Here is a 71,852-nt window from a genome sequence, read left to right on the forward strand (position 1 = left end):
TGTGTACATGTTACGATTTGTTTTCTTTTGAGTGGATATGCTTTTGTTTCTCTAGGGGAGACACTTAGAAGTGGAGTGAACGAGACACGTGACAACCTTCTGTTATGATTGCGAGAGGCTGTTGGATGTCAGTCAGTGCAGCTCGATGGTTGGCTTTTCTACCAACAAGACATCAGGGCCTGATTTCTCCACATCTCCCCAACAACTGCTCACCTGTCTCCTTTATCACCGCCCTTCTAGTCCGGATGAGTGACACCTCACCGCAGGTTGAGAGAGCAGCAGTGATGGATCGCCCTCGTGCCTGTCCCACCCAGGAATCAAACCTGCAACCCAGGCATGTGCCCTGACTGGGAATCACAGCACCCACCTTCTTGCTTTGCAGAAAGACACCCAACAAACTGAGCCACATTGGTCATGATTCATACTGAAGTTTTAACTTGTATTCCTCTAGTGACCAATGGCATTTGGGGTCCAAATGGGATAAGAAAATGGTGAAAAATTTACTAAATATGGCCCCACCATGTTCCTCACCCTTCCAAGCACCCTCATGGTTGGTCCACACCAGGACACCATCATTGGTCTGGGTAGGAGCACAGGCTGGCTGTTCCCATCTCATAACCTGCAGCTCAGCTCCCTGACATTGCAGAACTCTTATAACAGGCCACTCCGGGCCCACACGCCCACCCGTGATGTGTGTGACTGACATGCAGGTATTGTGATGACAGACCGAGATTGCCTTCTCATTCCAGAGGCAGTAAGATAGTAAGGGAATTTTAAGAACCCTCACAGACAGTCACTTGTACACTGTACCTGGGCACCTCTCTTCCACCTGTCCCTCTGTGGGACAGGGCCAGACAGAGGCCAGCACCTAAAACGACATTCTGTCTACACACTCCATATGGGGGCTCCTCCTGCTCCCACCACAAAGCGCCTTCTCCCTCGGAAACTTCTGCCCCACTACAGATAATGTGTGCCTGTCAGGGTCCCAGTCACAGAGAGTGACATTGAACTCGGCCTGACTCTGATTCCACTGTGACTCTTCCCTCCAGGACTGAAAGCCACTGTGAGAGCCAGAGTTGGACTCTCCTGCTTTCCCCCATCTTGGCTCTCTATGTCCCTGTCCTTCTGGAACCATCCATCTGTATCTATCACATCATGTTATGTCCTCGGGCCTCAGGTCAGTTGTTGTCCCAAGTTCTAGACTCTCCCTCATGTTCTCATCTTCCTCCACCAATCAGCCAATGAGAATCGTCTCCAGCCTGTAGCCAGGAAAACAGTGTGTGTGCTGTGTGTATTTCTGGGGAAATACAGGTTCAGCAAAGAAGAATTTTAATGGTTTATGGGAAATACTCAAGGATCTAGGAAAAGTAATTTACTGAGTTGTTACTGATAACTCAGTCACTACAGTATAAACAGATTATGTATGAAGATCCTCTTCACTATCTTAGTGACCATCTGAGCATGTCACAAAATAATCTTGAGAGAGTTTCTTCCATGACTCTCATACGAATGGAGCATGAACATGTTTTTAAAATTATGTGTAACTCATATTTTACTCAGAGGACCAGTAAGAGTGTGAAGAAATATTTTTAAAAGTATTTTAAAAAATATTTTTAAGAGGTAGTATTTTTATTGCACCAATATATGGCCAATGATGCAAATTGTGTGTCTGTGTTGGAGATAAAATAATTCCTGTTTTAAAGGGTAATAAAAGTAACAGTTTTGCATTTCTCTTCTCCAGTGACCAAAATCTACACATTAACATGATTCCACTTACAGAAACCCTCCAAAGGAGGATGTCGAGATTTTGGACGTGAACTTAGACTTGCCTAAGTTGGTATTTCCTAAAAGAGACTCGGTTCTCTCTCTGCCCACCTTCTCATCTTCTCTCCCCTTCTCTCCCTTCTGACACATGGCTCAGCCCCACCTTCTTTTCCCAGAGACTCAGCCAGTCAGCCAGCTCGGTGACCTGACCAACCACAACACATCTTCTTGGGTCATGAAGTCTTGCCCAGCTAGAGTCTCCATTTCTGAATTGTGACCCATTTTCCTGACAACCACTTTTCTTGGTCATGCGATCCATCTCTGTCTTCCCGGTGTATTTCACTGTGGGGGTTTCTCCACATCTTCACCTAAAGCCATGAGTCTGTGCCACGCCCATGTCCCTCAGCTCTCATGATGCCTCTGCTCCCTGCTCCCTCATCATCCCTCCAACATCCATCCCCTCGCAGAACCCTGAGGACAGCAGGGACCTCTCTGGTCTCCCTGCACCAGCGTTGAAGGTAGGAAGGGAGGCCCCTCTGCACCAGTGTCTGCACCCTCCCACAGCTTCGGCCACACTGTACAGTCGTCCTGATTTCCACCTCTCTGTCTCCTTATACACCAAAACTCTACACTGGAAAATGTTGTTTATTTATATCAAAGACTGGCAGTATAACAAATGGTATGCCCGGGGATGTTTGTGAACTGACAGTGACCAGTCTCAGGGCATTGTCCCCAACATCATTTCCATCCACACATGAATTCTGAGCAGTGAGCAGCAGGGGTGCTGTGGGGACCCCAAGGACAGACAATGGGCGCCTCCCACTGAGTGAACTCCCAGACTGCCCAGGACTGGGACCCTGGGGCCTGTGGTTACTGATGGGGACCCTGTGACTGGGCTGGGCAGAGCCTGCTGCTCACTGGTCTGTGTAAAGTCCCTGCACCTGCTTCTGTCCTGGACCTTCCCAGGGGCAAACCCAGTCTCAACCATCAGCTCCCTGTCCAATCAGCTAGGCTCTTACTTGGCTGGTTCCCCGGGTAGAAAAGGTTCATCATCATTGGGGGAAACAAATAAGAGTGAATAGCTCCTCCTCTTCCCAGCCAATGGTGGATATAAAAGAGGCCTGGGCCCCCTCAGACCTCATCTGGGGCCACAGGAAGCTGCCTGCACCATGGCCTGGACCCCTCTTCTGTTTGTGCTGCTCTCCCACTGCACAGGTACAGCGAGCCTTCAGATTCCCAGGGTCACCCACCAATCCTCTGTCACCTCTGTGTCCTAGATCCTTCTGCAGCTTAAATATTATTCCTGCCCCAGCACCTGTGAATGTCTGTGTTTCCAGGTTCCCTCTCCCAGGCTGTGCTGACTCAGCCGCCCTCCCTCTCTGCATCTCTGGGAGCCACAGCCAGACTCACCTGCACCCTCAGCAGTGGCTTCAGTGTTGGTGGCAGCTACATATACTGGTACCAGCAGAACCCAGGGAGCCCTCCCCGGTATCTCCTGTGGTATAAATCAGACTCAGAGAAGCACCAGGGCTCCGGGGTCCCCAGCCGCTTCTCTGTATCCAAAGACACCTCAGCCAATGCAGGGCTCCTGACCATCTCTGGGCTGCAGCCTGAGGACGAGGCCAACTATCACTGTATGATCAGGTACAATAATGCTCCTCACAGTGACACACACAGAGGGGGAAGTGGGACAAAAACCTTAACCTAGCAGAGTTTTCTTTGAAGACAGTTGAATTTTTGCGTGTATGAACATAATTTGTGTGTATGTAAATATACTCTAAGGTACGTCCTGGTATACAATGCTTCTAATCCCAGTTTCCCATCCCACGTCTAGAGTCTCAGGGACACGCAGCCAAACTGAACACAAAGTGGTCACGGTGACACTGGTGTATGTTAGCCCCTAACATATCTACAGTAAAAGAAAACATCATAAACACCTTTTTGTGTATTTTTCAGCTTCAGTGTGACCCTTAAGGTCCATATGACTCCAAATATACCCTCCTCCTCCATCCCTGGTGCTGCTTATTAAAACCCTTCTTCCTTCCCCCTGGTTTGAGAGACAAACAGCACCTGCTTTTTCAAGAAATAGATCCACGTCTGAGTGCTTCTTGGCCTGGGCCCTCTGGAGAGCTGTTTGGGAGGGAACTCCGCAGAGGCCACACCTGCAGCGACGGTCGCCCTGGTCATGCCTGAGGCCGATTCTCCATTTCCCTTGCTGACGCCTGCACACAGTGACACATCTCTGTCTGTATTCTTAAGTCCTGTGTCCTTCTCTCATACGTGCCAGCAATTCTACTCAAAACCAGCAGACATTTGTCATGTAGTAACATTCCTGCCTGTGAACTAGAGGGGCCTTGAAGTTATGTGTTGTTATTTAGATATCTCAGTTACCTAGTAGGAAACAGACTGCATGTATAAAGCAGAGACGGCCTGGCCTGGAAACAGAGAGGATTCAGAAGGGCCTCGCCCATCGGATGTCGCCTGTGCCGGCGCCTGGGACAGTGTGTGGGCTCGGCCACAGGGTCGCAGTTTCAACAGTATGAGGTGGCCTATTGCACCACATTTTTAAGTTCTTCACAGATTTTGATAGTATGGTGGTTATTTGCAGTTTGCTCTTTAGATGTATAAGTTTAGTAATACTTTACTTGAATCTATTAATAAATCTACATACTTAGTGTCTGTATGCCAAAATTGCTGTCTCTGAGCTACACGTGCGGTGCCCCTGAGCCGTGAAATGGACTGTCATGGGTTGTCACCTATTTTCTAGGTTTGGGAATTTGAATGATAAGAAAGAAAAACTGTCTTCATAATTCACAGAGTAAATCACGGGGATTTTTATTGTAATAAATGTGCTGCAAAAATAAATGTTAAAAATTTGACTGATGTTTTTATGCCCTGAGAATTTCTATAAGGCAGATAAACCCTTTAATTTATCGAATTTACATTTATAAACTTTTGTTAATAAAGTATGTACTGCTACAATCCAGAAAAAAGAATTAGTTGCCCAGCCATGGAATAGACCATCTTATTGTGAAACAGTGAATTCAGCATCAGTAGACACTTTGGTTATCATCCATATGTTTGCATAGGTTGGATTTCCTCCTTCTCTGAACTTACTCATTCTAGACATGCAGAAGCTATCCTCGGTATTTGAAAAACCTTTGTCATGAGGAGATTAGACCCAGTGGTTCCCTTCCTGGGCACCTAGTGACAGTCACTCACTGCAGGGGATTTAGAAGGAGGATGGGGACCAAACACCACAAACGGTCAGGTCCCCATTGCTCACGGTCTTACCTTTTCCAGTTGGGAGTCCATGCCCTTTGGCCTCCTGCACCCATTTCTCCCACCTCCCACTCCCAGCCTCTGGCAAACACCAGTCCATTCTCTGTGTCTGTGAGCTTTTCGTTTGTTTGTTGGTTGGTTGGTTTTGGTTTGGTTCATTTTGGTTGTGGATTCATTTTTTGTTCTAGGTTTTCAGTTTTGTTTAAATTCCACCTATAAGTGTGATATTTGTCTGGTATTTGTCACCCTCTGTCAGATTTACTCCACTTAGCTTATCATCCTGAAGGTCTGTCTATGTTTAGAATGAATAATATTCATATATATTCTTTCATTGACGAACATTTAGGTTGTTCCCATGACTTGACCGTTACAAATAATACTGACATGGACATGGGGGTGCATGTATCTTTCTGATGTAGTGTTTTCCTTTGCTTCACATCAATCCCAGAAGTGGATGATCTGCGTCATACGTTAGGTCCATTTTTAGAAATCTGACCAGAGGTGTGTGATGAGAAAGAGCAACCTGCTGAGATGCAGGAACCAGCTGGGGTCCCAGGACTTTGGGCCATAGGGATGTGTGTGCCCTATTACCAGCAGGAGGCACTGTAGGACTGTCCTGATCTCCCTCACAGCTGCTCACTGAGGAGCATTTACTCAGTGGAGCTTGGGCTTCAGGGTGCAGCTTGTGCTTCTGACTGCGGACTCAGCAGCTGCTCTCCCTCCGACCTTGTAGAGTCCCCTGAGCAAGGACCTTTGTGTGGTCTGACCAGGTGCTTCCCGCCAGGGTTCTCCCAAGGGGTGAAACCAAACTCCATCCCCCTTTGTCTGGGGTGTGAGCTGAGCTCCAGAACCAGGGCTCAAAAGGGGCTGGGCAGCCCCTGGATGGACACACATTTGCATGGACCTCCCCTCCCCTGGCAGAGGGTGGGGAGAAAAGGAGGCCTGGGCAGCCCAGCACCACTGTGGGCTCTGGGGCTGTGTGCACCATGGCCTGGACTCCTCTCCTCCTCGTGCTCCTCTCTCACTGCACAGGTAGGGATGGACTGGGATAGCTGGAAATCTTCCAATATCACACCCCTCTTGCTCAGAATCTTGATAAACTTTACCCTGGTGTCTGTCTCATCACCCATATGTGTCTGTGTTTCTGCAGGTTCCCTCTCCCAGCCTGTGGTGACTCAGCCGCCCTCCCTGTCTACATCTCCGGGAGAAACAGCCAGACTCACCTGCACCCTCAGTAGCGGCTCCAGTGTTGGCAGCTACTACATACACTGGTACCAGCAGAAGCCAGGGAGCCCTCTCAGGTATCTGCTGTATTACTACTCAGACTCAAAAAAGCATCAGGGCTCTGGGGTCCCCAGCCGCTTCTCTGGATCCAAAGACACCTCAGCCAATGCAGGGCTCCTGACCATCTCTGGGCTACAACCTGAGGACGAGGCCGACTATTACTGTATGAGTTGGTACAGTGGTACTCCTCACAGTGACACACACAGATGGGGAAGTGGGACAAAAACCTCAGCCTAACACAGTTTTCTTACAAGACAATTGAACATTTTAAAGTAATTTCTGTGAATGTAAACTGTACTCGGGGGACCTTCTGGTTTGTGATGGGTCTACTTCCAGTTTCCCATCCCTTGTCTAGCGTCTCAGGGACCCAGAGGCCAAACTGAACACACAGTGGTCACCATGACACTGCAGAGCTGCCTGGTGTTCACTGTGGGAACCGGGGCCTGGGGACCTGCCCTCGGCCTCTTGAAATGAAACAATGGAGCCTTTTCTGTGTTTAGTCTTTGTTATGATCCGGGGATATCTCGGCAGGTGGCAGTCTCCACAGAACAGACTCTGCAGGGCCAGGGCTCTGAGCAGGGACCTGCCTGTCCCTTTCAGGCCCATCTGCTCAGAGCCCCCACGGCACACAGTGTCCCAGGAATGCACTAAGCTGTGAGACGCTGTGCAAGGATGTAAGTCACGGCTGCCCTGGACCCCTGGCTGGGTCTTGAGCCTTTGGTTGTGAAGTCAATGGGAAGAGGGTTTCTGAAAGGAAAATTTGAGGCTGGGGCTAAACCCTTCTTTATGGAACATGAATCAGTGGGGTGTGACCCACAGTTGCTGGAAAAATGCTGAGCCTGCCCATGGAAAACTGGGTGACATGGATCCATGGATGGATGTCCTTATGGCTGACACCACTCAGGAGCATGGGGACTCCTGTGAGTGGCATCCCTGAACAGCTTCCCTGAGCCCACTGGCACTGACTGGGGTCTCGTCTCCTCTCACACCCCACTGGAGCTTTCCCAGATCCACAGTTCAGGGTGAGATAAGGAATATCAGGAGCAAGAAGGTTCCCATATTTGCATTTTTCACTTACCCTTTCAAGCTCTTGAGAAGCCCAGATATGAGGCTTCCTTTTCCTGTACAAGGTACAACAGATGCATTGGGTGTCACCTTGGAATGGTGCCCAGGGCTCCCAGGCAGAGTCCCTACCTTGTGAACTAGGACAGAGGTGATTGATCCTCAGGGGTTTGTCCCTCATGTCTGCCTTCTGGTGTGTGCACACGGCCTCCTGGACCTGCTCTGGGCTCCAGCCTGATGGGCTCACTGTCATGTAGCTCAGAACAATGCCCTGCCACCCAAGGGCTGCAGTTCCACAGAGAAGTGAGGTAAAGCCTGCTGTCCACTCTGCATCCTGTCTCATCAGGGCTGTACCCCTGACTCTGTCGTACACCAGCTGAGGTTTTGGCCTCTGGTGTCATGAGTACAGTGAAACCATGAGGCCTCAGGTTCTCACCTTCATCTATCCTTGATGCTCAGTGAAATGTCGCCTTCCTTACTAGTATCCAGCACAAACAGAATCACTCTGTGCCCAATTACACAGAATCCCTTCGAGCTGCCAGGACTGGGCAAGGAAGCAGAAGTGCAGCCTGTGGGACCTGGGAGACTGGGGGCTGCCCACCAACCTCTGGCACGTCCCCTGTTCCTGGATCAGGCTGTTCTGCTCTTCCCTGAACTCTGACACTGTGAGGAAGCTGCATTTCTCTCTTGTTCTCAAGATTCCACCCTGGAGGAGCTCCTGATCTCCAGCTACACGGAGATCCCTCCGTGAAGGCAGGTTTTCAGACCCATCCTTGTTCGCTTTCTCCAATTTTACCTTAAACATTTAATGTTCTCCCTTTCTCTATTCCTTTTTGAGGTAATACTGGTTAAATATCCATTCTTTTGGGTCTACACCCTATAAAGTGAATGCTGACTCAATGCAAGTTGTTCTTAGCAAATAAACTTGATCAGGCAGAAGGCAGACTGGGTAACAGGTGAGAGGGTTTCTTACACCAGATATAAAGGGAGGACTTCTTAAAAGCAGTGACAGCTCCATTTATAGTAATATTTTATGTCAATTCTTATATTGAAGAAATTACAAGATAGACTACAATATATACCTAAAATTCAGAGTATTCAAATAAAGTCAATGTTGTCAGGATAACAATCAAGGGCACAGAAGCACCTGCACCTGTAACCAGGAACACAGGACACCTGCCCCCGGGTAGTGTACGGTCAAGGGAAAGACAGACCTGAAGAGCCAAGACATGTGCAAGGTGGACTTTGGCAGCTAACCTGAGACATGGCAACCTCACCTATGAAATGCGTCCTCCTGTAAGGGGGCCAGGGTGGAATTCTCACCATGTGTGGACCACCTGGACTCTCTGGGGAACTTTAACATGTTTCAAGGTGGGTATGTCCCTGGGAAGAATCCATGGAAAGTCAAATATCACAAAATATCTGGGAACACAGCATGTCACTTAGCTGTCTGCAAGTCATTAGTGACCCCTATAAATTAGTGGCCCAATGCCAACATCACAGAGAGGACCTGCACATTCTACTGCCCCAGAAACGGACATCTGAAAAAAACATCTGCAAAAGGCAGAAAGCCTTTCCAGGACAGCGCAGCAGTACGAAATGGGCTGGAGGCTTAGATTCTGAGACCAGCAGAGGGTGCCTGTGGATTGGTTCTGGGAGCTCAGGGTTCTGGGACAGGAAGTCTAGGAGAATAGTGGACTGGCTCTTACACACTTGGACAGGCAGTGTGCCCACCGAAGTGTGACCATCCTGCACATGGTCCCCAAACTGCATGAGCACTCAGCTCTGACTCACACACTAGCCTCACGTTTTACCCACATCCCCTCACCTGCTCATTGTCCAGGCCTCATTCACAGGCAAAGACAGAAGCTCCACCTGAAACAAAAAAAAAATTCCTTGAAAAACCATGACTACAGCACTGTCTGGACACAGGATGGGAGAGAGCGGTGCAGGGACTGTCTCAGTCCGAAGGTCGGGGACGCCTCCACCATGGCCCAGACTCACCCTTTTCAGTCAATAAACCAAGGATTCACTTTAGGCGACAGGGGAATATTATTAGGGGAAGGGGACCTTTGCTACTCGTATCTGGGCACAGGTGGTTGTCATTCAAATTTCTGCCCTCTTCTAACCCTTCTTCTAGGGCCCTTGGGCAGATGCTTCTGGCCTTGCCATCCACAGTGTCTAAGACTTTGTTTAAAAATAATCGTATAATGATATGGAGGGCAGGTCACCTCAACATATTTTTCTCATCTTACTATTCAAAGAATGCCAACCTAACAAGAAATGTCATTTATGATCACAGCCGATAGTTGCACAATCCATTCAGCACGTGAGCAAGAAGGATCTATGTTATATCAACAAAACCCACTTTGTCTCCCTGGTTACATTCAGACTGAGATGAGGGTATGTGTGCACTCTCTGGGGGATGTTGGCTATAGAATTTGGGAAGAGTGACTGTGAAGAAGCCAGCATGTTCTGTCAGAGATAAAAGCTTCCCTAAGACCTGTCGCAGACACCAACCTACAGTGTCCAAGGCATTATGTATGAGATACGAGACAAATTCACACAGACTACCAAGTCCTGTGGAGGAAAAGGGACTGCACAGCTACCCTCTCAAGGGGAGGGTGCCTCAGAGAGGCCTGGCCACTCTCTCCAGAAGAGAGAGTCCCGATCCTTGCCTTCACCGGTTTTTGTTGGCTTTCAATTTGCACAGGCATACAGGTAAAGTTCATTAGTGATTGTTAGGCAGTAAGGATCAAACAATAGATGGCATACAAAGAACTACGAGGGCTTATTCTGAGTCAGGGTCTGTTAGCTAAAGGGCTACAAAACTTTGGGAAATGAACTCATTTTCTGTTCGGACTTTTATCATTTAATTGAGAGCATTCTTAGGGAAGCAGGTTTCACAGGAGTTTATGTATTCTTTCTCAGGCCTGATCACCCGGGAGCCCGTCCTATCCAGCACAGGGCTGCACTACCCTCTGTCATTGTTTCAGGATTAAGTCAGGCAGAGGAAGCAAGGCAGTCAAGAGATTAGGAGGCTTCTCCCAGACAGAATGAGGACTCAGGCTTTGTCAAGGTCGAGGGGCAAGGGTCAATCACCCCCTTTCTCCATAGTCCCCCAAGTTTTTTCCTGGGGCCTCCACATGATCATGCCTGTCTTGGGTCGTTCCCCCCTTCGGGAATCTTACCCATCATTGGCTAACTGATCAAGCATTGGGGGCCAGTTACGGGAAGACAAAAAGCAGAAGCTGTGCTCCTGCCAGGGAGATAAGCTCTGTCTCATTGGTGGCTTATGGTCCAAAGGTCCCGCACTCAGCCTTAGCCATAGAAGGGGTTACAGCTCCTGAAACCAGGCAGGGCATCTCCCAACAAGGACCTATAGGGGGAGTTGTTCTATCTCCTTCTTGCATGTGAGGTGCCCCTGGGGCACCCCTGGTGTGTGTCCCATCCAGTCTAACCACAACCTCCTCACTCCATAAGTATCGATGTGCTCCTAATTCCCACATTGATTTGCCTCATGGACTCACTAACTGACCCATGATGTTTGGAAAATGCCTGAAGACATCAGTATGGGCAACAAATTTCAGGGATCCTTACTGCTAATATGGCTTCCAATGGACTCATGATGAAATGTGCTGTAATTTCAATAGCCAGGTTTTCTTTTTTCGGTATCATATCAGTTGTTTTCTTCTTATTATTTTATTTCTTATTGTTCAATATATTCTAATGACTTAGGAAAACTGATATTATTTGTGTTTTCAGCTTTGTCATTTTTTCTTTTACTTTTGTGTTAATACTCTTCATGTCAATATTTCGTAGATATTATATCACTTATTTTTCTACACTACCAGAGCCATAGTTGTATAATTGTAAAACATTTCAGTGAGAATATTTAATGTTAACAGAGTTGGGACTCTCATAAAGTATAAAGAGAAAGAAAATATATTATACAAATTTAATTAAACTCAAAATTTAACAACGCTTTCAAAATGAATACCAAATCATACTTTTATTTCAATGATGCCAAACACCACTTGTGTAATTCCTCTGTTCCAACTAATTGAGGCCTTTTAATTTTTTTTATTTTCATCCCAGGACATTGTTCAGGGCTTTGAGAAATAGGAAGGAAGAGAGAGAAACATGGATGGAAAAGAGAAACATCGATTGGTTGTGTCCCGTTGGCACCCAGAAGAGCAATGGAAGCCGCAACCTTCCCAGCACAGGCCGGTGTTCCCACCAACTGAGCCACACTAGCCAGGACCTGTCACCTGAGATACTTCACCTTCCTGATCATGTTTCTTCCATCACAAACCTCTCTGTCCACTCTGCCCATTCCTTCTACTCCACAACTAAAGGTGGAGAAAGTGAGTATTTCAATGTTCTATGATGTTAATTCCAACTTGTTCCAACAGAGTGTTGGGTTTTTTATATTTCTGATCATGAGACAAGTGTCTTCTTAATTTTTGAGATCTGATGTTGCCAGGTGTCTCATAATTTCATGATGACCCTCTGACCTTTGCTCTCAAAACCCACAGTTACACTGTAGAGACCCCATAGAGTCATGGCTCCCCAGGGCACAGGTGGTCTGCCCTCCCCAGGCTGCTTGTGCAGCCCTGTGAGTACACAGCCCAAGGCCTGATCCCCGACTTCTACTGGAGAAGGTTACAAGATGTTGTCAGAGGTAGAAACTCCTTCTATACCCCAGACACAGGCACTGTGATGGTCCTGGGGACTCACTCAGGAGAAAGGAGTAACTGCTAAGCCTGTCCAAGGAAGAGAGAAAGAGTTCTCACTGAGGAAGGAAGACGATGTTCCCAGGATCAGGGTTAGATCTGCAATGAACTAGATCATTGGGGCCAGAAGGTAAAAACATGCATCTCATCATTCAGCCTCAGCCACTGCAGGTAAGACTCTCAGGAATAAGGTCACTAGAGTCATGAGGAAGTTGATTGGGAGGAAGATGTCAGCTGCCCAGCACGCAGGGAGACTCAGTCACTGTCTGGTCATTGGTCTATGTGAGGTGCCAGCATCTGCCTCCTTCAAGACAACTTCCAGTGACATCAGGCTGACATTGGGGCAGGACAGGAGAGGGGATGCCGATTGTATGAAACACCTCCTCCTCCTAATGGGCCTGGGAGGCATGAAAAGGCCCCAAAGATACCACCCTCCAGTCAGGAGCCTGAGGAGACTCAATCTTTGAGTCTCCCCACCATTGTCTGGACAGTGCTCCTGCTCGGGCTCTTCAATTACAGCACAGGTGAGAGAAAACAACTGTGTATTTTGGGATGGAGGGCGAATAAAAGCAGGGTCAGAGATGTGCCCATTTTTTCCAATACCATCCCTTCCTCTCTGCTGTTGGTGGTAGGTGTGGATTCTCAGACTGTGGTGACCCAGGGGATATCACTGTCATTGTCTCCAGGAGGGACAGTCACACTCACCTGTGGCTCTAACTCTGGGTCAGTCTCCAGTTCTAACTACCCCAGATGGTTCCAACAGACCCCAGGGACGGCTCCCTGCACACTCACCTACCACACACACACCTGGCCCCTGGGGTCCCTGATCACTTCTCTGGATCCCTGTCTGGCAGGCACCAAAGCCATCCTCACCATTACTGGGGCCTAGCCTGAGGCAGAGGATGATTCTAACTGTGTGCTGTATACAGGTACTCGTGTTAGTACTTACACAGGGATGTGAACCCATGGGGAAGTGCACCCAAAATCTCCACATAATTCTGAAGGGCTGAACCATTAGGGGCAGAAGAAAGGAGAGAGTGTGGAAATGGTCTGCACGCTACAGGGATTGGCTCCCTGCCCTGGTTTCTATCCAGTGCCTCATCCCCATGTGCCTCCTCCCATCTCCCAGGGTGTGTCCTTCTCCCCGTGTGACCCCGTGAAGGCTGGGTTTTCTCTCCCCTTCTTTCTAGGGTGATGCTGGGAAAGATCAGGGCTCCAAAATATATTAACCATCTGTGAGTCTCAGATCCCTTTACTCCTTGGAAGACTCTTCTGTTTAAAGGGCAGTAACAGGTTGTCTCTCATTGTTTTGACGCTCAGACCACATGCATCTGTTGTTTCCCACTCAAGTGGGAGCCTCACCTTCGGGCTGGCCGGGAATGCAGTTCCCCAGACTAGACCCACAGAGACAGACACCTGTGTTTGCTGCGAGGATTGTTCTAACAAGCGCTTTGTGAGATTTTTATATTTATTAAAGTTTGAAAAGTACCTCCTCTTTATTTGTTTACAATCCTTCCTGAGAATTTCTGCTTAAAATTCAATCAGATTAACATCTCAGGGCACAATTTCTTTCCAATTGCCAATGAAAAATCCAGAAATACTAAGAAAGAGATTTAAAATATGAAAAAATTATTATTATGACTTGATTTCAAAGTATAACCAGAGTTTGGAAGGAATTTTTTTTAACTCTATGTTAAGGTACATTTTCTGGCTCACGTGGGTGATCATACATGAGAACACATCTTATTCAGAACTGGCTCCCAGAGCCGCTGATACCAGGGCTGACTGCCCCAGTGCGGGGACAGGTCAGAGGCTGCGGGTGTGTCACTGCATGACTCCCCGAGGCTTCCAGCACTGAGCCCGGGGAGGGAAACGTGTGATACTATGATTTAGCTGATTTTTTCTTCTCCCTAAGTGTCTCAATTGGGAAATTTCAGGTTAATTCATTACAAATTAAGTTTAAAGGAGAAATGCATTATGTACACTCTGTTAGGAATATATGTATAATGTATTTGTCTGTATGCTTGCTTTCTGTAAGTTTATGGCACAGTTGGATTCCTGGATTCGCTGTGAATGCATTAAAATGTGTGGCCTTTCTGTGCAGCAACCTCTACACAAAACACCTCCTTAATGAACTGCCTGCTTCTGGGCTAACCTGCCCGCCTGCCTGCCCTGTGTTTCTGCCATCTGAGCCAGCCCTTAGGGAGGTTTCCTGGAATTCTGTGTCAAACAGTAGGATGGAGGCTTTCCACACCCAATCACAGCAGCTCTATTCTGACCAGTCAGGGCAGTGCCTTTTGGGCCAAGAAAACTGTAAGGATTTGCATGAGGATGGACCAATGGGAGACCAGGGATCAGGGGCTCCTGTTCAGATGAGCTGGATTCCCTGTGTCCCAGAGAGTGTACTTGCCCCTGAAGAATGAAGACCAGTCTGCATAGCTGAGCTGAAACACCGAAGTGATCTCCCCAGAGCAGAGAGAAGCCGACCAATGCAGAGTGGCACAAAGCGGGCAACGTAGAGGAACTGAGCAGAGCTGTCTAGTCAGAGTGGCCTGGCCCAGGGCCACCTGGTCCCAGAGCTGTTCTGCACCCCACTGTTCCCACAGCTCTGGGGCATCCCAGTTGGGCTGGTCCACGGCAACGCTGTTTCCATAGCCATGCTGTATTACTGATGTTGGTCCTGAGTAAAGTCTCCCTCTTGATCACACCCCAAACTGGGGATCCCTGTTGGCATTCAATTGGCCCTCAGGTACATAGGGTGACAGGAAAGAAGGAGGGAAGAGAGGAGGGGACTTCAAGGAAACCCAACCCTGTCCTACTAGCCCTGGGTTCTGCTGAATTTCTACAATTAAAATTCTGTTTAGAAGGTCAACAGGGGGCGCTGTGGATCTTCTCAGAGCTGCAAGGCCTGAAACAACTTCAATGATTCTAACTGCTGGGCCCTGCCCCATGCTCACTGGCCTGAGTTAGAAGTGACAGCAGGTGCATCCTCTCAAGGGACAGACTCAGAGATCACAACCACCCCAGCCTCCTCCTGACAGTGAGCTACAAACTGAGTAGAGGACCCAGAATGAGGGTGTTTGTGGGCTCATATTTGCATAATGCCCCACCAAACACACCCTTTACCCCAGAGGCTGGGGGAGGAGGGAGAGGGACACCTGAGAGACCAGCATCAGCCTGAGGCCAAAGGACTGTGGAAAGTCTTTGCTTGGACCTGGCCTCCTCCTCCCCTTCCTACTCACTGCTGGGAGGGAGCCTTTGGTGGGATCCCTCTGCTTTTCCCCTTCATTCCTGACCCGTGTCTCTTTTCATTTAAAGGTAAACTTCTCAGTCTGTGTTAACTCTCCAGCTCTCACTGTGTCCCCAGGAAAGATGTTCAATGTCACCTGTGGCTCCAGCACAGGAGCCAACACCAATGGTCACTGTTCGTTGATGGTCAAATAGGAGTTTGGGCAAGTCCCCAGAACACTGATTTATGACACAAGCAATAAACTCCCCTGAAGCCCTGCCTGGTTCTCAGACTTCCACTTCTGAGGCGAAGCTGCCCTGACCCTCCCCAGAGCCCAGCCTGAAGGAGAGGCCGAGCTACTGCTCACTGCCCTGCAGCGGAGCCCAGCGGGCAGAGAGACCCAGACGGGGAGCCAAGACATAGCTCCCGGCTTTCACCAGCCTGGGGACAAATGTGGTTCCTTGACACGGGGATCACGTGATGAGACTCTTGTGCTTTCAAGGCAGCCTGATGTCCACCCTCCACAGAGAAACGGTGAGGGACAGGGTCTGCCTTGTCTCCCATTCTCTGTGAGAACAGTAATAAACATCAGGGATGAGTTGGGAGGACCTTGTCCAGAAAGAGTAGAATTCAATGACCTTATGTTCCAAAAATAGCAGTGATGTCTGTACTGAATGTAAGCTCTGAGGTAAAATGAGTTTCACCTTATTGAAAGGAAAAAAAAGAGAAGTAAAGCCCATTTTGTAGATTATAGATGCTCATTTTTTGGATTTGTTTAAAAGCAATTTAAGTATACTCTTAAATTTTGTAATATGTTTAAAAAGTACAATTTGGGAAGAAAGGTTAATTCTTAGCTAACAAAATGAGTTAAACTGTGTTCCAGAATAAGATGTGCTCAGTTCCACCTCAGGAGTTCTAACCTCAAAGTGGCAGGGGATGCACAAGGAGGAGAGCCAGGCCCCCAGGGGAGAACTGCACAGAAGGAGAGAACCTGGTTCTGCACCGAAGGGAGAGGCCTCCAAGGGACTGTCACTGCACTGGACTTGAACCTGATCTAAGAGGAGTTTGTAGAAGGGACAGCACCTCAGTAGTGGGCCTGAGGGAATAAAACATAAACATGTGTGTGTATGTGAATGTGTATATTTATCTCTACATGCTCATAAATATATGTGTATGCAATACGTGTGTGTACATACATACGAATATGTGTATGTATACAGTAATGCAGTAAGTGAATTTTAAAGTACATACTTCTAACTGAATAAAGAAACAAATGGATTTACTATATTAATTAACAACAGATCCTATATTTTTCTTATGGACTGCTTTTCTCTGAGCCTGGAATTCCTTTCCTGTGCAATCTTGAAGTAGAGGACAAACAATGAGTAGCGAAGTGACCTTGGAGGTGGGAAAGCTGGTGCAGGAAAGACGAGAAGGGATGGAGGAGGGAGAGTCCATGGACAGCGCTGCCCCAGGAAGGGGAGAGGAGGAGGGGTGGGGCAGGAAGAGCTCTGACCACAGCCCAGGTCTGGGAGGACTCAGGCAGGCTGAGTGCCTGGAAGTCTCCTGCAGGTGGGGGGCCCTTAGAGGACACAGCTTCCAGCAGGAAAGCTGGGCTCTAGTCCTCTGTGCTGCCCCTCTTTGCCTGAAGCCACAATGAGGCTGTGGCACTGTAGGTGGCCTCTGCTCTCCCCTGCAGGGTGTCTGGGAAGGAGGTCTGAGTGGTGCACTTCCAAGGTCACCACTAGGGACTGTGTTGCTGGGTCCCACCCTCAGGACAGGGGCTGTGCCCTCCTCCTCCCATGGGTCCTTGCATCCACAGAGATACTGCCCACCAGCCCTAGTCACATACTTGAAAGGGAGGCTCTGTAAGACACCCACTGTCTTACCCATTGACTCCTGTGGGAGATATCAGGGAGCCCTCAGGCCCAGGGATCCCCAGGAGCCCCTTCTGTCCTCCTCTGCCAGCCTCTCAGGGTCCCCCTGCTGCAGTGATCCAGGCTCTGGCCTGGCCCCCTGTCCCACATCAACTCTGTTGTCTCTTTCCCTCACGTGAACTCAGTCTCAAGCTGTCCCCAGGCTCTCCTAGGCCAGCAGTCATGTGTGCCTGAATCCATGATGGTCACACCAGGACTGTGCCTGCTTGATCCTGTGTAACGACGACTCTGGTCCCCTGTACTGATGACTCTTAAGTGTTGGAAACCCTGGAGCCAAGGAGACATTTGAGTCTAGACTTTGGATCAGCTTGAAAAAAGGGTGGTTTGCCTGGGGACCAGCAGAGGGCGCCACGAGACATCTCTACAAAACAGGTGCTCCTGGATAGGTAGCCCTCCAGGGACAGGGACCCTCAGCCCTGGGCACTTTGACTTCAGTCAAGACAGGATGATGTATTTCCTCTCTGGACCAGGCACAGCTCTGTGCATGTGGCCCACTGTGTGATCCCACAAGGACTTGGTCCCAGCTTTACCCAGGAGGAAACCAGTGTGCCAGACTGGCTTCCCTAAGTAAGGTTCCAGACGCTGGGAAAAAGGATGGGGATGGGCACACATTTGCATGAGCAGTCCCTCCTCCATGGAGCAAGCTGGGAGGGAATAAGAGAGACCTGGGCAGCCCAGCCCCAGCTGTGTGGACTGAGGAGCAGCCTGCTCACCATGGCCTGGGTCCCCGTGCTCCTCGTGCTGCTCTGTCACTGCACAGGTAGGGAGGGGCCCCCAGAGACCCACAGCACCTGCACCCTGACCTGTTCACTCCACGTGTCTGTGTGTCTGCAGGTTCCCTCTCCCAGCCTGTGCTGACTCAACCACCATCTATGTCTGCATCTCCTGAAGCCACAGCCAGACTTACCTGCACTCTCAGCAGTGGCTTTGTTGTTGGTGGCTACTACATAAATTGGTACCAGCAGAAGCCAGAGAGCCCTCCCCGGCATCTCCTTGCATATAAATCAGACTCAGACAAGCACCAGGGCTCCGGGGTCCCCAGCCGCTTCTCTGGATCCAAAGACTCCTCGGCCAATGCAGGGCTCCTGCTCATCTCTGGGTTGTAGCCTGAGGACGAGGCCAACTATTACTGTGCTATATGGCACGGAAACAGTAATACTAACACGGTGCTCCAGAGTCACGGGGAAGTGAGACTAAAACCCTCGCTGTGCTCTTTCTGCCTGTGGCTGCCACTTCTTATCTGCCTGGGACCAAGTCTAACTCAGGTGGCATTTGTTGTCCCTTCTTCAGTGGGCAACTCTTTTCCTAGTACTCGTGGATGTGCAGTTTTTACTTATTGTCTGAGGTTAAAAATGTTGTTTCTCTCTGGGCAATCTTTTCAGCCGGCTCATGTCTACACAGGCCTAAATCAGGACTAGGGGGTGCGCAACTCCCCAGGGTCAGGATAGACAAGGAAGGAAGGGGTTGAACCCTACCGTGCCCACCAAAGTCTAGGCCTGGATCAGAGGCCTGCGTGGGCTGAAGGCTTCAGGTGGGTCAGTGGTAGGTATTTTGGCCCATCATGCCCCAGGCCCGTCTCCCAGGAAACTGCTGCCAGAGTGAATTTAGTTCCACCTGCCTGGGCCACTGTGGCCTGTTTCTGGCACCTGATCTCTCTTCCAGGGGCTCAGGGGAAGCAGGTTTCTCTGGCTCCAGACATGCTGAGCCACCAGAACCTCCCCTACATTGAAATATGATTATGTGTGACCTCTCTGTGCCCACCAGGATATCAGCAAAAGGCTCCTCATGCCCTGACCAAGTGGCTCAGTGGGTTGGAGCATCATCCTGTGCACCAGAGAGCTTGCAGGTCTGATTCCTGCTCAGGGCACATATTAGGTTTGCAGTTTTGATTTTATGAGAGAAAATAAATCAAACATTTCATGTTCACATCAGTGTTTTTCTCTCTCCCTCGCCCTTCCTCTATCTCTCAAATCAATAAACACACTCAGGTCAGGATGTGAATAAAGGAGACTGCTCGATCACTAAGGCAGGATCTGTAATCTACACCTTTCTCTTCATCCCACTGTGGGAAGGGTCATGCCCAGATGTCTGTGAGGCTGAAGACATGCCGCGTTTGTGGACACTCAGTTGGAGAAGATGCATCTGATAAAACATGTGAATGAGGACCAGAGATGTGTGGGGGACTTATGTCCTAAAGCCATGGCTCAAGAAGCCACTCTTCCTGTCTGGGGACAATCTTGCCCGGCCTGGAGTCCTCCTGTCTTCACCCTTCTCTCTGCACAGGTGAGCAGCTCAGGGGTTCCTGGACATGGCCCCTCAGGAGCACATCCCTCCTCCTCTTTCCTGTCCCCTGGTACAGGTTTGGCTATTTGTGTGGCTTCAGATCCTACTTGTGTGAAACAACTCTTTGTAGGTGGCTCAAATGTATCTCTCAGTGCGTCCTCATCTGAACCCAATGGGAATGCCTTCTGGGCCTCCCCCAGAGATCTCACTCTACAGAGTCTCCAGGTGCCATAGACACAGATTGGAGTCCCCGCCCTGTGTCTCCCCAGGGCTGCTGCTGACTCCCTTCCATCACGTCGCCCTGCACCACCTCTCACCCACATCATTTATTACTGAGAGAGCCTCTCTGGGCATGGGGGGCGCAGTGCTTCTCCAGGAGCGGGACCCCACATCCATCCAGCTGCCCCTGGCTGTGACCACATCTGCTACTCACAAGGCTCAGGAGACTGGAGAAGGGCTATGGAAATACCAAGCCCACTGTAGTAAATGTCTCCAATAAAGCCTGATGGGGGAACACCACAGGACATTGGGGTGTTTGCATTTGTAGGTGGAGCCAAATGAGGATAATACCCTCCAGTTTCTGAGTTCAGGTGCTTGAAGCAGCTGAAATTTACTTGCTTGTCTTAGAGACACTGTATTGGCAGCAAGTGACACGGATCGTGTGGTGATGAGCTTGTGTCCAGTATCACATGATTCCTGCACCCTTAGTAATGCTGGGAGACACAGGGTGGAGAAGAGATTTGAGCTCTTTACTGCTCTAAATGATTAGAAACACCTTTTGGGTTTTAAATTTATAAAGACAGTGTCAGACCCCTCTCCTGCCGGCCTCAGTTCTCCCAGCTGGAGCAGTGACCAGCTCAGGGGATCCCTGGGGAGTGTGGCGGTGAAGCAGCTGTAGCAGATCTTGACCAAAAGCCCCAACACCACCCTCAGAGTGGCTTTTAACTGGTCATCACTCTGTGTTACATACACACTTGGAAAGGTAGTCAATACTTTAAGAAATGTGACCCCATCACAGGCACCAATAGGCAAAGCCCAAGGAAGAAGAGAGTCTTAGAAGATGGACAGGGTGCGTTTCAGGGAGTCACACCCCCTTTTCAGGGGATCCACAGCCCCTCACACGGGCACTCTGAGCCTCTATGAACCAGTTGTCTGTCTGCACATTTAGGATGTGCCTCCTTTCCTTTCAGGCTTTAACCTTCTGCCTCAGGTGAAGAGAGGTATTCCATTTTAAAAACTTGACATTGTAGTGAAATCTAAGATTCCAGAAACTCAAGGTTTTGGAAAGATCCCACAGGCACATCCTGGAGAAAACAGAACAGTCTCTCCTGTTTACTGTGTGATCAACTATCCCAGGGCCCCTAACCAGTGACGTCCAGAGTGATGAGTAAAACAATCCAAATCATGGATCTCCTTCATTTCTCAGGGGGCATAACATATGGAGAGATTGCAAACAGGATCCTGCAGGGGGCGCTGTGGGCCTGTCCTAAGGACAAGAGGGGTCTGAATTCTTCAATCTGGGAAACACATGTGGATGCTCCAGGGATGTGATAAAAATAAATTTTTACCTGAAGGACTTCTAAATCTCTTCTGAATTACAACCCAAACCCAAAGTATGGCAATTGTGTACTTACAGTTCTCTATCTGCTTCTTCCTGGCCACAGAAGAAGTTTTGTGACTTAAGAGTTTCTCTCATTTGCTATGAGAGAAAACTGAAGTGAAACACCAGCACTGATGTGAGATGGTGGCTGGGTAGCTTAGGGGTTGAAGGTGGGTGGGGCATTGGGCCAAAAAGACCCAATCAATGGGACTGGCGTCCAATCTGGGATTTTCAGAATAAGTAGGAGTGAGACGGTGGTATGCGTGAGGTGAACAATGTTGCAATAACAGATAAGAACGCCAAAAGGGAGGTATCAGTCGCACAAATAAAAGGGGAAAGTTGCTTTGGGCCACGCATTGGGTTAGTGGAGTGAGCAAGGGCACCAGGAGGAGCTCCTTAGGAAGCTGCAGGAGAGCTGAAGAGGCAGGAGAGGCCAGACTGCTGGGATGACTGCTGCTGAGAAGGAAAAGCATAGTCACAGAGGGACCGTCAGTGGGGAGTGATGTGCACACATTGGTGTCGGCTCACTCCATGTCCAGCTGAAGTGAGAACACAGTGAGCAGGGTAGGGAGACAGCGGAGGGCCTGTCTGTCCCATCCCAGAGGAGAAGAGAGTGGCCAGATCTGGGTGAGTGTAGTGGAGATGAAGACAGTACAGAAGATTCCAGATGGTTTCCTTGGGAAAACGCTGTCCTAGGGCCTTCTTGGAAGGTCAGTGTGGGGGTGCAGATGGGTCTAGGACGGCTCCATGTTCCTAGTTGGGATGTGGTTGGATGAGCATGGTCGTATGCAAGAGGGGCAAACATGTGTGGACCATGGGTTAAGGACAGTGAATATCTGTGTTTTGGGTTTTTTTATACACTGACTTCCTTTTTAGGGAAGTAATATAAATTACTGAGCCACAAATAAACATTACCATGCTACGGAGATTCGGTGCTACAATAAGCCAACAAGACACTGCCAGGGCCACGGGCACCCTTTGGTTTCCGAGTGGTCCCTGTGCGATGCGGGGAGGGGGGGTTTCTGTGACTTATTCAGAGGGAAGCATTGAGGCTTCACAGGAGTACAATATGCACCCGTGAAGTTAGTCAGTGAGAGTGGACAAGGCTGGATGGAAAAGTGTATACAGGTTTGTATATTGAAATATATGTCTTTCATATTAACAGCATCATTATCACAGACATTGATTAGGTAAAGACACTGGGGAAGCAACTGTGCTGATATTCTGTACTTGAGTGGAATGCAAGTCTCTCACGCAGTAGGGTCAGAGAAGGTGTGTTGAGTGAAGGAATAGGCATTGTGCACAGTGAGTGAGTCTCACACAGGGCCCCCGGGGACATCAGTGTCATCATACTGGACACTCTGGTAGCAACTTCAATGCTTCTGCACATCCCCAAAGGTCCAACCCCATCCCAATGGAGGCCACATGTGGTGAGAGAGACCCATTTACCCTGCTGGACCGCTGAGGGGCTGTGGGGACCTGACTGTGTCCTGGGAGGGAAGTGCTGTGACCGTGTCATGTGGATGATGTCAGGGAGCAGCAATAAGAAAGCAGATCTCACCTCTGAATGATTCTGGCCTCTTTCTGAAGACATCCCCTGTGATTGGTTATCAATGGCCCAGGGCCCCATCCCAGGTGACAACAGGACAATTGATGTGGTTCATGGTATTGGGATGCCATGGTGGGAAGTAAAGAGTGAGGAGAGAGCTAGGAACCAGTCACCCTGCAATAGAGGGTGTGCAGGGGCCTTCATGCCCTTGGCCCATCCATTCCCTGAGGGGAGGACCCATTCACTCTGAGGGCTCAGGCACCTGTATGGTGCCAACATCATAGTTATCTAAACAGTAGGGAGAACAAGAGGAAGTCCTCATGCAGAGGAGGTCACCTCTTTAAAGTAAAGAGTCAGGTTGGGGACACCTGCAACACAGGGAGGAGGCCTGGGGGTCTAGGAGCCCCTATCCTGTGTGGGTGGGTGGTGTGCCAGGCAGGACTCAAGTCCAAGGCTCACTCTCTCTCCCCTTAGCTCCTGTGTCTCCATCCCAGTCCTAAGTGAGTGTGGACTCTGAAACAGCAGGGGGCGCCGTGGGCCCACCTCTGAAGGTCTGTGGGGGATCTCAGCTGGGAAACCAGGGCCTAAGCCCAGTGCCCTCTGCTCAGTGCTCACTGGAGACCAGCAGCTGTGACCTCCCAGGCCCCACCCCCAGAGAGGCTCCAGCTGCCCCACCCCCACTCAGCTTTCACCAGCTTTATCCCCAGGGACCCAGGAGGAGGAAACAATTTGCATGAAGGGTCCTCTCTGCCCTCCCAGGAGGGGACAACATAAGAGACTTTGGGTGGGTCTCTCCTTCGTGGTCTCAGAAGCAGAGTGTGGGCACCTCCACCATGGCCTGGACCCCTGTCCTCCTTGCCCTCCTTGCTCACTGCTCAGGTGACTGACTGAGGGAAGCTGGAGTAGTGACTATGGGACACACCTGGGTCACCCTTTTTCTCTCTGACTGAGCACGTACTGTGAGAAATAGCCTCATCTGACATCTCTGTGTCTCCACTTTTCTGTTCCAGGGTCCTGGGCGCAGTCTGGGCTGACACAGGAAGCCTCAGTGTCAGGGTCTGTGGGACAGAAGGTCACCCTCACCTGCACTGGAACCAGCTATAGCATTGCAATTGTTGGTGCAGGCTGGTACCAACAGGTTCCTGGTGCTGCCCCCAAAGCTGTGATGATTGGAAATACTCGGCCCTCAGGGATCCCAGATCGGTTCTCTGGGTCCAAGTCCGGCAACACGGCCTCTCTGACCATCACGGGCCTGCAGCCCGAGGATGAGGCTGATTATTACTGTTCAACATTTGACATAGGTAGCAAGCACACAGAGCTCCAGCCCCATGGGGAACTGAGACAAAAACCTGCCCTGTCCCCATGATCACCCCATTGGTGCCTGTGACCCATAAAGAGGGTGATGTGGCAGACCCTAGGCAGGGGCGTCCCACATTTTGGCATCTCTGTGCAACACTGGAAGAAGTAGAGTTGTCTTGGGCTGCACATTAAATACATTGAGACACCTAACTACAAAGAAAATCTCATAAAAACTTTACTTTTTAAGTAAATTTACAAATTTGTGTTGGACTGCATTGATAGCCATCCTGGCCACATGCAGCCCGCAGGCCAGGGTTGGACACCGCTGCTTAGAACATCTGACTCCGAGGGTCTGACTTTGTCAGCAAAAACCCACCTAAAGAGTTAGTGGCAGCTGATTCTTCTCGTAACTTTGTTAAGATATAACTTGCATGCCATGAGTTTCACTGGTTCATTTGTACAACACAACAACATTTAGCATATTTACAGAGTGGTATTACCATCCCATATTCTAATTTTAGAACATTTTTATTCTCCCTCTGTTTATCATAACTTTGTTAAGATATAACTTGCATGCCATAAGTTTCAGTGGTTCATTTGTACAACACAACAACATTTAGCATATTTACAGAGTGGTATTACCATCCCATATTCTAATTTTAGAACATTTTTATTCTCCCTCAGAGAAAGTCCCCACACATCAGTAATCACCCCTCATCACTCCTCTGTGGTTGCCAAGTCACTGCCGACCCACTTTCTGCATTTATATGTCCGTTCCCTCTCCCGGACACTCATGTAGATGGAAGCAGGAAATAGGTGGTTATCTTGTGTCCTTTAAAATTCTTTTGAACAATGTCCTTGAGGTCCCATGCATGCTGAGCATGGGTCAGTACTCTTTTTTTGGTCAAATATTACCGCAATGTCTAAGCACACCGGTGTTTGTCGCCCATCACCTGCTGATGGGCATGGGGTTGTTTTTATCTTTGGCTGCTGTGCACAGAGCTGCTGGGAACATCTGTGTACACGTTACGATTTGTTTTGTTCTGAGTGGATATGCTTTTGTTTCTCTAGGGGAGACACTTAGAAGTGGAGTGACCGAGACACGTGACAACCTTCTGTTATGATTGCGAGAGGCTGTTGGAGGTCGGTCAGTGCAGCTCGATGGTTGGGTTTTCTACCAACAAGACATCAGGGCCTGATTTCTCCACACCTCCCCAACAACTGCTCACCTGTCTCCTTTATCACCGCCCTTCTAGTCCGGATGAGTGACACCTCACCGCAGGTTGAGAGAACAGCAGCGATGGATCGCCCTCGTGCCTGTCCCACCCAGGAATTAAACCTGCAACCCAGGCATGTGCCCTGACTGGGAATCACAGCACCCACCTTCTTGCTTTGCAGAAAGACACCCAACAAACTGAGCCACATTGGTCATGATTCATACTGAAGTTTTAACTTGTATTCCTCTAGTGACCAATGGCATTTGGGGTCCAAACGGGATAAGAAAATGGTGAAAAATTTACTAAATATGGCCCCACCATGTTCCTCACCCTTCCAAGCACCCTCATGGTTGGTCCACACCAGGGCACCATCATTGGTCTGGGTAGGAACACAGGCTGGCTGTTCTCATCTCATAACCTGCAGCTCAGCTCCCTGACATTGCAGAACTCTTATAACAGGCCACTCTGGGCCCACACGCCCACTCGTGATGTGTGTGACTGACATGCAGGTATTGTGATGACAGACCGAGATTGCCTTCTCTTTCCAGAGGCAGTAAGATAGTAAGGGAATTTTAAGAACCCTCACAGTCACTTGTACACTGTACCTGGGCAACTCTCTTCCACCTGTCCCTCTGGGGGAGAGGGCCAGGCAGAGGCCAGCACCTAAACCGATCTTCCATCTACACACTCCATATGGGGGCTCCTCCTGCTCCCACCACAAAGCGCCTTCTCCCTCGGAAACTTCTGCCCCACTACAGATAATGTGTGCCTGTCAGGGTCCCAGTCACAGAGAGTGACATTGAACTCGGCCTGACTCTGATTCCACCGTGACTCTGCCCTCCAGGACTGAAAGCCATTGTGAGAGCCAAAGTTGGACTCCCCTGCTCTCCCCCATCTTGGCTCTCTATGTCCCTGTCCTTCTGGAACCATCCATCTGTATCTATCACGTCATGTTATGTCCTCGGGCCTCAGGTCAGTTGTTGTCCCAAGTTCTAGACTCTCCCTCATGTTCTCATCTTCCTCCACCAATCAGCCAATGAGAATCATCTCCAGCCTGTAGCCAGGAAAACAGTGTGTGTGCTGTGTGTATTTCTGGGGAAATACAGGTTCAGCAAAGAAGAATTTTAGTGGTTTATGGTAAATACTCAAGGATCTAGGAAAAGTAATTTACTGAGCTGTTACTCAGAACTCAGTCACCACAGTATAAACAGATTATGTATGAAAATCCTCTTCACTATCTCTGTGACTACCTCAGTATGTCACAAAATAATCTTGAGAGAGTTTCTCCCATGACTCTCACACAAGTGGAGCATGAACATGTTTTTAAAATTACATGTAACTCATATTTTATTGAGAGGACCAGTAAGAATATGAACAAATATTTTTAAAAGTATTTTTAAAAATATTTTTAAGAGGTAGTATTTTTATTGCACCAGTATATGGCCAATGATGCAAATTGTGTGTCTGTGTTGGAGATAAAATAATTCCTGTTTTAAAGGGTAATAAAACTAACAGTTTTGCATTTCTCTTCTCCAGTGACCAAAATCTACACATTAACATGATTCCACTTACAGAAACCCTCCAAAGGAGGACGTCAGGATTTTGGACGTGAACTTAGACTTGTCTAAGTTGGTATTTCCTAAAAGAGACTCGGTTCCCCCTCTGCCCACCTTCTCATCCTCTCTCCCCTTCTCTCCCTTCTGACACATGGCTCCGCCCCGCCTTCTTTTCCCAGAGACTCAGCCAGCCAGCAAGCTCAGTGACCTGACCAACCACAACACATCTTCTTGGGTCATGAAGCGCTTGCCCAGCTAGAGTCTCCATTTCTGAATTGTGAGCCATTTTCCTGACAACCACTTTTCCTAGGTCATGCGATCCATCTCTGTCTTCCCCGGCGTATTTCACTGTGGGGATTTCCCTACATCTTCACCTAAAGCCATGAGTCTGTGCCACGCCCATGTCCCTCAGCTCTCATGATGCCTCTGCTCCCTGCTCCCTCATCATCCCTCCAACATGCATCCCCTCGCAGAACCCTGAGGACAGCAGGGACCTCTCTGGTCTCCCTGCACCAGCGTTGAAGGTAGGAAGGGAGGCCCCTCTGCACCTGGGTCTACACTCCCCCTCACACAGCTTCGGCCACATTTTACAGTCATCCTGATTTCCATGTCTTTTTCTCCTCCTACACCAGATCCCAACACTGGAAAATGTTGTTTATTTATATCAGAGACTGGCAGTATAGCAAGTGGTGTCCCCGGGGATGTTTGTGAACTGACAGTGATCACTCTCAGGGCAGTGTCCCCAACATCCTTTCCATCCAAGGTTAATTCTGAGCAGCGAGCAGCAGGGGTGCTGTGGGACCCCAGGGTCAGACAGTGGGTGCCTCCCACTGAGTGAAATCCCAGACTGCCCAGGGCGGAGGCCTTGGGGCCTGAAGTTACTGATGGGGACCCTGTGACTGGGCTGGGCAGAGCCTGCTCCTCACTGGTCTGTGTAAAGTCCCTGCACCTGCTTCTGTCCTAGACCCTCCCAGGGGGCAAACCCTGTCTCACCCACCAGCTCTTCTGTCCAATCAGCTAGGCTGTCACTTGGCTTGTTCTCTGAGTAGAAAGGATTCATCATCATCGGGGGAAACAAATAAGAGTGAACAGCTCCTCCTCTTCCCAGCCAGTGGGGGAGATGAAAGAGGCCTGGACCCCCTCAGACCTCATCTGAGGCCACAGGAAGCTGCCTGCACCATGACCTGGACTCCTCACCTGTTCGTGCTTCTCTCCCACTGAACAGGTATAGCGAGTCTTCAGATGCCCAAGGTCACCCACCAATCCTCCGTCAGCCCTTTAGGCTTAGACCCTTCTGCAGGTTAAATGTTTTTCCTGCCCCAGCACCTGGGAATGTCTGTGTCTGCAGGTTCCCTCTCCCAGGCTGTGCTGACTCAGCCGCCCTCCCTCTCTGCATCTCTGGGAGCATCAGCCAGACTCACCTGCACCCTCAGCAGTGACATCAGTGTTGGTGGCTATACCTTATACTGGTACCAGCAGAAGTCAGGGAGCCCTCCCCGGTATCTGCTGTATTACTATTCAGATTCAAGCAAGCACCAGGGCTCTGGGGTCCCCAGCCGCTTCTCTGGATCCAAGGACACCTCGGCCAATGCAGGGCTCCTGACCATCTCTGGGCTGCAGCCTGAAGATGAGGCTGACTATTACTGTGAGATCTGGCACAGCAGTGCTTCTCACAGTGACTCACACAGATGGGGAAGTGGGACAAAAACCTCAGCCTAACAGAATTTTCTTTCAAGACATTTCAATATTTATAAGTATTTTCTGTGTATGTAAACTATACGTGGGGAACTTCTAGTTTGTGATGGGTCTACTCCCTGTTTCCCATCCCACGTCTAGAGTCTCAGGGACACAGAGGCCAAACTGAACACACAGTGGTCACAGTGACACTGCAGAGCTGCCTGGTGTTCACTGTGGGAACCGGGGCCTGGGGACCTGCCCTTAGCCTCTTGAAATGAGACAACAGAGGCTTTCCTCTGTTTAGTCTTTGTTATGATCTGGGGACATCCTGGCAGGTGCTGTCTCTACAGAATAAACTCTGCAGGGCCAGGGCTCTGAGCAGGGACCTGCCTGTCCCTTTCAGGCCCATCTGCTCAGATCCCCCACGGCACACAGTGTCCCAGGGACGAGGCACTCAGCTGGGAGATGCTGTGTGAGGACACAGTACACAGCTGGCCTGGCCCCCTGGCTGGGTGCCTGGGCCTTTGTGAAGTCAGGAAGAGGAGGGTTTGGGAAAGGAATATTCGAGGCCTGTGCCAAACCCTTCTTTATGGTACATGAGTCAGTGAGGGGATGACCCATAGTTGCTGGAAAAATGCGGAGCCCGTGCAAGGAAAACTGGGTGACTTGGGTTCATTGATGAATGTTCCCTACAGCTGACACCACTCAGGAACATGGGGACTCTGGACTCCTGTGAGTGGGATCCCTGAGAAGGTCCCTGAGGCCACTGGCACTGAAGGGGTCTTCTCCCCTCTCACACCCCACTGGAGCTTTCCTCGTCCAGGGTGCCGGGTGGAATATAGGATATCAGGAGTAAGAACTTTCTGATATTTGCTTATTTCACTTACACTCTGAAGCTCTTGATGAGCTGAATTCTGAGGCTTCCTTTTCCTGCAAAATGAGCAATAGACACATTGGGGGTCATTGTGGAAATGGTGTCCAGGGCTCCCAGGCAGAGTCCCTACCTTGTGAGCTAGGACAGAGGTGATGGCTCCTCAGGGGTTTGGCCCTCTTCTCTGCCTTCTGATAAACACCCCTTGTGTAATTCCTCATTTCCAAGTACTTGAGACATTTTAATTGTGTTTTTATCTTCACCCAAGAACATTGTTCAGGGGTTTAAGAAAGAGGAAGAAAGAGAAAGAAACATGGATGGGAAAGAGAAACTTTGATTGGTTGCCTCCCATTGGCACCAGGAAGGGGAACGGAACCCCCAGCCTTTCCATGACAGGACAGTGTTCCCACCAACTGAGCCACGGCAGCCAGGACCTGTCACCTGAGACACTTCACCTTCCTTGTCATTCTTCTTCCATCACAAACCCCTTGTCCACTTAGCCCATTCCTTCTGCTCCACAGCAGCAGGTGGAGAAAGTGAGTCTTAAAATGTTCTATGATATCAACCCCTACTTGTTCCAACAGAGTGTTGGGTTTTTTTATATTTCTGATTATGAGACAAGTGTCTTCTCATTTTGTTAGATGTGATATTGCCCGATGTCTCATAATTTTATGGTGACACCCTGACCTTTGCTCCTCAAAACCCGCAGTTACACTGAAGAGACCCCATAGAGTCATGGCACTCCAGGACACAGGAGGTCTGCCCTCCCCAGGCTGGGGGTGCAGCCCTGTGAGTATGCAGTCCAAGGCTGGTCCCCAACTGCTACTGGAGAATTTTGCAAGATGCTGTCAGAGGTAGAAACTCCTTCTATACCCACCCATGGGTACTGTGATGGGCCCGGGGACTCACTCAGGAGAAAGGAGTAACTGCTACTGCTAAGGCTTTCCAAGTAAGAGAGCAAGAGTTCTCTTCTCAGGAAGGAAGATGTTCTCAGGATCAAGGTTGGATTTGAAATGAACTAGATCGCTGTGGCCGGAAGGTAAACACACACATCTCATCATTCAGCCTCAGCCACTGCAGGTAAGACTCTCAGGAATAAGGTCACGAGAGTCATGAGGAAGCTGATTGGGAGGAAGATGTCAGCTGCCCAGCACACAGGGAGTCTCAGTCACTGTGTGGTCATTGGTGTGTGTGAGGTGCCAGCATCTGCCCCTTCAAGAAGACCCCCAGGGGACATCAGGGTGACACGGGGGCAGGATAGAAGAGGGGCAGCTGATTTGCATGAAGCAGCTCCTCCTACTAATGGGCCTGGGAGGCATGAAAAGGACCAAGAACACCACCCTCCATCCCATTAGCCTGTGGGGGCCGTGTCCTGTGAGTGTCCCCACAATGGCCTGGACAGTGCTCCTACTTGGGCTTCTCAATTACAGCTCAGGTCAGAGGAAGGGACTGTGTATTTTGGAGGTGGAGGGCAAATCAAAGCGGGATCAGAGGTGCACCCTTTTCACCTAATACCATCCCTGCCTCTCTGCTGTTGGTGTTAGGTGTCGATTCTCAGACTGTGTTGACCCAGGAGACGTCACTGTCAGTGTATCCAGGAGGGATGGTCACACTCACCTGGAGCTCTAACTCTGGGTCAGTCTCCAGTGGTAACTACTCCAGATGGTTCCGGTAGACCTCTGGGAAGGCTCCTCACACTCTCATCTGCCACACAAACACCCAGCCCTCTGGGGTCCCCAATCACTTCTCTAGATCCCTGTCTGTCAACAAAGCCGTTCTCACCATTGTGGGGGCCTGGCCTGAGGATGAGGCTGATTCTTCCTGTGCTCTGTATACGGGTACTAGTGTTGGTACTTACACAGGGATGTGAACCCATGGGAAAAAATGCACCCAATCCTGCACATAATTCAGAAGGGCTGAACCATTAGGGTCAGAAGAAAAGAGAGAGGGTGGAAATGGTTTTCACAAGGTGGGAATTGGCTCCACGGCCCTGGTTTCTATCCAGTGCCTCATCCCCATGTGCCTCCTCCCGTCTCCCAGGGTGTGTCCTTCTCCCCGTGTGACCCCCGAGAAGGCTGGGTTTTCTGTCTCCCCTCTGTCTAGGGTGATGCTGGGGAGGACCTGGACTCCAACATATATTAACCATCGGTGAGTCTCAGATCCCTCTACTCCCTGGAAGACTCTTCTGTTTAAAGGGCAGTAACAGGTTTTCTCTCATTCATTTGACGCTCAGACCACATGCATAGGTTGTTTCCCACTGGACTGGAAGCCTTACCTTTGGGCTGGCCGGGAATGCAGTTCCCCAGACTAGACCCACAGAGGCAGACACCTGTGTTTGCTGCGAGAATTGTCATTCTAACAAGCCCTGCATGAGATTTTTATACATATTAAACTTTGGAAACTACCCCCTCTGATATTTGTCTAAAATGCTTCCTGACAATTTCTGCTTAAAATTCAATCACATTAATGTCTCAGGGCACAATCTCTTTCTAATAGCCATTCAAAAATCGAGGAACAACAATAAAATGATTTAAGATATTAAACTATATTCATTATGACTTGATGTCAAAGTACAGCCAGAATTTGGAAGGAATTTTTTAACTCTATGTTAAGATGCATTTGCTGGCTCACAGGGGTGATCATACCTGAGAACACATCTTATTCAGAACTGGCTCCCAGAACGCTGATACCTGGGCTGACTGCCCCCGTGCGGGGACAGGTCAGAGGCTGCGGGTGTGTCACTGCATGACTCCCCGAGGCTTCCAGCACTGAAACCCGAGGAGGGAAACATGTGATACTATCATTTAGCTGATTTTTTTCTCTTCCTAAATGTCTCATTGGGAAAATTTTATGTTGAATCAATACAAAATATATTTAAAGAAAAAATTCAGTATACATACTATGTTAGGAATATATATAATATGGCTGTCTGTATGCTTGCTTCCTGTAATGTTTATTGCATAGTTGGATTTTTGATTGGCTCTGAACACAGAAAAATGTGCAGTCTTTCTGTGCAGGGACCTCTCACGGAAACTACCTCTTTACTCCACTGCTTGCCTCTGAGTCAACATGCCTGCCTGCCCTGTGTTTCTGCCATCTGAGCTAGCCCTTTAAAGGTTTCCTGGAATTCTAGTCAGAGCATAGGATTGAGGCTTTCCATACCCAATCACTGCAGCTCTGTTCTGACCAGTCAGGGCAGTGCCTTTTGGGCCAGAAAAACCTGCAAGGATTTGGGCACCTTCATTTGCATGATGATAGACCAATCAGAGACCAGGGATTGTAGGCTTCTGTTCAGATGAGCTAGACTCCCTGTGGAGCAGAGACTGCACTTGCCACTGAAGAATGAAGACCCTCTGCATGGCTGAGCTGAAATACCGAAGTGGTCTCCCTGGAGCAGAGTGAAGCCGACCAGTGCAGAGGGGAGTAAACCAGGGCAGCCCGAAGCAGGGAATAGAGGAAAGGAGCAGAGCTGTCTAGTCAGAGTGGCCTGACCCAGCCCCCCTGGGGGCAGAGCTGTTCTGCACCCCACTGTTCCCACAGCTCTGCTGCCTCCCAGTTGGGCTGCTCCACTGCAGCGCTGTTTCCACAGCCACGCTGTGTCGCTGTTGTTGGTCCTAAATAAAGTTTTCCTCTTGAGGACACACCAAACTGGGGATCCTCTTTGGCATCAACTTGGCCCTCAGGAACATAGGTTGATAGGAAAGTAGGGAAGAAGGAAGGAAGAAACATGTGAAGATACTTCATGAAAATCCAGTTCTGTCCCACTAGCCCCATGTTCTAAATTCTTACCATTAGCATTCTCTTCACAAGGTCACCAGGGGGCGCTGTGGATGTTCTCATTGCCCTTAGGCCTGAAACAAACTGCCCTGATTGTAATTATGGGCCCTGATCCATGCTCACTGGCCTGGGTTAGAGGTGACAGCAGGTGCTTCCCCTCAAAAGACAGACTCAGAGCTCACAACCACACCAGCTGTGTCCTGAGAGTGAAGCTCCAACTGGGCAGAGGACCTACAATGGGGGTAAACCATCTCTAGCACCCTGTACCCTATTCCTCCAGGGTCCTCCTGCTGCAGTGATCCAGGCTCTGGGTTGGCCTGTCCCATATCCACTCTGCTCTCGGTTCCCCTCATGTGTGAGCCCACTCCCCAGCAGTCCTCAGGCTCTCCTGGGTCAGGACTCATGTGTGCCTAAATTCGTGAGGGTCACACCAGGACTTTGCCTGCATCGTGACTTGTAAGGATGACTCTTGTTCCCTATACCAATGACTCCTAAGTGTTGAAAATACAGGTGCCAAGGAGACAGGTAAAAGCTAGATATTGGAACTTGAAAGAGGAGTGGTTTGCCTGGGGACCAGCAGAGGGTGCCAGGAGACCCTCCCTGCAAACAGGAGCTCCTGTCTAGGCAGCCCTCCAGGGACAGGAGCCCTCAGCCCTGGGCACTTTGATTCCTGTGAGGCCAAGTAAGGGCCTGTCCTCTCTGGGCCTGGCTCAGTTCTTTGCACGTGGCCCTCCATGTGGTCCCAAAACTACTTGCTCCTAGCCTTACCCAGGGGGAAACCAATTTGTCAGGCTGGCCTCCCCAAGTAAGAGTTCCAGACCCGGTGGGTGAACTTGGGAAAAAGGCTCAGGATGAGGACTCATTTGCATGAGCAGTCCCTCCTCCATGCAGCCAGCTGGGAGGGGATAAGAGAGGCCTGGGCAGCCCAGCCCCAGCTGTGTGGACTGAGGAGGAGCCTGCTCACCATGGCCTGGGCCCCCCTGCTCCTCGTGCTGCTCTGTCACTGCACAGGTAGGGACTGGCCCCAGAGACCCACAGCACCTGCACCCTGACCTTCTGTTCACTCCACGTGTCTGTGTGTCTGCAGGTTCCCTCTCCCAGCCTGTGCTGACTCAGCCGCCCTCCCTCTCTGCATCTCCTGGAGCCACAGCCAGACTCACCTGCACCCTCAGCAGTGGCTTTGTTGTTGGCGGCTCCTACATAAGCTGGTTCCAGCAGAAGCCAGGGAGCCCTCCCCGGTATGTCTTGGAGTATAAATCAGACTCAGAGAAGTACCAGGGCTCCGGGTTCCCCAACCGCTTCTCTGGATCTAAAGACGCCTCGGCCAATGCAGGGCTCCTGACCATCTCTGGGCTGCAGCCTGAGGATGAAGCCGACTATTACTGTGCTACATGGCACAGCAACAGTAATACTTACACGGTGCTCCAGGGTCACGGGGAAGTGAGACGAAAACCCTCACTGTGCACTTTCTGAATGTGGCTGTCACTGCTTATCTGCCTGGGACCAAGTCTAACTCAATTGGCATTTGTTGTCCCTTCTTCAGTGAGCAACTCTTTTCCTAGTACCCGTGGATGTGCGGTTTTTACTTATTGTTTGTAGTTAAAAATGTTTTTTCTCTCTCGTTAATCTTTTCAACCTGCTCATGTCTACACAGGCCTAAATCAGGACTCCGGGTTTCGCAACCCCCCAGGGTCAGGATAGACAAGGAAGGAAGGGGTTGAACCCACCTGTGCTCACCAAGTTCTAGGCCTGGAACCGAGGCGTGGGTGGGGTGAGGGCCTCAGGTGGGTCATTGGTGGGTAGGTGGGCCCATCAGGCCCCAGGCCCATCTCCCAGGAAACTGCTGCAAGAGTGAGTTAGTTCTACCTGCCTGAGCCATTGTGGCCTGTTTCTGGGACCTGTTCTCTCCTCTTGGGGCTCAGGGGAAGCAGGTTTCTCTGGCTCCCAACATGCTGAGCCACCAGAACCTCCTCTACATTGAAATATGATTGTGTGACCTCTCTGTGCCCACCAGGGTATCAGCAAAAGGCTCCTCATGCCCTGACCAACTGGCTCAGTTGGTTGGAGCATCATCCGGTGCACCAGAGAGCTTGCAGGTCTGATTCTAGCTCAGGGCACATATTAGGTTTGCAGTTTTGATTTTATGAGAGAAAATAAATCAAACATTTCATCTTCACATCAGTGTCTCTCTCTGTCTCTCTCTCTCCCGCGCCCTTCCTCTGTCTGTCAAATCAATAAACACACTCAGGTCAGGATTTCAATAAAGGAGACCCCTCAGCACTAAGGCAGGATCTGTAATCTCCACCTTTCTCTTCATACCATCCTGAGAAGGGTCATGCCCAGTTATCTGTGAGGCTGGAGACATGCCGAGTTTGGGGACATTTAGCTGGAGAAGATGCACCCAATAAAATATTTGAATGAGGACCAGAGATGTGTGGGATAGTTATGTCCTAAAGCCATGGCTCAAGAAGCCACTCTTCCTGTCTGGGGACAATCTTGTCCTGGCCTGGAGTCTTCCTGTCTTCACCCTTCTTTCTGCACAGGTGAGCAGCTCAGGGGTTCCTGGACATGGCCCCTCAGGAGCACATCCCTTTTCCTCTTTCCCATCCCCTGGTACAGGTATGGCTATTTGTGCGGCTTCAGATCCTACTTGTATGAAACAACTCTTTGTAGGTGGCTCAAATGTATCTCTCAGTGCATCCTGACCTGAACCCCCTGGGAATGCCTTCTAGGCCTCCCCCAGGGATCTCACTCTGCAGAGTCTCCAGGTGCCAAAGACACAGATTGGAGTCCCCGCCCTGTGTCTCCCCAGGGCTGCTGCTGACTCTCCTCTATCACGTGACCTTGCACTACCTCTCACCCACATCATTTATTACTGAGAGAGCCTCTCTGGGCATGGGGGGCGCAGTGCTTCTCCAGGAGCGGGACCCCACATCCATCCAGCTGCCCCTGGCTGTGACCACATCTGCTACTCACAAGGCTCAGGAGGCTGGAGAAGGACTATGGAAATGCCACGCCCACTGTAGTAAATGTTTCCAATAAAGCCTGATGGGGGAACACCACAGGACATTGGGGTGTTTGCATTTGTAGGTGGAGCCAAATGAGGATAATACCCTCCGGATTCTGAGTTCAGGTGCTTGAACCAGCTGATATTTACTTGCTTGTCTTAGAGACACTGTATTGGCAGCAAGTGACACGGATCGTGTGGTGATGAGCTTGTGTCCAGTATCACATGATTCCTGCACCCTTAGTAATGCTGGGAGACACAGGATGGAGAAGAGATTTGAGCTCTTTACTGCTCTGAATGATTAGAAACACCTTTTGGGTTTTAAATTTATAAAGACAGTGTCAGACCCCCCTGTGCCAGCCTCAGTTCTCCCAGCTGGAGCAGTGACCACCTCAGGGGATCCCTGGGGAGTGTGGCGGTGAAGCAGCTGTAGCAGATCTTGACCAAAAGCCCCAACACCACCCTCAGAGTGGCTTTTAACTGGTCATCACTCTGTGTTACATACACACTTTGAAAGGTAGTCAATACTTTAAGAAATGTGACCCCATCACAGGCACCAATAGGCAAAGCCCAAGGAAGAAGAGAGTCTTAGAAGATGGACAGGGTGCGTTTCAAGGAGTCACAACCCCTTGTCAGAGGATCCACAGCCCCTCACACGGGCACTCTGAGCCTCTATGAACCAGTTGTCTGTCTGCACATTTAGAATGTGACTTCTTTCCTTTCAAGCTTTAACCTTCTCCCTCAGGTGAAGAGAGGTATTCCATTTTAAAAACTTGACATTGTAGTGAAATGTAAGATTCCAGAAACTCAAGGTTTTGGAAAGATCCCACAGGCACATCCTGGAAAAAACAGAACAATCTCTCCTGTTTACTGTGTGATCAACTATCCCAGGGCCCGTAATCAGTGAGGTCCAGAGTGATGAGGAAAACAGTCCAAATCATGGATCTCCATTTTTGGGGGTGGGTCACAGGACCTGGAGAGATTGTAATGAGGATCCTGCAGGGGGCGCTGTGGGGCTGTCTTAAGGAGAAGAGGGGTCTGAATTCTTCAATTTGGGAAAAATACTAGGATGCTCCAGGGATGTGATAAAAATAAATTTTTACCTGAAGGACTTTTAAATCTCTTCTGAATTACAACCCAAACCAAAAATATGCCAATTGTGTACTTAAAGTCCTGTATCTGCTTCTTCCTGGCCACAGAAGATTTGCTATGAGAGAAAACTGAAGAGAAACACCAGCACCGATGTGAGATGGTGCCTGTGTGGTTGGGGGTTTAAGGTGGGTGGGGTATTGGGACCAAAACACACAATCAATAGGACTGGTGACCGATATTTGATTTTCAAAATAATTAGGAGTGAGAAGGATATAAGAGTGAGGAGCAAAATGTTGTAATAACAGGTGAGATGGCTAACAAGGAGGTATTACCTATGCAAACACAAGGGGAAAGTTGCTTTGGGCCACGCATTGGGTTAGTGGAGTGAGCAAGGGCACCACGAGGAGCTCCTTAGGAAGCGGCAGGAGAGCTGAACAGGAAGGAGAGGCCAGACTGCTGGGATGACTGCTGCTGAGAAGGAAAAGCATAGTCACAGAGGGACCATCAGTGGGGAGTGACGTGCACACATTGGTGTCTGCTCACTCCATGTCCAGCTGAAGTGAGAACACAGAGAGCAGGGCAGGGAGACAGGGGAGGGTCAGTCTGTCCTATCCCAGAGAAGAAGAGAGTGGCCAGATCTGGGTGAGTGTAGTGGAGATGAAGACAGTAGAGAAGATTCCAGATGGTTTCCTTGGGAAAACGCTGTCCTAGGGCCTTCTTGGAAGGTCAGTGTGGGGGGTACAGATGGGTCTAGGTCGGCTCCATGTTCCTGGTTGGATGAGCATGGTCATATGCAAGAGGGGCGAACATGTGTGAACCATGGGTTAAGGACAGCAAATATTTGTGTTTTGTTTCTATTCACAGACTTATTTTTTAAATTAAAATGAGTTACTGAGCCACAAATAAACATCACCACGCTCCAGACAACTAGTGCTATGATAAGCCAACAAGAAACTGTCAGGGCCACAGGCACCCTCTGGTTTCCGTGTGGTCCCTGTGCGATGCGGGGAGGGGGGGTTTCTGTGACTTATTCAGAGGGAAGCATTGAGGCTTCACAGGAGTACAACACGCACCTGTGAAGTTAGTCAGTGAGAGTGGACAAGACAGGATGGAAAAATGTATAGAGGTTTATATATTGAACTATATATCTTCGTATTAATAGCATTGTTACCACAGACATTGATTAGTTACAGACACTGGGGAAACTGTGTCTGTGTCCACTGTGCTGATATTCTGCACGTGAGTGCACTGTGATCAGTGAGGGAGGCTTCAACTGGACCCCTGGGGACATCAGTGTCAGCATACTGAATGTTCCTGTAGCACCTTCAACACTTCTGCACATCCCCAGAGATGCAATCCCATCTGGATGCAGGCCTCCTGTGGTGGCAGAGACCTGTTTACCCTGGTGGGCCATTCAGGGACTGTGGGGACCTGGCTGTGTCCTAGGAGGGAAGTGCTGTGACCATCTCATGAGGATGCTTTCGGGGGGGGAGCAAGAAGGAACCAGATCTCAATTCTGAATGATTCTGGTCTCATCCTGGAGACGACTCCTGTGCCTGGTTATTGGTGGACCCAGAATTCATTGTAGGTGACAATGGGACCATTGAAGAGGTTTATGGTACTGGGGATACATAGCGGGAATCAAGTATGAGGAGAGGGAGAGGAGCTGGTCACCCCAGGCCCTAAAATAGAGGGTGTGTACGGGTCTCATGCCCTTGGCCCATCTGTTCTCTGAGTGCAGGACACAAACAATTCAGGACTCAGGCACCTGTATGGTCCCACCAACATAATTACCTAAGTGGTAAGAGGAGCAGGAGGAAGACCTCATGAAGAGAAGGTCACATCTTTAGAAAAAGGAGAGAGGCTTGGGACACCTGCAGCACAGTGAGGAGCCTGGGGGACGAGGAGCCCCTGCCCAGTGTGGGTGCCTGGGGTGCCAGTCAGGGCTGAACTCCAAGCCTCACTCTCTCTCCTAAGCTCCTGCCTCTGCATCCCAGACCTGAGCTTGGGCTCTGAAACAGCAGGGGGCGCTGTGGGCCCACCCCTGACAAACTGTGGGGGATCTCAGGGGGGAAACCAGGGCCTGAGCCCAGTGCCCTCTGCTCTATGCTCACTGGGGATCAGCAGCTGTGACCTCTCAGGCACTGCTCCTCTCCGCAGAGGATCCTACAGACCCACCCCCACCCAGCTTTCACCAGCTTTATCCCCAGGGACCCAGGAGGAGGAAACAATTTGCATGAAGGGTCCTCTCTGCCCTCCCCCAAGGGGAAAACATAAGAGAGACTTTGTGCCTTTCTCTCCCTCATGGTCTCAGAAGCAGAGTGTGGGCACCTCCACCATGGCCTGGACCCCTGTCCTCCTCACCCTCCTTGCTCACTGCTCAGGTGACTGGCTGAGGGAAGCCAGAGTACTGACTATGGGACACACCTGGGTCACCCTTTTTCTCTCTAACTGAGAACACGCTGTGAGAAATAGCTTCACCTCACATCTCATGTTTCCCCACTTTTCTGTTCCAGGGTCCTGGGCGCAGTCTGGGCTGACTCAGGAAGCCTCGGTGTCAGGGTCTGTGGGACAGAAGGTCACCCTCACCTGCACTGGAACAGGCAACAGTGTTGGAAGCTATAGTGCAGGCTGGTACCAACAGGTTCCTGGTGCTGCCCCCAAAGCTGTGATGATTGGAAGTACTCGGCCCTCAGGGATCCCAGATCGGTTCTCTGGCTCCAAGTCCGGCAACACAGCCTCTCTGACCATCACGGGTCTGCAACCCGAGGACGAGGCTGATTATTACTGTTCAACGTGGGACAACAGTATTAGCAATGACACAGTGCTCCAGCCCCATGGGGAACTGAGACAAAAACCTGCCCTGTTCTCATGATCACCCCCTGGGTGCCTGTGACCCATAAAGAGGGTGATGTGGCAGAACATAGAGCTTCTGACCTCGAGGATCATACTTTGTGAGCATAGGCCCCTTTTTAATAGTAACAGGTAACTCCTCCCACATGTTTTCTCATGAGCTTATTGTTACAGAGCTCCCACGCCACACATTTCGCTGATAATGTCTACAGTGCAGTAGTGTTTTCCTACTTACTGAGAACTGAATGGGCAGCATGAGGCCAACCCTCTCCTGTGAGCAGCAGGAGACAGGAAGGGAATGTGGAATCGGCCTGTGATGAGCACCTCAGCCTGAGGAATCCTGGGAGCCACGGCAGCACTCAGCTCTGAATCACCCTCTTGCCTCTCATTTAACTCTCCCCACTTCCTAGAGCTGTTGTTGAAGCCTGATGTCCGGGTACAGATAGACGTGCAGCCACACCTCAGGGGCAAATTTGCATGAATTGGCCTATGCATCTCAGGGACACGGGATATCAGACACTTGGAGACGGGAGAATCTCAGGTCCAACAAGGAGGCCTGAGCAGGCAGAGCCCTGGGGCTTCCTCATCTGACCCAATTCCCTCTGCTCCTCACCCTCCTCACTCCCTGGACAAGGGCTTTCAATGGAGAGAAATGAAGGATGGCCATGGGAGATATTGTCTCTGCTCTTTTCATTTGTCATTTGGACACAGGAAGTGGGTTGTGCATTCAATCTACCGCCCTCTGTCCACAGTTCCAGCATCCAGGGTTGGATAGTGCTAACCCTGCCATTATGCACATTGTCCAGATCTCAGTGTGTCTCTGCACATGAGTGTGTCTGTGTGTAAAATGAGTGAGTAGTGATCTTCTCTAATAATAAGTCTGGGTCAGAAGGTACAGTGACACAGTTCTCCCAAATACGCACACAGCTATTCCAAGGGCTTAAAGAGAGGCTCAGAGTCTGTCTCATTTACTGATGACAGAGAACCCAGGGACCTGACCTAACCAAAGACTATGATGTTTCAGAGTTGTAGGACATCATCATTGATGAGCATAGACACAGAAATTTCTCCACATACTAGTAGAATGGGTGTTATATAAACAAAGATTTATCTTGATTCCAGGGTCTGACTTTGTGAGCAAAAACCCACCCAAAGTGTTAGTGGCAGCTGATTCTTCTCATATTCTTTATCATAACTCTATTAAGATATTATTTACATGGCATGTTTCACTGGTTCATTTGTACAACACAACATCATTTAGCATATTCCCTTCCCCGAGGCAGTAAGAAGGTAAAGGAATTTTAAGAACCCTCCCAGACAGTCACTTGCACACTGTCCCTGGGCACCTCTCTTCCTCCTGCCCCTCTGGGGGAGAGGGCCAGACAGAGGCCAGCACCCAAGACAACATTCTGTCTGCACTCTCCATATGGGGGCTCCTCCTGCTCCCACCACAAAGCAACTCCTCCCTCCGACACTTCTGGGTCATTGCAGACAATGTCTGCCTGTCAATGTCCAGTCACAGAGAGTGACATTGAACTTGGCCTGACACTGAAATCACTGTGGCTCTGCCCCTCAAGACTTAAAGTCCACTGTGAGAGCCATAGTTGGACTCTCCTGGTTTCCCCCATCTTGGCTCTCTATGTCCCTGTCCTTCTGGAACCATCGTTCTGTACCTATCCTGTGATGTTCTGTCCTCGGGCCTCAGGTCAGTCATTGTCCCAAGTTCTAGACTCACTTATGTTCTCATCTTCCTCCACCAGTCAGCCAATGGGAATCATCTCCAGCCTGTTGTCAGAAAAGAAGTGTGTGTGCCGGGTGTATTTCTGGGGAAATACCAGTTCAGCAAAGAATTTTAATGGTTTTTGCTAAATACTCAAGGATCTAGGAAAAGTAATTTACTGTGAGCTGTTGTTACTCAGAACTCAGTCACCACAGTGTAAACAGATTCTGTATGAAAATCCACTTCACTATCTCTGTGACTACCTCAGCATGTCACAAAATAATCTTGAGAAAGTTTCACCCATGAGTGTCATACAAATGGAGCATGAACGTGTTTTGTAAATTACGTGTAACTCACATTTTACTTAGAGGACCAGTAGGACTGTGAACTGTTTTTAAAACTATTTTTAAAGCATAGTATATTTATTGCACCAATATGTGGCCAATGATGCAAATTGTGTGTGTGTTGCAGATACAATAATTCCTATTTTAAAGGGTAATAAAAGTAACAGTTTTGCATATCTCTTCTCCAGTGACCAAAACCTACACATTAACATGATTCCACTTTCAGAAAACATCCAAAGGAGGACGTCGAGATTTCAGACGTGAAGTTGGACTTGCCATCTGGTATTTCCTAAAGGGGACTCAGTTCTCCCGCTGCCCACCTTCTCCTCCTCTCTCCCTTTCTCTCCCTTCTGACACATGGCTCCGCCCCAGCTTCTTTTCCCAGAGACTCAGCCAGCCAGCCAGCTCAGTGACCTGACCAACCACAACACATCTTCTTGGGTCATGAAGCGCTTGCCCAGCTACAATCTCCATTTCTGAATTGTGAGCCATTTTCCTGACTGTCCACTTTTCCTGGGTCATGTGATCCATCTCTGTCTTCCTGGTGTATTTCACTGTGGGGGTTTCTCCACATCTTCACCTAAAGCCATGGAGTCTGTGCCACACCCATGCCCTCGGCTCTCATGATGCCTCTGCTCCCTGTTCCCTCATCATCCCTCCAACATCCATCCCCTCACAGAACCCTGAGGACAGCAGGGACCTCTCTGGTCTCCCTGCACCAGCGTTGAAGGTGAGGGAGGGAGGCCCCTCCGCACCTGCAGTCTGCGCTCTCCCCTCCCACAGCTCCGGCCACACTGTACAGTCGTCCTGATTTCCACGTCTCTGTCTCCTTATACACCAAAACTCTACACTGGAAAATGTTGTTTATTTATATCAGAGACTGGCAGTATAACAAATGGTATGCCCGGGGATGTTTGTGAACTGACAGTGACCAGTGTCAGGGCAGTGTCCCCAACATCATTTCCATCCACAGATGAATTCTAAGCAGTGAGCAGCAGGGGTGCTGTTGGACCCCAAGGACAGACAGGGGGTGCCTCCCACTGAGTGAACTCCCAGACTGCCCAAGACTGGGACCCTGGGGCCTGTGGTTGCTGATGGGGACCCTGTGACTGGGCTGGGCAGAGCCTGCTGCTCACTGGTCTGTGTAAGGTCCCTGCACCTGCTTCTGTCCTGGACCCTCCCAAGGGGGCAAACAGTCTCAACCACCAGGTCCCTGTCCAATCAGCTAGGCTGTCACTTGGCTGGTTCCCTGGGTAGAAAGGATTCATCATCATCGGGGAAAACAAATAAGAGTGAACAGCTCCTCCTCTTCCCAGCCAATGGGGGAGATAAAAGAGGCCCAGCCCACCTCCAACCTCATCTGGGGCCCCAGGAATCTGCCTGCACCATGGCCTGGACCCCTCTCCTGCTCGTTCTTCTCTCCCACTGCACAGGTACGGCGAGTCTTCAGATGCCCAGGGTCACCCAACAATCTTCTGTCAGTGCTTGTGGTTTAGATCCTTCTGCAGCTTAAATGTTTTTCCTGCCCCAGCACCTATGAATGTCTGTTTCTTCAGGTTCCCTCTCCCAGGCTGTGCTGACTCAGCCACCCTCCCTCTCTGCATCTCTGGGAGCCACAGCCAGACTCACCTGCACCTTCAGCAGTGGCTTCAGTGTTGGCAGCTATACCATGTACTGGTACCAGCAGAAGCCAGGGAGCCCTCCCCATTATCTGCTGTATTACTATTCAGACTCAAGCAAGCACCAGGGTTCCGGAGTCCCCAGCCGCTTCTCTGGATCCAAAGACACCTCAGCCAATGCAGGGCTCCTGCTCATCTCTGGGCTGCAGCCTGAGGACGAGGCCGACTATTACTGTGCGATCTGGCACAGTGATGCTCACCACAGTGACTCACACAGATGGGGAAGTGGGACAAAAACCTCAGCCTAACACAGTTTTCTTTCAAGGACAGTGGAACATTTTATAATAATTTCTGCGTATGTAAACTGTACTCAGGGGACCTTCTGGTTTGTGATGGGTCTACTCCCAGTTTTCCATCCCACATCTAGCCTCTCAGGGACACAGAGGCCAAACTGAACACACAGTGGTCATGGTGACACTGCAGAGCTGCCTGGTGTTCACTGTGGGAACCGGGGCCTGGGGACCTGCCCTTGGCCTCTTGAAATGAAACAACACAGGCTTTTCTCTACTTAGTCTTTGTTATGATCTGGGGACATCCTGGCAGGTGATAGTCTCCACAGAACAGACTCTGCAGGGCCAGGGCTCTGAGCATGGGCCCGCCTGACCCTTTCAAGCCCATCTGCTCAGAGCCCCCACGGCACACAGTGTCCCAGGGTTGAGGCCCTAAACTGTGAGATGCTGTGTGAGGATCCAGGACACAGCTGGCCTCTACCCCTGGCTGGGTACCTGGGCCTTTGGTTGTGAAGTCAGGGGGAAGAGGGTTTCGGAAAGAAAAATTCTAGGCCTGGGCCAAACCCTTCTTTATGGGACATGATCAGTGAGGGGGCTGACCCACTGTTGCTAGAAAAATGCGGAGCCTGCCCAAGGAAATCTGGGTGACTTTGGTCCATGGATGAATTTCCTTATGGCTGACACCACTCAGGAGCACAGAGGACTCCTGCCAGTGGGATCCCTGAGCAGCTTCCCTGAGCCCCCTGGCACTGACTCGGCTCTCCTCTCCTCTCAGACCCGACTGGAGCTTTCCTCGTCCAGGGTGCAGGGTGGGTTATGGGATATCAGGAGCAAGAAGGTTCCTGATATGAGGTGATGTTTCCTCAGGCGCCATCCCTCATGCCTGCCTTCTGGTGCATGCACACAGCCTCCTGGACCGGCTCTGGGCTATAGCCTGATGAGGAGACTGATGCTCACTGTCACGTAGCTCAGGACAATGCCCTGCCACCCAAGGGCTGCAGTTCCACAGAGAAGTGAGGTAAAACCTGCTGTCCACTCTGTATCCTGTCTCATCAGAGCTCTATCCCTGACTGTCCTACCCCAGCCGAGGTTTTGGCTTGTCCTGACATGAGTACTGTGAAACCAGGGGACCCTGATATTGTCACCTTTGTCTATTGTTGGTGCTCAATGAATGTCTCCTTCCTTAATGGGACCCAACGCAAACAGAATCACTCTGTGCCCAATTACACAGAACCCCTTCGAGCTGCCAGGACTGGGACAAGGAAGCAGAAGTGCAGCCTGTGGGACCTGGGAGACTGCGGGCTGCCCACCAACCTCTGGCACGTCCCCTGTTCCTGGGTCAGGCCGTTCTGCTCTTCCCTGAACTCTGACACTGTGAGGAAGCTGCGTTTCTCTCTGGTTCCCGAGATTCCACCCTGGAGGAGCTCCTGATCTCCAGCTACACGGAGATCCCTCCGTGAAGGCAGGTTTTCAGACCCATCCTTGTTCGCTTTCTCCAATTTTACCTTAAACATTTAATGTTCTCCTTTCTCTATTCCTTTTTGAGGTAATACTGGTTAAATATCCATTCTTTTGGGTCTACACCCTATAAAGTGAATGCTGACTCAATGCAAGTTGTTCTTAGCAAAGAAACTTAATCAGTCCCAAGGCAAACTGGGTAACAGGTGAGAGGGTTTCTTACAATAGATACAAAGGAATAACTTCCGAAAAACAGTGAAAGCTCCCTTTATAGTAATATTTTATGTTGATTCTTATATTGAAGAAGTTACAAGGTAGAGTATAATATACACATAAAAATTAGAGTATCCAAACAAACTCCGTGTTGTCATGATAACATTCAAGGGCACAGGAGCACCCACACCTGTAACCAGGAACACAGAACACCTGCCCCTGGTACTGTGAGGTCAAGGGAAAGACAGACATGAAAACCCAAGACACAGGTGAGGGGGACGTCGGCAGCTACCTGAGACATGACAACCACACCAACCAAATGCATCCTCCTATAAGGGGGCCAGAGTGGAATGCTTACCAGGTGTGGACCACCTGGATTCTCTGGGGAACCTTAAGCCTTAAACGTGTTTCAAGGTGGGTATGTCCCTGGGAAGAACCCAGAGAAAGTCAAATATCCCAAAATATCTGGGAACTCAGCATGTCACTCAGAGGTCTGCAAGTCATTAGTGACCAGCATAAATTAGTGGCCCAGTGCCAACATCACAGGGAGGACCTGCACATTCTACTGCCCTGGGTGGTGACATCTGAAACAGCCATCTGCAAAAGGCAGAAAGCCTCTCTAGGACAGCTGAGCAGTAGGAAATGTGCTTGGAGGGTTAGGAATGGTGACCAGCAGAGGGCGCCTGTGCATCGGTTCTGGGAGCTCAGGGTTCTGGACAGCAGGCTAGGAGAACACTGGACTGGCTTTTGCCCACTGGGGCAGGCAGTGTGCCCACTGAAGTGTGACTGTCCTGCACCTGGGACCCCAGAGCCATAAGAGTACTCAGCTGTGACTCACACACTAGCCTCATGTTTCACCCACCGGCCTTCACATGCTCATTGTCCCCACCTCATTCACAGGCAAAGACAGATGCACAATCGCAAAACAAAAATAAACTTTCTTGAAAAACTTTGACCTCCAATGCTGCCTAGATACAGGATGGAAGACAGCTGGGCAGGGACTGTCTCAGTCCAAAGCTCTGGGGCGGCTCCACCACGGCCCGGACTCCCTCTTTACCTTTTCAGTCAGTGAACCAAGCCTTCGCTTCAGGGGACAGGGGCATATTAATAGGGGAAAAGGACCTTTGCTACTAGTATCTGGGCACAGGTGGTTTTCATCCATTCTTTCTGCCACCTTCCAACCCTTCTCCCAGGGCCCCTGGGCAGATGCCTCTGGCTTTGCCATCCACAATGTCTAGGACTTTGTTTAAAAATAATCATATAATAATATAGAGGGCAGGTCGCCTCAACATATTTTCTCATCTTACTATTCAAAGTACGCCATCCTGACAGGAAATGTCATTTATGATCACAGCTGATTGTTGCACAAGCGATTCCTCACATGAGCAAGAAGGATCTATGTTATATCAGCAAAACCCACTTTGTCTCCCTGGTTACATTCGGACTGAGATGAGGGTATGAGTCCACTCTCTGGGGGATGTTGGACCTGGAAATTGTGGGAGAACAGCTGTGAAGGGGCCAGCATGTTCTCTCAGAGAGGAAAGCTCCCCCAGCACCTACAGGGGGAGCTTCTCTGTCTCCTTGTTGTATGACAGAAGCTCCTGGTATAACTGGAAAAGACACCGTCATTCAGGCTTCCTGTCACTACCTAATCCAATAAGCAATGACAGTGATTGAATCTTTTATAGGCGCTTTATTCAGATGGCCGGCGATCCAGAAGATGGCGGGTTCATACCCTAACAAACCATCTTGCCCTTTCTTTCTTGGCCAGATCTTTTATAAGGCGTTGGGGGAGGGCAAACAGGAGTTAGTGAGAGTCTTCGAAATTCCAAGGGGAGGGGTAGTCGCCTGGTAGGGGTGTCTCCAGGTGGTATCTTTAGCCAGCACTCCAGAAGGTTAGTTTTTTCCCTCAGGCGCCAGATGGGCCTTATCTGTAGTTTCTGAAACAAAAAGCTTAACATACACATTACTTGCTAGATTTATGGCTATTTACCTTAAGCTAAATTTTCCCAAGTCTTAACCCCTATCACTGGGGAACCCCTGGTGTGTCTCTATCCAGTCTAACCATCCTCCTCACTCCATAGAAATCGATGGGCTTCTAATTCCCACATCCATTTGCCTCATGGGACACACTAACTGACTCGTGGTGCCTGGAAAATGCCTGAAGACATCTGTATGGGTGACACGTTTCAGGGATCCTTACTGCTAATATGGCTTCAATGGACTCATGATAAAATGTGTTATAATTTCATTGGCCCTTTTCCTGTTATCATATCAGTTGTTTTCTTATTATTTTTTCTTATTTTCCAATATATTCTAATGACTTAGGAAAATGGATATTGTTTGTGTTTTCAGCTTTGTCATTTTTTCTTTTACTTTTGTGTTAATACTCCTCAGTGTCAATATTTCGTAGCTATAACATCACTTATTGTTCTACACCATCAGAGCTATAGTTATGTAATCGTAAAATATTTCAGCATGAATATTTAATGTTTACAGAGTTGGGACTCATAAAATACAAAGGGAAAGAAAAAAGTCATACGCATTTAGGGTAAAAATTTAATAGTAATTCCAATATAAACACTAAACCGTATTTTTATTTCAAGTGTGATAAACACCAGTTGTGTAATTCCTCATTTCCAAGTACTTGAGATATTTTCATTGTGTTTGTACCTTCACCCAAGGACATTGTTCAGCACTTTAAGAAAGAGGAAGAAAGAGAAAGAAACATTGATGGGAAAGAGAAACATCGATTGGTCACCTCCCACTTGGCACCAGGAAGGGGAATGGAACCCCCAGCCTTTCCATCACAGGACCACGTTCCCACCAACTGAGCCACACCCACCAGGACCTGTCACCTGGGACACTTCACCTTCCTGATCATTTTCCTTCCATCACAAACCCCTTGTCCACTCTACTGATTCCTTCTGCTCCACAGCAGCAGGTGGAAAAAGTGAGTCTTAAAATGTTCTATGACGTTAACCCCAACTTGTTCCAACAGAGTGTTGGATTTTTCATATTTCTGATCATGAGACAAGTGTCTTCTTATTTTGTTACATGTGATGTTGCTGGGTGTCTCATAATTTCATGGTGACCCTGTAAGCTTTGCTCCTCAAAACCCACAGTTACACTGGAGAGACCCACTAGAGTGATGGCTCCCCAGGGCACAGGTGGTCTGCCTTCCCCAAGCTGCTGGTGCAGCCCTGTGAGTGCGCAGCCCAAGGCTGGCCCCCACTGCTAATGGAGACAGGTTACAAGATGTTGTCAGAGGAAGAAAGTCCTCTACACTCAGACTCGGGTGCTATGATGGTCCCGGGGACTCGCTCAGGAGAAAGGAGTAACTGCTAAGGCTTTCCAAGGAAGAGAGAAAGAGTTCTTTCTCACTGAGGGAGGAAGAAGATGTTCTCAGGATTGGGGTTAGATTTGAAATGAACTAGATCGCTGGGGCCGAAAGGTAAACACACGCATCTCATCATTCAGCCTCAGCCACTGCAGGTAAGCCTCTCAGGAATAAGGTCACGAGAGTCATGAGGAAGCTGATTGGGAGGAAGACGTCAGCTGCCCAGCACACAGGGCGTCTCAGTCACTGTGAGGTCATTGGCCTGTGTGAGGTCCCAGATTCTCCCTCTTTTTAGATGACCCCCAGCAGACATCAGGGTGACATTGGAGGAGGACAGGAGAGGGGCAGCTGATTTGCACGATGTATCTCGTCCTCCTAATGGGCTTGAGAGGCATGAAAAGGCCCAAGGACACCGCCCTGCAGCCCAGGACCTGAGGAGACTCAATCCTTGAGTGTCCCCACCATGTCTGGACAGTGCTCCTGCTCGGGCTCTTCAATTACAGCTCAGGTGAGAGAAAACAACTGTGTATTTTTGGGTGGAGGGCAAATAAAAACAGGGTCAGAGATGTGCCCATTTTCTCCAATACCATCCCTTCCTCTCTGCTGTTGGTGTAGGTGTGGATTCTCAGACTGTGGTGACCCAGGGGATATCATAGGGGATATCTCCAGGAGGACAGTCACACTCACCTGTGGCTCTAACTCTGGGTCAGTCTCCAGTTCTAACTACCCCAGATGGTTCCAACAGACCCCAGGGAAAGCTCCCCGCACACTCATCTACCACACACACACCTGGCCCCTGGGGTCCCTGATCACTTCTCTGGATCCCTGTCTGGCAGGCAACAAAGCCATCCTCACCATCACTGGGGCCCAGCCTGAGGCCGAGGATGATTCTTACTGTGTGCTGTATACAGGTATTAGTGGGTACTTACACAGGGATGTGAACCCATGGGGAAGTGCACCCAAAATCTCCACATAATTCAGAAGTGCTGAACCATTAGGAGCAGAAGAAAGGAGAGAGGGTGGAAATGGTCTGCACGCTACAGGGATTGGCTCCCTGGCCCTGGTTTCTATCCAGTGCCTCATCCCCATGTGCCTCCTCCCATCTCCCAGGGTGTGTCCTTCTCCCCATGTGACTCCGTGAAGGCTGGGTTTTCTCTCCCCTTCTTTCTAGGGTGATGCTGGGAAGGATCAGGGCTCCAAAATATATTAACCATCAGTGAGTCTCAGATCCCTCTACTCCCTGGAAGACTCTTCTGTTTAAAGGGCAGTAACAGGTTGTCTCTGATTGATTTGATGCTCAAACCACATACATCTGTTGTTTCCCACTCAAGTGGGAGCCTCACCTTCTGGCTGGCCGGGAATGCAGTTCCCCAAACTAGACCCACAGAGACAGACACCTGTGTTTGCTGCGAGGATTGTTCTAACAAGCACTTTGTGAGATTTTTATACTTATTAAAGTTTGAAAAGTACCTCCTCTTTATTTGTCTACAATCCTTCCTGCAAATTTCTGCTTAAAATTCAATCAGATTAACATCTCAGGGCACAATTTCTTTCCAATTGCCAATCAAATATCCAGAAATACTAAGAAAGAGATTTAAAATATTAAAGCATTATTATTATGACTTGATTTCAAAGTACATCCAGATTTTGGAAGGAATTTTTTAACTCTATGTTAAGATGCATTTTCTGGCTCACAGGGGTGATCATACATGAGAACACATCTTATTCAGATGTGTTCTGAGAACACAGAGCCGCTGATACCAGGGCTGACTGCCCCAGTGCGGGCACAGGTCAGAGGCTGCGGCTGTGTCACTGCGTGACTCCCTGAGGCTTCCAGCACTGAGCCCGAGGAGGGAGACGTGTGATACTATGATTTAGCTGATTTTTTCTTCTCCCTAATTTTCTCAATTGGGAAACTTCAGGTTAAGTCAATACAAATTAAGTTTAAAGGACAAATGCATTATGTACACTCTGGTAGGAATATATGTATAATGTATTTGTGTGTATGCTTGCTTTCTGTAAGTTTATGGCACAGTTGCATTCCTGGATTCGCTGTGAATGCATACAAATGTGCGGCCTTTCTGTGCAGCAACCTCTACACAAAACACCTCCTTACTGAACTGCCTGCTTCTGGGCTAACCTGCCCGCCTGCCTGCCCTGTGTTTCTGCCATCTGAGCCAGCCCTTAGGGAGGTTTCCTGGAATTCTGTGTCAAACAGTAGGATGGAGGCTTTCAACATCCAATCCCAGCAGCTCTATTCTAAGAAAACTGTAAGGATTTGCATGAGGATGGACCAATGGGAGAACAAGGGTCAGAGGCTCCTGTTCAGATGAGCTGGATTCCCTGTGTCTCAGAGAGTGCACATGCCACTGCAGAATGAAGACCATCTGCATAGCTGAGCTGAAACACCGAAGTCATCTCCCCACAGCAGAGAGAAGCCGACCAGTGCAGAGTGGCACAAAGCGGGCAACGTAGAGGAACCGAGCAGAGCTGTCTAGTCAGAGTGGCCTGGCCCAGGGCCCCCTGGTCCTACAGCTGTTCTGCACCCCACTGTTCCCACAGCTCTGGGGCATCCCAGTTGGGCTGCTCCACAGCAGCGCTGTGTCCATAGCCACGCTGTATCGCTGTTGTTGGTCCTGAGTAAAGTCTCCCTCTTGACAGTACCTGACACTGGGGATCCTTGTTGGCATTGAATTGGCCCTCAGGAACATAGGGTGACAGGAAAGAAGGAGGGAAGAGGGGAAGGGACTTCAAGAAAACCCAACCCTGTCCTACTAGCCCTGGGTTCTGCTGAATTTCTACAATTAACATTCTGTTTGGAAAGTCAAGAGGGGGCGCTGTGGATCTTCTCAGAGCTGCAAGGCCCGAACAACTTCAATGATTCTAACTGCTGGGCCCTGCCCCATGCTCACTGGCCTGAGTTAGAAGTGACAGCAGGTGCTTCCTCTCAAGGGACAGACTCAGAGCTCACAACCACCCCAGCCTCCTCCAGACAGTGAGCTACAAACTGGGCAGAGGACCCAGAATGAGGGTGTTTGTGGGCTCATATTTGCATAATGCCCCACCAAACACACACTTTACCCCAGAGGCTGGGGGAGGAGGGAGAGGGACACCTGAGAGACCAGCATCAGCCTGAGGCTAGAGGACTGTGGAAAGTCTTTTCTTGGACCTGGCCTCCTCCTCCCCTTCCTACTCACTCCCGGGAGGGAGCCTTTGGTGGGATCCCTAAGCTTTTCCCCTTCATTCCTGACCTGTGTCTCTTTTCATTTAAAGGTTAACTTCTCAGGCTGTGGTAACTCTCCAGCTCTCACTGTGTCCCCAGGAAAGATGTTCAATGTCACCTGTGGCTCCGGCATAGAAGCCATCATCAATGGTCACTGTTCATAGATGGTCAAACAGGAGTTTGGGCAAGTCCCCAGAACAATGATTTATGTCACAAGCAATAAACTCCCCTGAAGCCCTGCCTGGTTCTCAGACTCCCACTTCTGAGGCAAAGCTGCCCTGACCCTCCCCAGAGCCCAGCCTGAAGGAGAGGCCGAGCTACTGCTCACTGCCCTGCAGTGGAGCCAGGCGGGCACAGAGACCCAGACAGGGAGCCAAGACATAGCTCCACGCTGTCACCAGCCTGGGGACAAATGTGGTTCCTTGACATGGGGATCACATGACCAGACACTTGTGCTCTCAAGGCAGCCTGATGTCCACCCTCCACAGAGAAATGGTGAGGGACAGCCTTGGCCTTGTCTCCCATTCCCTGTGAGAGCAGTAATGAAAATCAGGGACGAGTTGGGAGGACCTTGTTGAAAGAGTAGAATTCAATGACCTTATGCTCCAAAAATAGCAGTGACATCTATGTGGAAATTAAGGTCTGAGGTGAAGTGAGTATCACCTGATTGAAAGATAAAAAAAAGAGAGAAGGAAAACACATTTTGTAGATTATAGATGCTTATTTTTTGGATTTATTTAAAAGCAATTTGAGTATATTCTTAAATTTTACAATATATTTAAAAAGTACAATTTGGGAAGAAAGGTTAATTCTTACCTAACAAAATGAGTTAAATTGTGTCACAGAATAAGATGTGCTCAGTTCTAACCCAGGAGTTCTAACCTCGGGCTGGCAGCGGATGCACAAGGAGGAGAGCCGGGACCCCAGGGGAGAACTGCACGCAAGGAGAGAACCTGATTCTGCACAGCAGGGACAGGCCTCCAAGGGACTGTCACTGCTCTGGACTTGAACCTCATCTAAGAGGAGTTAGTAGAAGGGACAGCACCTCAGTGCTGAGCCTGTGCGATAAAACATAAACATGTGTGTGTATGTGAATGTGTATATTTATCTGTACATGCTTATAAATATACGTACATGTAATATATATGTGTGTGTACATACATACAAATATGTGTACAATACACTAATCCAATAAGTTAATTTTAAAGTACATACTTTTAACTGAATGAATAAACAAATTCATTTACTATATTAATTAACTAGAGAGCCATATTTTTCTTGTGAACTGCTTTTTTGTCTGACCTGGAATTCCTTTCCTGTGCCATCTGAGAAGTAGAGGACAAACAATGAGTAGAGAAGTGACCTTGGAGGTGGGAGCGATAGTGCAGGAAAGACGGGAAGGGATGCAGGAGGCAGAGTCAACATGGACAGCGCTGCTCCCAGGAAAGGGAGAGGAGGAGGGGTGGAGCAGGAAGAGCTCTGACCACAGCCCAGCTCTGGGAGGACTCAGGCAGGCTGAGTGCCTGGAAGTCTCCTGCAGGTGGGGGGCCCTTAGAGGACACTGCTTCCAGCAGGAAAGCTGGGCTCTAGTCCTCTGTGCTGCCCCTCTTTGCCTGAAGCCACAATGAGGCTGTGGCACTGCAGGTGGCCTTTGTTCTCTGCCACTCCCTCTTCCAACCATGTTAGTTGACAAGGCCTGAACATGGAAAGAGGGGGTTCAAGGAATCCATCTCCCTGGAAGAGAGCGTGGCATGCAAAGGGGGGGCGGTAATTTTTCTGGGGATTTCTTTTAATAATTTCCTTGCTAATATTAATCATGGTCTTACTTTGTACCCTGATTCCCATAAGAACAGAACATGAGAAGAAAGAGGCTCGAAAAGAGTCGATGCTTGATTTTGAGGGAAATTCTGAAGGGACAAGTAGTTCTCCCTAGATTATTGAATTATGCCCAGATTGTTTTAAATACAGTGTTTATAAACCTGAGTAAGAAATTATCCCCAATTGTTCCCATAAAAGAATTCATAAATCAGTTACAATAGGTTGAATTATTGGTGGACTTTCCCATGCCTGTTCCTTACCCATAGATACAAAGAGTCTTTCTAGAAAACAAGAAAAAAACTGTATAGACCCTTACCCACAGCCCAGGGATACCCCTGGGTAGCATATTAGAGTATTGCCAAATTATGGTATCCCCCAAAAGGAGCTAATGGTCTCCAGAGGGTTCCAGATCTCCTCCAGATGTGTATATTGCCTTATACAGGAGCATATAATGAGGGTGACATGAGAATGGTCAATTAGGATGAAGTTCAAGTGTTTTATAATAGTCTAAATTTCATGGAAAGCCTAGCTCGAAGCAGACCTCCCTGTTGTTTATTAACTAAGAAATAAAAAGAGTTTACTGTAGCTGAATTTCCTGTTTATCTCTCCTTACCTGTTTGTTTTGGAGATTAAAAGGTGGTGGGATTGTCAGCTATCTGTATCTCAGGTTTATTGATTCGCATAATTCCAATGACGTTGTATAAAATAATTTCTTGACCAGAGAATAAAGTCCCCTCTAATGAAATAGCCCCTGAATGTCTGAAAGTTGTTGGAGTAACAGCCCCGCCTTTACCTTGAATAGGAATATATATCAAATAGAATTAGACAGGCAAAGAAATAAGAAAAGCTGGTTAACTATTATAAATTAAGCACGTAGAAACAGTTACCAGGGAGTTAGAGTCCATGGTACATAGAGAAATATTTTAGACAGAAAGGTAAATAGGTAAGTTAGACATCACAAAGGCCTTATAATAAATTTCCTATAACCTCTGTTCAATTTACCGTGTCTTTTTGCCCCATGACAAATTCTGAGAATTTTAATAAACAATAAGACATTCAAACTCTGTACATACAGCTATTTCTACTTGTCTGATTTATGGCTCTCATGGTTATAATAATCTTTGTTTAATATAACTGAATCTATGGGAATTTTTCTATTTTTCCTGGTTACCTTTGCATTTTTTTTTCTGCTTTACCTAATCGCAAATGTCAATCACTGCTAAAAATGAAAGTATAAAAACCTGCTTGTACTTGCAATAAACGGAACAGAGCATCACTGTCCTCTGAGGTATGTTGTCGTCTGTCTCCCATCGCCGACGCTTTACCCACCTTTCAGGAAACCCTGGACCTAGCTGTAGCTGGACTGCAGCAGTTCTCCCCGGCAGGGTGTCTGGGAAGGAGGCCTGAGTTGTGCACTTCAAAGGCCACCACTAGGGACTGTGTTGCTGGGTCCCACCTTCAGGACAGGGGCTGTGCCCTCCTCCTCCCATGGGTCCCTGCATCCACAGAGATACTGCCCGCCACCCTAGTCACATACATGAAAGGAAGGCTCTGTAAGACCCCCACTGCCTTACCCGTTGACTCCTGTGGGAGACGTCAGGGAGCCCTCAGGCCCGGGGATCCTCTGGAGCCCCTTCTGGCCTCCTCTGCCAGGGTCTCAGGGTCTCCCTGCTGCAGTGATCCAGGCTCTGGCCTGGCCCCCTGTCCCACATCAACTCTGTTCTCTGTTCCCCTCACGTGAACTCAGTCTCAAGCAGTCCCCAGGCTCTCCTGGGTCAGCAGTCATGTGTGCCTGAATCCATGATGGTCACACCAGGACTGTGCCTGCTTGATCCTGTGTAACTACGATTCTGGTCCCCTGTACTGATGACTCTTAAGTGTTAGAAACACTGGAGCCAAGGAGACAATTGAGTCTAGACTTTGGATCATCTTGAAAAAAGGGTGGCTTCCCTGGGGACCAGCAGAGGGCGCCATGAGCCCTCTCTGCAAAACAGGAGCTCCTGGCTAGGTAGCCCTCCAGGGACAGGAACCCTCAGCCCTGGGCACTTTGACCTCAGTCATGACAGGATGATGCATTTCCTCTCTGGCCCAGGCTCAGTGCTGTGCATGTGGCCCTCTGTGTGGTCCCACAAGGACTTGGTCCCAGCTTTACCCAGGGGAAACCAGTGTGCCAGGCTGGCTTCCCCCAGTAAGGGTTCCAGATCCTGTGGGTGAACCTGGGAAAAATGCAAAGGATGGGGACTCATTTGCATGTACAGCCCCTCCTCCATGCAGCCAGCTGGGAAGGGATAAGAGAGGCCTGGGCAGCCCAGTCCCAGCTGTGTGGACTGAGGAGCAGCCTGCTCACCATGGCCTGGGTCCCTGTGCTCCTCGTGCTGCTCTGTCACTGCACAGGTAGGGACGGGCCCCAGAGATCCACAGCACCTGCACCCTGACCTTCTGTTCACTCCATGTGTCTGTGTGTCTGCAGGTTCCCTCTCCCAGCCTGTGCTGACTCAGCCGCCCTCTGTGTCTGCATCTCCTGGAGCCACAGCCAGACTCACCTGCACTCTCAGCAGTGGCTTTGTTGTTGGTGGCTACTACATAAACTGGTTCCAGCAGAATCCAGGCAGCCCTCCCCGGTATCTCCTGGAGTATAAATCAGACTCAGACAAGCACCAGGGCTCCGGGGTCCCCAGCCACTTCTCTGGATCCAAAGACACCTCGGCCAACCCAGGGCTCCTGACCATCTCTGGGCTGTAGCCTGAGACGAGGCCGAGTATCACTGTATGACTTTGCACAATAGTGCTTCTCACAGTGACACACACAGATGAGGAAGTGACACAAAAACCTCAGCCTGACACAGTTTTCTTTCAAGACAATTGAACATTTTAAAGTAATTTCTGTGTATGTAAACTATACTCGGGGGACCTTCTGGTGTGTGGTGTGTCCACTTCCAGTTTTCCATCCCATGTCTAGAGTCTCAGGGACACGGAGGACAAACTGAACACACAGTGGTCACTGTGACAGTGCAGAGCTGCCTGGTGTTCACTGTGGGAACCGGGGCCTAGGGACCTGCCCTCGGCCTCTTGAAATGAGACAATGGAGCCTTTTCTGTGTTTAGTCTTTGTTATGATCCGGGGACATCCCGGCAGGTGACAGTCTCCACAGAACAGACTCTGCAGGGCCAGGGCTCTGAGCAGGGACCTGCCTGTCCCTTTCAGGCCCATCTGCTCAGAGCCCCCACGACACACAGTGTTCCAGGGACAAGGCACTAAGCTGTGAGATGCTGTGTGAGGACATAGGACACAGCTGGCCTGGCCCCTTGGCTGGGTGCCTTTGCCCTCGTATGTGAAGTCATGCAGACGACGGTTTGGGAAAGGAATATTCCAGGCCTGGGGCAAACCCTTCTTTGTGGGACATGAGTCAGAGGGGGGATGACCCACAGTTGCTGGAAAAATGCTGAGCCCGCCTAAGGAAAACTGGGTGACATGGGTCCCTGGATGAATGTTCCCTACAGCTGACACCACTCAGGAGCACAGGGACTCCTGTGAGTGGGATCCCTGAGCAGCTTCCCGCTGGCACTGACTGGGCTCTCCTCTCCTCTCACACCCCACTGGAGCTTTCCTGTCCAGGGTGTGGGGTGGGATATGGGATATCAGAGCAAGAACTTTCTGATATTTACCTATTTCACTTACACTGTGAAGCTCTTGTGGGCTGATTTCTGAGGCTTTTCCTGGAAAAGGATCAACACACACATTGGGAGTCACGATGGAAATGGTGTCCAGGGACTCCCAGACAGAGTCCCTACCTTGTGAGCTAGGACAGAGGTGATGGATCCTCAGGGGTTTGGCCCTCTTCTCTGCCTTCTGATAAGCACCCTATTGTGTAATTCCTCATTCTCAAGTACTTGAGATATCTTAGTTGTGTTTTTATCTTCACCCAAGGACATTGTTCAGGGCTTTAAGAAAGAGGAAGAAAGAGAAAGAAACATGGATGAGAAAAAAGAAACTTCGATTGGTCGCCTCCCATTGGCACCTGGAAGGGGAATGGAACCCACAACCTCTCCATCACAGGACAACGTTCCCCCCAACTGAGCCACACCAGCCAGGACCTGTCACCTGAGACACTTCACCTTCCTGGTCATTTTTCTTCCATGACAAACCCCTTGTCCACTCTGCCCATTCCTTCTGCTCCATCAGAAAAAGGTGGAGAAAGTGCGTCTTAAAATGTTCTATGATGTTAACTCCTACTTGTTCCAACAGAGTGTTGGGTTTTTATATTTCCAATGATAAGACAAGTGTCTTCTTATTTTGTGAGATCCGATGCTGCCAGGTGTCTCATAATTTCATGGTGACACTCTGACCTTTGCTCCTCAAAACCCACAGTTACACTGAAGAGACCCCCTAGAGTCATGGTTCCCCAGGGCACAGGTGGTCTGCCCTCCCCAGGCTGGGGGTGCAGCCCTGTGAGTGCACCGCCCTAGGCTGGTCCCCGCTGCTACTGGAGAAGGTTACAAGATGTTGTCAGAGGTAGAAACTCCTTCTATACCCACACATGGGTACTGTGATGGTCCTGGGGACTCACTCAGGAGAAAGGAGTAACTGCTAAGGCTTTCCAAGGAAGAGAGCAAGAGTTCTCTCTCAGGAAGGAAGATGTTCTCAGGATCAGGGTTAGATCTGAAATGAACTAGATCGCTGGGGCAGAAAGGTAAACACAGCCATCTCATGATTCAGCCTCAGCCACTGCAGGTAAGACTCTCAGGAATAAGGTCACGAGAGTCATGAGGAAGCTGATTGGGAGGAAGATGTCAGCTGCCCAGCACACAGGGAGACTCAGTCACTGTGTGGTCATTGGTCTGTGTGAGGTGCAAGCATCTGCCCCTTCAAGATGACCCCCAGGGGACATCAAGGTGACCCTGGGGCAGGATACAAGAGGGGAAGCTGATTTTCATGAAACAGCTCCTCCTACTAATGGGCCTGGGAGGCATGAAAAGGACCAAGGACACCACCCTCCATCCCATTAGCCTGTGGGGGCCGTGTCCTGTGAGTGTCCCCACAATGGCCTGGACAGTGCTCCTACTCAGGCTTCTTGATTACAGCTCAGGTCAGAGGAAGGGACTGTGTATTTTGGGGGTGGAGGGCAAATTAAAGTGGGATCAGAGGTGCACCCTTTTCACCTAATACCATCCCTGCCTCTCTGCTGTTGGTGTTAGGTGTCGATTCTCAGACTGTGGGGACCCAGGAGACATCACGGTCAGTATATCCAGGAGGGATGGTCACACTCACCTGGAGCTCTAACTCTGGGTCAGTCTCCAGTGGTAACTGCTCCAGATGCTTCCAGCAGACCCCTTGGAAGGCTCCTCACACTCTCATCTGCCACACAAACACCCAGCCCTCTGGGGTCCCCAATCACTTCTCTAGATCCCTGTCTGTCAACAAAGCGGTCCTCACCATCATGGGGGACTGGCCTGAGGATGAGGCTGATTCTTACTGTGCTCTGTGTACTGGTACTAGTGTTGGTACTTACCCAGGGATGTGAACCCATGGGAAAAAATGCACCCAATCCTGCACATAATTCAGAAGGGCTGAACCATTAGGGGCAGAAGAAAGGAGAGAGGGTGGAAATGGTTTGCACAGGGTTGGGATTGGCTCCCTGGCCCTGGTTTCTATCCAGTGCCTCATCTCCATGTGCCTCCTCCCATCTCCCAGGGTGTGTCCTTCTCCCTGTGTGACTCCGTGAAGGCTGGGTTTTCTGTCTCCCCTCTTTTCTAGGGTGATGCTGGGGAGAACCTGGACTCCAACATATATTAACCATCAGTGAGTCTCAGATCCCTCTACTCCCTGGAAGACTCTTCTGTTTAAAGGGCAGTAACAGGTTTTCTCTCATTGATTTGACGCTCAGACCACATACATCTGTCGTTTTCTACTCAAGTGGAAGCCTCACCTTCGGGCTGGCCGGGAATGCAGTTCCCCAGACTAGATCCACAGAGACAGACACCTGTGTTTGCTGCGAGGTTGTCATTCTAACAAGCCCTGCATGAGATTTTTATACATATTAAACTTTGGAAACTACCCCCTCTGCTATTTGTCTAAAATTCTTCCTGACAATTTCTGCTTAAAATTCAATCACATTAATGTCTCAGGCAGAGTCTCTTTCTAATAGCCATTCAAAAATCCAGGAACAACAATAAAATGATTTAAGATATTAAACTATATTCATTATGACTTGATGTCAAAGTACAGCCAGAATTTGGAAGGAATTTTTTAACTCTATGTTAAGATGCATTTGCTGGCTCACCCGGGTGATCATACCTGAGAACACATCTTATTCAGAACTGGCTCCCAGAGCCGCTGATACCTGGGCTGACTGCCCCCGTGCGGGGACAGGTCAGAGGCTGCGGGTGTGTCACTGCATGACTCCCTGAGGCTTCCAGCACTGAGTCTGGGGAGGGAAACGTGTGATACTATGATTCAGCTGATTTTTTTCTTCTCCCTAAGTGTCTCAATTGGGAAACTTCAGGTTAAGTAATACAAATTAAGTTTAAAGGAGAAATGCATTATGTACACTCTGGTAGGAATATATGTATAATGTATTTGTGTGTATGCTTGCTTTCTGTAAGTTTATGGCACAGTTGGATTCCTGGATTCGCTGTGAATGCATTAAAACTGTGCAGCCTTTCTGTGCAGCAACCTCTACACAAAACACCTCCTTACTGAACTGCCTGCTTCTGGGCTAACCTGCCCTGCCTGCCTGCCCTGTGTTTCTGCCATCTGAGCCAGCCCTTAGGGAGGTTTTCTGGAATTCTTTGTCAAACAGTAGGATGGAGGCTTTCAACATCCAACCACAGCAGCTCTATTCTAAGGAAGGCCTTGGCCAAAACTGTAAGGATTTGCATGAGGATGGACCAATGGGAGAACAAGGGTCAGAGGCTCCTGTTCAGATGAGCTGGATTCCCTGTGTCTCCGAGAGTGCACTTGCCACTGCAGAATGAAGACCATCTGCATAGCTGAGCTGAAACACCGAAGTGATCTCCCCAGAGCGGAGAGAAGCTGACCAGACAGAGTGGCACAAAGCGGGCAATGTAGAGGAACCCAGCAGAGCTGTCTAGTCAGAGTGGCCTGGCCCAGGGCCACCAGGTCCCAGAGCTGTTCTGCACCCCACTGTTCCCACAGCTCTGGGGCATCCCAGTTGGGCTGCTCCACGGCAATGCTGTTTCCATAGCCATGCTGTATTGCTGTAGTTGGTCCTGAGTAAAGTCTCCCTCTTGATCACACCCCAAACTGGGGATTCTTGTTGGCATTGAATTGGCCCTCAGGTACATACGGTGACAGGAAAGAAGGAGGGAAGAGGGGAAGGAACTTCAAGAAAACCCAACCCTGTCCTACTGGCCTGGGTTCTGCTGAATTTCTACAATTAAAATTCCGTTTAGAAGGTCAACAGGGGGCCCTGTGGATCTTCTCAGAGCTGCAAGGCCTGAAACAACTTCAATGATTCTAAATGCTGGGCCCTGCCCCATGCTCACTGGCCTGAGTTAGAAGTGACAGCAGGTGCGTCCTCTCAAGGGACAGACTCAGAGCTCTCAACCACCCCAGCCTCCTCCAGGCAGTGAGCTACAAACTGCGCAGAGGACCCAGAATGAGGGTGTTTGTGGGCTCATATTTGCATAATGCCTCACCAAACACACACTTTACCCCAGAGGCTGGGGGAGGAGGGAGGGAGACACCTGAGAGACCATCATCAGCCTGAGGCCAAAGGACTGTGGAAAGTCTGTGCTTGGACCTGGCCTCCTCCTCCCCTTCCTCACTCACTGCTGGGAGGGAGCCTTTGGTGGGATCCCTAAGCTTTTCCCCTTCATTCCTGACCTGTGTCTCTTTTCATTTAAACGTAAACTTCTCAGTCTGTGTTAACTCTCCAGCTCTCACTGTGTCCCCAGGAAAGATGTTCAATATCACCTGTGGTTCCGGCACATGAGACATCACCAATGGTCACTGTTCGTAGATGGTCAAAAAGGAGTTTGTGCAAATCCCCAGAACATTGATTTATGTCACAAGCAGTAAACTCCCCTAAAGCCCTGCCTGGTTCTCAGACTCCCACTTCTGAGGCAAAGCTGCCCTGACCCTCCCCAGAGGCCAGCCTGAAGGAGAGGCCGAGCTACTGCTCACTGCCCTGCAGCAGAGCTGGGCGGGCAGAGAGACCCAGACGGGGAGCCAAGACATAGCTCCCTGCTGTCAGGAGCCTGGGGACAACTATGGTTCCTTGACATGGGGATCACGTAACCAGGCTCCTGTGCTCTCAAGGCAGCCTGATGTCCACCCTCCACAGAGAAACGGTGAGGGACAGGGTCGGTCTTGTCTGCCATTCCCTGTGAGAGCAGTAATGAAAATCAGGGACGAGTTGGGAGGACCTTGTCCAGAAAGAGTAGAATTCAATGACCTTATGTTCCAAAAATAGCAGTGACGTGTATATGGAATGTAAGGCCTGAGGTGAAATGAGTTTCACCTCATTGAAAGATAAAAAAAGAGAAAGAAGGAAAACACATTTTGTAGATTATAGATGCTTATTTTTTGGATTTATTTAAAAGCAATTTGAGTATATTCTTAAATTTTACAATATATTTAAAAAGTATAATTTGGGAAGAAAGGTTAATTCTTACTTAACAAAATGAGTTAAACTGTGTTCCAGAATAAGATGTGCTCAGTTCTACCTCAGGAGTTCTAACCTCAAAGTGGCAGGAGATGCACAAGGAGGAGAGCCAGGCCCCAGCGGAGAACTGCACAGAAGGAGAGAACCTGGTTCTGCACAGCAGGGACAGGCCTCCAAGGGACTGTCACTGCACTGGACTTGAACCTGATCTAAGAGGAGTTTGTAGAAGGGACAGCACCTCAGTGCTCGGCCTGTGGAATAAAACATAAACATTTGTGTGTATGTGAATGTGTATATTTATCTCTACATGCTCATAAATATATGTGTATGCAATACGTGTGTGTACATACATATGAATATGTGTCTGTATACAGTAATGCAGTAAGTGAATTTTAAAGTACATACTTCTAACTGAATAAAGAAACAAATTGATCTACTATATTAAATAATAACAGAGCCATATTTTTCTTATGGACTGCTTTTCTCTATGAGCTGGAATTCCTTTCCTGTGAAATCTTTGAAGTAGAGGACAAATAATGAGTAGCGAAGTGACCTTGGAGGTGGGAGCGATGGTGCAGGAAAGACGGGAAGGGATGGGGGAGGGAGAGTCATCAGGGACAGCCCTGCTCCCAGGAAGGGGAGAGGAGGAGGGGTGGGGCAGGAAGAGCCCTTACCACAGCGCAGGTCTGGGAGGAGGCAGGCAGGCTGAGTGCCTGGAAGTCTCCTGCTGGTGGGGGGGCCTTAGAGGACACAGCTTCCAGCAGGAAATTTGGGCTCTAGTCCTCTGTGCTGCCCCTCTTTGCCTGAAGCCACAATGAGGCTGTAGCACTGCAGGTGGCCTCTGCTCTCCCCTGCAGGGTGTCTGGGAAGGAGGTCTGAGTGGTGTACTACCAAGGTCACCACTAGGGACTGTGTTGCTGGGTCCCACCTTCAGGACAGGGGCTGTGCCCTCCTCCTCCCATGGGTCCCTGCATCCACAGAGATACTGCCCGCCACCCTAGTCACATACTTGAAAGGAAGGCTCTGTAAGACACCCACTGTCTTACCCATTGACTCCTGTGGGACACGTCAGGGAGCCCTCAGGTCCGGGGATCCTCTAGAGCCACTTCTGTCCTCCTCTGCCAGGGTCTCAGGGTCCTCCTGCTGCAGTGATCCAGGCTCTGGCCTGGCCCCCTGTCCCACATCAACTCTGTTCTCTGTTCCCCTCACGTGAACTCAGTCTCAAGCAGTCCCCAGGCTCTCCTGGGTCAGCAGTCATGTGTGCCTGAATCCATGATGGTCACTCCAGGACTGTGCCTGCTTGGTCCTGTGTAACGACGACTCTGGTCCCCTGTACTGATGACTCTTAAGTGTTGGAAACACAGGAGCCAAGGAGACACTTGAGTCTAGACTTTGGATCAGCTTGAAAAAGAGTGGTTTACCTGGGGACCAGCAGAGGGCGCCACGAGACCTCTCTGCAAAACAGGTGCTCCTGGCTAGGTAGCCCTCCAGGGACAGGAACCCTCAGCACTGGACACTGATTCCTGTGAGGACAGGGTGAGGAATTTCTTCTCTGGACCAGGCTCAGCTTTGTGCATGTGGCCCTCTGGGTGGTCCCTGAAGGACTTGCTCCCCATCTTTACCCAGGGGGAAACCAGTGTGCCAGGCTGGCCTCCCCCAATAAAGTTTTCAGACCCTGTGGGTGAACCTGGGAAAAAGGCAGTCGATGGGCACACATTTACATGAGCAGCCCCTCCCCCATGGGGCCAGCTGGGAGAGGATAAGAGAGGCCTGGGCAGCCCAGTCCCAGCTGTGTGGACTGAGGAGCAGCCTGCTCACCATGGCCTGGGTCCCCGTGCTCCTCGTGCTGCTCTGTCACTGCACAGGTAGGGATGGGCCCCAGAGACCCACAGCACCTGCACCCTGACCTTGTGTTCACTCCACGTGTCTGTGTGTCTGCAGGTTTCCTCTCCCAGCCTGTGCTGACTCAGCCGCCCTCTGTGTCTACATCTCCTGGAGCCACAGCCAGACTCACCTGCACCCTCAGCAGTGGCTTTGTTGTTGGTGGCTACTACATAAAATGGTTCCAGCAGAATCCAGGGAGCCCTCCCCGGTATCTTCTTGCATATAAATCAGACTCAGAGAAGCACCAGGGTTCCGGGGTCCCCAGCCGCTTCTCTGGATCCAAAGACACCTCGGCCAATGCAGGGCTCCTGACCATCTCTGGGGTGCAGCCTGAGGATGAGGCCGACTATTACTGTGCTACATGGGATGGAAACAGTAATACTAACACGGTGCTCCAGAGTCTCGGGGAAGTGAGACTAAAACCCTCACTGTGCACTTTGTGCCTGTGGCTGCCACTTGCTATCTGCCTGGGACCAAGACTAACTCAGGTGGCATTTGTTGTCCCTTCTTCAGTGGGCATTTCTTTTCCTAGTACCCATGGATGTGCGGTTTTTACTTATTGTCTGAGGTTAAAAATGTTGTTTCTCTCTGGGCAATCTTTTCAGCTAGCTCATGTCTACACAGACCTAAATCAGGACTGGGGGTTGCGCAACTCCCCAGGGTCAGGACAGACAAGGAAGGAAGAGGTTGAACCCTACTGTGCCCACCAAGGCCTATGCCTGGATCAGAGGCCTGGGTGGGCTGAAGGCTTCAGGTGGGTCAGTGGTGGGTATTTTGGCCCATCATGCCCCAGGCCTGTCTCCCAGGAAACTGCTGCAAGAGTGAATGTAGTTCCACCTGCCTGTCCATTGTGGCCTGTTTCTCGCACCCGATTTCTCCTCCAGGGGCTCAGGGGAAGCAGGTTTCTCTGGCTCCAGACATGCTAAGCCACCAGAACCTCCCCTACATTGAAATATGATTATGTGTAACCTCTCTGTGCCCACCAGGATATCAGCAAAAGGCTCCTCATGCCCTGACCAAGTGGCTCAGTGGGTTGGAGCATCATCCTGTGCACCAGAGAGCTTGCAGGTCTGATTCCTGCTCAGGGCACATATTAGGTTTGCAGTTTTGATTTAATGAGAGAAAATAAATCAAACATTTCATGTTCACATCAGTGTCTCTCTCTCTCCCTCGCCCTTCCTCTGTCTCTCAAATCAATAAACACACTCAGGTCAGGATGTGAATAAAGAAGACTGCTCGATCACTAAGGTAGCATCTGTAATCTAAACCTTTCTCTTCATCCCACTGTGGGAAGGGTCATGCCCAGATGTCTGTGAGGCTGAAGACATGCCGCGTTTGTGGACACTCAGTTGGAGAAGATGCATCCAATAAAACATGTGAATGAGGACCAGAGGTGTGTGGGGGAGTTATGTCCTAAAGCCATGGCTCAAGAAGCCACTCTTCCTGCCTGGGGACAATCTTGTCCTGGCCTGGAGTCTTCCTGTCTTCACCCTTCTCTCTGCACAGGTGAGCAGCTCAGGGGTTCCTGGACATGGCCCCTCAGGAGCACATGCCTCCTCCTCCTTCCTGTCCCCTAGGACAGGTCTGGCTATTTGTGTGGCCTCAGACCCTACTTGTGTGAAACAACTCTTTGTAGGTGGCTCAAATGTATCTCTCAGTGTGTCCTGACCTGAACCCAATGGGAATGCCACCTGGGCCTCCCCCAGGGATCTCACTCTGCAGAGTCTCCAGGTGCCATAGACACAGATTGGAGTCCCCGCCCTGTGTCTCCCCAGGGCTGCTGCTGACTCTCCTCTATCACGTGACCCTGCGCTACCTCTCACCCACATCATCTATTACTGAGAGAGCCTCTCGGGGGGTGGGGGGCGCAGTGCTTCTCCAGAGGCGGGACCCCACATCCAACCAGCTGCCCCTAACTGTGACCACATCTGCTACTCACAAGGCTCAGGAGACTGGAGAAGGGCTATGGAAAGGCCACACCCACTGTAGTAAATGTCTCCAATAAAGCCTGATAGGGGAACACCACAGGACATTGGGGTGTTTGCATTTGTAGGTGGAGCCAAATGAGGATAATACCCTCTGGATTCTGAGTTCAGGTGCTTGAACCAGCTGAAATTTACTTGCTTGTCTTAGAGACACTGTATTGGCAGCAAGTGACACGGATCGTGTGGTGATGAGCTTGTGTCCCGTATCACATGATTCCTGCACCCTTAGTAATGCTGGGAGACACAGGATGGAGAAGAGATTTGAGCTCTTTACTGCTCTGAATGATTAGAAACACCTTGTGGGTTTTAAATTTATAAAGACAGTGTCAGACCCCTCCTCTGCCGGCCTCAGTTCTCCCAGCTGGAGCAGTGACCACCTCAGGGGATCCCTGGGGAGTGTGGCGGTGAAGCAGCTGTAGCAGATCTTGACCAAAAGCCCCAACACCAACCTCAGAGTGGCTTTTAACTGGTCATCACTCTGTGTTACATACACACTTGGAAAGGTAGTCAATACTTTAAGAAATGTGACCCCATCACAGGCACCGATAGGCAAATCCCAAGGAAGAAGAGAGTCTTAGAAGATGGACAGGGTGGATTTCAGGGAGTCACACCCCCTTGTCAGGGGATCGACAGCCCCTCACATGGGCACTCTGAGCCTCCATGAGCCAGTGGTCTGTCTGCACATTTAGGATGCGCCTCCTTTCCTTTCAAGCTTTAACTTTCTCCCTCAGGTGAAGAGAGGTATTCCATTTAAAAAACTTGACATTGTAGTGAAATCTAAGCTTCCAGAAACTCAAGGTTTTGGAAAGATCCCACAGGCACATCCTGGAGAAAACAGAATAGTCTCTCTTGTTTACTGTGTGACCAACTATCCCAGGGCCCCTAATCAGTGAGGTCCAGAGTGATGAGTAAAACAGTCCAAATCATGGATCTCCATTTTTCAGGATGGGTCACAGGACCTGGAGAGATTGTAATGAGGATCCTGCAGGGGGCGCTGTGGGGCTGTCTTAAGGAGAAGAGGGGTCTGAATTCTTCAATCTGGGAAAAATACTGGGATGCTCCAGGGATGTGATAAAAATAAATTTTTACCTGAAGGACTTTTAAATCTCTTCTGAATTACAACCCAAACCAAAAATATGCCAATTGTGTACTTAAAGTCCTGTATCTGCTTCTTCCTGGCCACAGAAGATTTGCCATGAGAGAAAACTGAAGTGAAACACCAGCATCCGATGTGAGATGGTGCCTGTGTGTTTGGGGGTTGAAGGTGGGTGGGGCATTGGGCCCAAAACACACAATCAATAGGACTGGTGATCAATATGTGATTTTCAAAATAATTAGGAGTGAGAAGGATGTAAGGGTGAGGAGCAAAATGTTATAATAACAGGTGAGATCGCTAACAAGGAGGTATTACCTATGCAAATACAAGGGGAAAGTTGCTTTGGGCCACGCATTGGGTTAGTGGAGTGAGCAGGGGCACCAGGAGGAGCTCCTTAGGAAGCGGCAGGAGAGCTGAAGAGGCAGAAGAGGCCAGACTGCTGGGATGACTGCTGCTGAGAAGGAAAAGCATAGTCACAGAAGGACCATCAGTGGGGAGTGACGTGCACACATTGGTGTCTGCTCACTCCATGTCCAGCTGAAGTGAGAACACAGAGAGCAGGGCAGGGAGACAGGGGAGGGTCAGTCTGTCCCATCCCAGAGAAGAAGACAGTGGCCAGATCTGGGTGAGTGTAGTGGAGATGAAGACAGTAGAGAAGATTCCAGATGGTTTCCTTGGGAAAACGCTGTCCTAGGGCCTTCTTGGAAGGTCAGTGTGGGGGGTACGGATGGGTCTAGGTCGGCTCCATGTTCCTGGTTGGATGAGCATGGTCATATGCAAGAGGGGCGAACATGTGTGAACCATGGGTTAAGGACAGCAAATATTTGTGTTTTGTTTCTATTCACAGACTTATTTTTTAAATTAAAATGAGTTACTGAGCCACAATTAAACATCACCATGCTCCAGACAACTGGTGCTGTGATAAGCCAACAAGAACCTGTCAGGGCCACGGACACCCTCTGGTTTCCGTGTGGTCCCTGTGCGATGTGGGGAGAGGGGGGTTTCTGTGGCTTATTCAGAGGGAAGCATTGAGGCTTCACAGGAATACAATACACACCTGTGAAGTTAGTCAGTGAGAGTGGACAAGACTGGATGGAAAAATGTATACAGGTTTATATATTGAACTATATATCTTCATATTAATAGCATTGTTACCACACACATTGATTAGTTACAGACACTGGGGAAACTGTGTCTGTGTCCACTGTGCTGATATTCTGCATGTGAGTGCACTGTGATCAGTGAGGGAGGCTTCAACTGGACCCCTGGGGACATCAGTGTCAGCATACTGAACGTTCCTGTAGCAACTTCAACACTTCTGCACATCCCCAGAGATGCAATCCCGTCTGGATGCAGGCCTCCTGTGGTGGGAGAGACCCGTTTACCCTGGTGGGCTGCTGAGGGACTGTGGGGACCTGGCTGCGTCCTGGGAGGGAAGTTCTGTGACCGTCTCATGAGGATGCTGTTGGGGGGGGGAGCAACAAGAAACCAGATCTCACTTCTGAATGATTCTGGTCTCTTCCTGGAGACAACTCCTGTGCCTGGTTATTGGTGGACCCAGAAGTCATTGTAGGTGACAATGGGACCATTGAAGGGGTTTATGGTACTGGGGAGACATGGTGGGAAGTCAAGTATGAGGAGAGAGAGAGGAGCTGGTCACCCCAGGCCCTAAAATAGAGGGTGTGTACGGGTCTGCATGCCCTTGGCCCATCTGTTCTCTGAGTGCAGGACACAAACAGTTCAGGACTCAGGCACCTGCATGGTCCTACCAACATAATTATCTAGGTGGTAGAAGGAGCAGGAGGAAGACCTCATGAAGAGAAGGTCACATGTTTAGAAGAAGGAACAAGGCTTGGGACACCTGCAGCACAGTGGGGAGCCTGGGGGACGAGGAGCCCCTGCCCAGTGTGGGTGCCTGGGGTGCCAGTCAGGACTGAGCTCCAAATCTCACTCTCTCTCTGCCAAGCAAGCTCCTGCCTCTGCATCCCAGACCTGAGCTTGCACTCTGAAACAGCAGGGGGTGCTGTGGGCCCACCCCTGACAGACTGTGGGAGATCTCAGGGGGGAAACCAGGGCCTGAGCCCAGTGCCCTCTGCTCTGTGCTCACTGGGGATCAGCAGCTGTGACCTCTCAGGCACAGCTCCTCTCCCCAGAGGATCCTACAGCCCCACCCCCACCCAGCTTTCACCAGCTTTATCCCCAGGGACCCAGGAGGAGGAAACAATTTGCATGAAGGGTCCTCTCTGCCCTCCCCCAAGGGGAAAACATAAGAGAGACTTTGTGCCTTTCTCTCCCTCGTGGTCTCAGAAGCAGAGTGTGGGCACCTCCACCATGGCCTGGACCCCTCTCCTCCTCACCCTCCTTGCTCACTGCTCAGGTGACTGACTGAGGGAAGCCAGAGTACTGACTATGGAACACACCTGGGTCACCCTTTTTCTCTCTGACTGAGAACACGCTGTGAGAAATAGCCTCACCTCACGTCTCATGTGTCCCCACTTTTCTGTTCCAGGGTCCTGGGCGCAGTCTGGGCTGACTCAGGAAGCCTCAGTGTCAGGGTCTGTGGGACAGAAGGTCACCCTCACCTGCACTGGAACAAGCAACAGTGTTGGAAGCTATACTGTAGGCTGGTACCAACAGGTTCCCGGTGCTGCCCCCAAAGCTGTGATGATTGGAAGTACTCGACCCTCAGGGATCCCAGATCGGTTCTCTGGCTCCAAGTCCGGCAATACGGCCTCTCTAACCATCACGGGTCTGCAGCCTGAGGATGAGGCTGATTATTACTGTTCAACATGGGACAACAGTATTAGCAATGACACAGTGCTCCAGCCCCATGGGGAACTGAGACAAAAACCTTCCCTGTTCTCATGATCACCCCCCTGGGTGCCTGTGACCCATAAAGAGGGTGATGTGGCAGAACATAGAGCTTCTGACCTCGAGGGTCATACTTTGTGAGCAGAGGCCCCTTTTTAATAGTGACAGGTAACTCCCCCCACATGTTTTCTCATGAGCTTATTGTTACAGAGCTCCCACGCCACACATTTCACTGATAATGTCTACAGTGCAGTAGTGGTTTCCTACTTACTGAGAACTGAATGGGCAGCATGAGGCCAACCCTCTCCTGTGAGCAGCAGGAGACAGGAAGGGAATGTGGAATCGGCCTGTGATGGGCACCTCGGCCTGAGGAATCCTGGGAGCCACAGCAGCACTCAGCTCTGAATCACCCTCTTGCCTCTCATTTAACTCTCCCCACTTCCTAGAGCTGTTGTTGAAGCCTGATGTCCGGGTACAGATAGACGTGCAGCCACACCTCAGGGGCAAATTTGCATGAATTGGCCTATGCATCTCAGGGACACGGGATATCAGACACTTGGAGACGGGAGAATCTCAGGTCCAACAAGGAGGCCTGAGCAGGCAGAGCCCTGGGGCTTCCTCATCTGACCCAATTCCCTCTGCTCCTCACCCTCCTCACTTCCTGGACAAGGGCTTTCAATGGGGAGAAATGAAGGATGGCCATGGGAGATATTGTCTCTGCTCTGTACATTTGTCATTTGGACACAGGAAGTGGGTTGTAATTCATTCTACCACCCTCTGTCCACAGTTCCAGCATCCAGGGTTGGATAGTGCTAACCCTGCCATTATGCACATTGTCCAGGTGTGGGTGTGTGTGTGCACATGAGTGTGTCTGTGTGTAAAATGAGTGAGTAGTGATCTTCTCTAATAATAAGTCTGGGTCAGAAGGTACAGTGACACAGTTCTCCCAAATACGCACACAGCTATTCCAAGGGCTTAAAGAGAGGCTCAGAGTCTGTCTCATTTACTGATGACAGAGAAAGCAGGGCCCTGACCTAACCAAAGACTATGATGTTTCAGAGTTGTAGGACATCATCATTGATGAGCATAGACACAGAAATTTCTCCACATGCTAGTAGAATGGGTGTTATATAAACAAAGATTTATCTTGATTCCAAGGGTCTGACTTTGTGAGCAAAAACCCACCCAAAGAGTTACTGGCAGCTGATTCTTCTCATATTCTTTATCATAACTCTATTAAGATATAATTTACATGGCATGTTTCACTGGTTCATTTGTACAGCACATCATTAAGCATATTCTCTTCCCCGAGGCAGTAAGAAGGTAAAGGAATTTTAAGAACCCTCCCAGG

General features: G+C 49.8%; 4 gene segments (V, D, J or C); all 4 read left to right on the forward strand.

The window, feature by feature from the left end:
- Positions 1 to 6,023: 6,023 nt before the first annotated feature.
- On the forward strand, positions 6,024 to 53,765 carry LOC114509509. The segment is given in 4 exon segments: positions 6,024 to 6,078; positions 43,696 to 44,007; positions 52,346 to 52,351; positions 53,692 to 53,765. Coding segments are annotated over 4 exon segments (438 nt in total).
- Positions 17,965 to 18,450, forward strand: LOC114509801. The segment is given in 2 exon segments: positions 17,965 to 18,054; positions 18,129 to 18,450. Coding segments are annotated over 2 exon segments (318 nt in total).
- A 2,654-nt stretch (positions 53,766 to 56,419) lies between the features above and the next one.
- On the forward strand, positions 56,420 to 56,857 carry LOC114509800. The segment is given in 2 exon segments: positions 56,420 to 56,494; positions 56,571 to 56,857. Coding segments are annotated over 2 exon segments (318 nt in total).
- Positions 56,858 to 64,515: 7,658 nt separating this feature from the next.
- The window catches only part of LOC114510159, a 13,021-nt gene continuing 5,684 nt past the window's right edge, over positions 64,516 to 71,852 (forward strand). The window contains 1 exon segment of the V gene segment in view: positions 64,516 to 64,590. Within this exon segment, the coding sequence occupies positions 64,545 to 64,590 (46 nt within the window).

This window comes from Phyllostomus discolor, chromosome 13, assembly GCF_004126475.2.
Source record: "Phyllostomus discolor isolate MPI-MPIP mPhyDis1 chromosome 13, mPhyDis1.pri.v3, whole genome shotgun sequence".
Taxonomy (NCBI): Eukaryota; Metazoa; Chordata; class Mammalia; order Chiroptera; family Phyllostomidae; genus Phyllostomus; species Phyllostomus discolor.